We start from the raw sequence: 72,089 nt of genomic DNA, 5'->3' as shown, positions 1-72,089 counted from the left end.
TATCTTTATGAATAAACCATAGATTTGAGCTTTAGACAACTACATTGTCGACTGAAAAACTATTAAAACTACATTTCATGACACAATAACAGTAGTATTTTGAAATTTCGAATTATTTACTAATTATATAATGGCCAAATACAACCAGAAACAAATGTTCAGTCTTGCTTGTGAAAGGTAATTCCTCGAGACCCGTTTTCAATTGTGTGGCGATTTGTACAGCCCCAAGCAGCACACGAAACACATTTTTCTCAATTCCCGGTATGAAAGTTATGGGAAAGTTGCCCTCCGCAATGTGGCGGCACCTTTGACGTACGCTCCAGTGGGCAATTGGGCGTCTATGTATTTATATCTATGATAAAAACGAGCCAGACAATACTCTTTTTCCCACACATTTTTACTGTGGAAGAAATAGCAAAAACATGAAGTGCCGCATGCATATATGTGAGGGAAATGGACCCACCATTCCCTTCACAGACATAAGTTGGGAGAAATTTATTAAATCGGTGTTTCTGTGGAAAGACCTTGAATACAGAGAAAGTATTATAGCAGAAGAGGCAGTACAGGCATACAAGTTACAAAGCCAGGAACCTACAAACCAGCTAGTCAAACCAGCTAACATTGGCTACCACAAGGAGTGCTACAGCCATTTCACAAATATCACGAAGATAGAACGAGCACAAAGGAGAAGAGAGAAGGCAGTATTAGTTGAAGAAACTGCAAATGAAGGTTGGTATTATATTGTATAGACAGGAGGTGCAGTAAAAGACATACAGTGCAGTATTATATTGTATAGATAGGTGGTGCAGTTTAAGACATTCGGTACATTGTAGACAGTAGTATACATTTAAGAAAGTACTATGTTTTACAGTAATATCCATCCATCCATCCATCGTCAACCGCTTATCCTGTGTACAGGGTCGCGGGGGGCTGGAGCCTATCCCAGCTAACATTGGGCGAAAGGCGGGGGACACCCTGGACAGGTCGCCAGTCCATCGTTTTACAGTAATATAAATTACATAAATGTGCATAATAGAAATGGATATGCAGTATGAACAAACACATACAGTTACTGCTACTACACTGCACATAACAGTATAATAGTACAAATAATATAGTTATATACAGTGTATTAACCGTAATATAATAAAAACATCCTGCAAAAATGTACCCTTCCAATTATGTCATTATTAACATCAACGTACGTAACCGAGACGTTCCCTTACGACTTCAGTCCACTTGACATTGCGATACTAATGCATATGGGGAGTGCCTTCATACACGACCTATTTGGGTCACTGGTCAAAACCAACAAAGCTAAGCTGATGCACATCTTGCTCGATGAGATCAACCCGCCTGCAACAGTGAGTGACATTCCTGATGGCTCAGTTTGGATTTGGGATGCTATGGCTCTGGTGCAACAACTAAAGCCACAGCCAACATTTGGGTTGTATGCGGATCATGTACTGAGGACATTAGTTCACTCAGCTAAGGCAACCAAGTCAACAGAGCTTAATTTTGTATGCGACACATACAGCGACCTGAGCAAAAATGCTGAGCGTTAGTCGGCGCACAGAACAGGGCTACCAAAAAATAAAAATATATGGAGATGACCAAAAAACCCCAAAGCAGTGGAAAAAATTCCTGGCATGTGGCCAAAATAAAGAAAACTTACTGGAGTATTTCTTCCAACATTGGAGCTCATCTGCAAAGAACATAATTGACAATATAACCATCATTGTTGCACATGGAAGCACCTTGTCACGCAATTAAGATGAATGTGAGCTATACTAGTGGTGGTGGTGGTGTAGTGGCTAAAACACAGGGCTGTTAATCAAAAGGTCACAGGTTCTAACCCCACAGCCACCACCATTGTGTCCTTGAGCAAGGCACTTAACTCCAGGTTGCTCCAGGGGGATTGTCCCTGTAATAAGTGCACTGTAAGTCGCTTTGGATAAAAGTGTCTGCCAAATGCATAAATGTAAATGTAAATGTATACTGACCTTGAGATACTGGAACTCAAAGACCTAGAGACAAGTCAAGAGGAGGCAGACACCAGAATGATACTGCACGCATGCAGCCAAACACAGCCGTGACCTGGTAATCAAGAGCCCAGACACCGATATCTTTGTGCTGGCTCTAGCTTTCTGTAGCCACATTGATGGCCATTTCCATACCCCCAAGGGGAGAGACACACACATTACTGACATTACCAAGCTACATGCCCATCTTGGCGAAGACAAATGTGATGCCCTTGTAGGATGTGACACACAATATAACCATCATTGTTGCACATGGAAGCACCTTGTGTGTTCCACAAAAGTGTGTGTTCACTTTTCTGGATGTGACACTGTGAGCACTCTGCATAAGGAAAGCAAAAGCATACAAAAAACTAAGCTCAAAAACAGAATACATCACTATGTTTAGAGAGCTAGGAACAAGTTTCACCCCATCACCAGAACTATGTGAGGCTCTGGAAGCTTACACATTTGACCTATATGACCAGAAGGACTGCCAAGATGTCAATATTGCGAGGGCTAAACTGTTCAAATCAGGTAAATGTTCTGAGAGAGACTTGCCTCCAAACAAAGACTCCTTGCATAAACACATCCAGCGGGCAAGCTATCAGGCTGCAGTACACAAGAGGAGTCTTGAGTGCATGCCAGACATTCCTCCTCCTGTAAATCATGGCTGGAAGATGGTAGGAGATTTCTACGGAGTGGACTGGATGACACTTCCGCCAGCTCCAGAGGCCATAATGGAACTTGTGCACTGCTCATGTAAAAAAACAAATTGTGTTAAGGGTAGATGCACATGTAAACTGCATGAGCTGCCATGTACAAACCTCTGTCAGTGTGTAAACTGTGACAATAAGTCACTTGAAGATGACTAGGGCACATGTGGTTTTGTAAATACACATGTGGGGAGGGGGGTGTGTGTGTGTTTGTGTGTTGGCTACTCCTGCAGAAGTAAATCTGTACGATGTTTATGTACATTATAACTCTGCTCTGTTTGATAGCCTATGTTCTTTGATAGTATAATCTTATTTCTATTACTTTTAATTAATTGTACTATATTTTTTTATGTATTTTTATTTATTTATTTTGATACTTCTATATACATTTTTATTCACATGTTTGATTATTTTGTTCTGTACATGCTGTAGCGCTTTGAGTCTGAGAAAGGCGCATTACAAATAAAATGTATTATTATTATTATTATTATTACATGCCGTTCTTCTTGAGCTCTTAGCTCTCCGGTTATAATATTGGCTGCTTGCTGACCCTTTAATGTTATGTCAGATGTAACTGATAATTAAATATGTCTTAACCATCAAGAGGTTCATGTTTACCTTGAGTTTTTGGAGAACGTTTGCAAAACAGTCGGAGGTAATTATCCGCGGACATACAGTGGAGCTGTAGCCTATGTGAGATGGACGAAGTGTTACCGTTAGAATTAAGTATTTAAACTTTACACCAAATCAAATATGTAATCGCATGATGCTAGCTACTGCTAGTTAGCCAGCTGAAACTACCCTACTTAAAACGACACTAACGAGACGCTTACATACGTTTGAACAACACAGTGTACAAAACAAAAATGTTTTATAGATATCATATTCTAATTAAATGAATACTTACAATCACAAAAACAATGTCCTTGGCGATAGTCACTGTGCTGCCGCCGCAGATGCTGCTCACGTCTGACAGCTGAATCTTCCGTTTAACAGCTGTTCTACATTTACATTTACATTTATGCATTTGGCAGACGCTTTTATCCAAAGCGACTTACAGTGCACTTATTACAGGGACAATCCCCCCGGAGCAACCTGGAGTTAAGTGCCTTGCTCAAGGACACAATGGTGGTGGCCGTGGGATTCGAACCAGTGACCTTCTGATTAACAGCCCTGTGCTTTAGCCACTACGCCACCACCACTCCACTTACAGTGCACTTATTACAGGGACAATCCCCCTGGAGCAACCTGGAGTTAAGTGCCCTTAAGTGCTTTAGCCACTACACCACCACCACCAGTATAGACTTTTTTTATAGATGTGAGCCCTAAATAAGCTACATCTGATTGGTTAATAATAATCATATGTCAGTATCTTACCACGCTATTGGCTCGACTGATATAGTAGGCAACTGCGTTTGCCTGCATATTCACGGTCGTGCATTATGATTTCAGGGGAAAATGTGCAATAAATGGGAGTGGCAACACTTTTCATATTGTTGAGAATAAAACAACCGTCCCAACTTTACAAATTCAGGTTCTCCCTCCATGGGGATCATCCATTTCGAAAAGTAAAGCAGATACGGGCCCTCGGCCCACCGTCTATACTGGTCGAAAAGTATTTCATTCACTATGGATTACCAGCTCGTATACATTCAGACCAGGGTAGAGATTTTGAGTGCAAACTCATAAAAGAGCTACTGAATCTGCTTGGTATCCGAAAATCAAGAACGTCGCCATATCATCCACATGGAGACCCTCAACCTGAGCGGTTCAACCGTACATTGTTGGCTATGTTAGGGACTTTGAGTGTGGAGAAAAAACATAGTTGGAGTCAACAGGTTCCTTACCTTGTGCATGCCTATAATAGCAGTAAAAGTGATGCTACTGGGTACTCCCCGTATTTTCTGATGTTCGGTAGAGAAGCCAGATTGCCAGTGGACGTGAGTTTTGGGATTTCTGCTGATGGAAATGATGAGTGCTCACACTCGCAATATGTAAATAGGATTAGAGAAAACCTGAGAAATGCTTACCAGTTGGCAACTACAGAGGCTGACAAGGAGCACAAGAGGAATAAAAGATTTCATGATCAGCGGATAACTTTCCAAACTTTGGAATCTGGAGATCGTGTGTTGATTAAGAATCTAGGGTTGAAAGGAAAGCATAAATTAACATCAAGATGGAGCTCCGTGCCATATGTAATTTTGAGACAACTACCTAACTTACCAGTGTACCAGGTTAGACATGAACATGGAAAAAAAGTTAAAGTACTGCACAGGGATCATTTGTTAGCAATAGGACAATTGGTACGTCTGTCACAAGAAAGTGGTGTTGAAACAAATCCTGTCAAGAGAAGGACTCAGTCATTGGACATAAAAAGGAAAAACCACACTACTAGTGTGATGGAAAAGGAAGATGTAGGATCCTCTGAAATGTCAGATGAGGATGACTATGAATATGTACAGAGACCATACAAACAATATCTCAAGGAAATGCTGACAAACCGATGTGAAGTAACTCAGACATGACTCCGGTACACGAGGAAGAAAAAGGGATCGAGTCAGAAAGTATTCCAGATGATGAAGAGAATTATCATGTAGAGGAGGAGGTGGACAGTGATGTCCGAAGTTCTGAAAGTTCTTCAGGAGATGATGCAGAGTTGGAAGTTGGGTTGGGCGATGTCCCCTAAATTGGCAGTTGACGATGTTGACAGTAAAACGTCGCGATGGACGATGATATCGTCGGTGGGGCGGGCGGGCGGGGGTTATATAATTTCATATAATTTTCAAAAATGATATGACAAATTATAATTTCGTTATTTTACTAACCCAACTAACGACTCGTCGGCGCTTTATCAGTAGGTTGCACGACACGTGAAGCATTTTTTTTTAGCTTTCACTTAAGAAGAGTTGTGCACTTTTTATTTTAATACATCTCTTTACATAAATACTATTTTCCACTTAAAAACTATAATTTCAGTTATTTTACTATCCCAACTGACTCATCCAGCTTTCCAATAGGTTGCACGTAAGGGGAAAAATATTTCTTCCACTTAAGAAGAGTTGTGCACTTTTAAGCACTTTTTATTTTAATATATCTCTTTACATAGATATTTTTTTCTACTGAAAAACTATAATTTCGTTTTTTACTAGCCCAACTAATTAGTAGCCTACTCATCCGGGCTTTTTAGGCTAATATATTAGCTCTAAGAAAAAAAGTCGTCTTTGGGCAGCCTTCTTGTGAAGAGAGCAGCCACAGCCACGCTCACTGATGAGCAAAAGGTCGAGGCAGAAATGACCATGTACCTGCAGGAAATGGCCATTGATGGGGAAGAGGATCCGCTGACTTGGTGGAAAACGAACGACAAAAGGTTTCCGTTCATGGCAAGATTAGCATGGAAATATCTGTGCATATGTGCTACCAGTACTCCATCCGAGCGGGTCTTCAGCACACCAGGTAGTGTAGTTACTCCAATCCGCAGCTTATTAAAACCAGATAAAGTGAATATGTTGGTATTTCTGGCCAGAAACATCGAAATTTAAACATGGTCTATGGTGAAAGATATTAGAGCTTCTTTACGTCGCCATCCGTTGCGGAGCTATTCGATTTTGTATTGAACGTTTATTATTTTTTAAACGTTCATTTGTGTAGTTCATATGACCACTTTACAATATTTCAATAACATAATTTATTTTGTAGCCTGTGCTAAAGTTAATTGTGCTGCTAATTATAAGTGAAATGTTAATGCCGAGTTTCGGTCGGAGTGTTGTTCCCGTTTTCTTGTTCTTTATTTCTTGTTCTTCTATGTTTTAATAAATGTGTGTTATTCATATTCAACTTGTTTCTTTCATTTGATTTGACATTATGGATTTATGGCCAAGGAAATTTTTCTTTAAAAGTATTAACCAGACAAAAGTTATTTGACGTTCGCTGGTCTGGGTTTATCTTAAACTGCCAAGAGCTATGTGACAATGAGCAAGATTTTCTGAGACACTACAACTACTAATAATTAATTTTCTTAATTTTGTAGACTATTTTCTTGTAGCCTACAACATAAAATATTTTAATCTAAATGTACAGTGTAAGACATGTAAAAAAAAAGACAAGAAGCTAACAATGTCAAGATCAATATTTGTGTAGCCTGCCTGACACGGTATTTTCACAGACTAACACGTCACGTCTCTGGCATATACTACAGTATTTAAAATAGCATATGCATTAGTTATATTCTCAATTTAATTTACAGAGCAATCCCTGCAAAGTGTTTAGGTTAGAAGAGACTAGGATTAGTGAGTCACACTAGCAAGACTCGCAAAAGGGGGCGTGGCATCACGATGGTGGCTCTACATCGTGATGTTGGTCAGCCATCACGATGGACGATGATATCGTCCATCGGCACAACCTTAGTTGGAAGAGAGTGTTCATGATGGTGAAGAAATTAGAAAACCAGCTGAAGCTGAGCCTTTTAGAACAAAGAGAAAAATTAAACCAGTAATTAAACTTACCTATGATAAACCAGGAAGAGCTAGAGATGAACCTATAACAATAGTACACCGAGGAGTAGTTATTCAGATTGGTAAGGAGCTTAAACCCAAAAGATACTAAAGTATGCTACAAGTACTTATGTGGAAGTCTGTATAGGGACATTCAGACATTTTAGAAGGAGAGTGTAGCCCTGCTAAAATATTAGTGTAGATCTGTTCAAATGTTATAATGTAACCTGGATTAAAACATTAAGGTATCTTAATGGATTGTTCATTTGTTTATTTATTTTATATATTTTATTTTATGTTTATTATGTGTAAAATGAATCTACATGTTATTTGATGTTGCAAGGAAGAAGAAAAAAAAGAGAAACGAAAACTTTGATGTGAACTGAGGTTTAAGTGTATGTAACTGTTAGAATGTCTGTGATTGGAGGAGAGGAGATGAGAGGAGAGAGATGGCGGACGGTAGAGAGGAGCTGTGAGTAAAAGTTTGGCATTCACTAAAGTACAGGGGTTTCAGTACAGCGACGCACAAGGGGCGTGGCCATGACATAAAACAAATGCGCATTATAGTGCCTTCTTTCCGCGGGCGTTTCATATTTTCATCGCGGGCTTTTCATAACAGCGACAGCAAACTGATGGAACAGCCATGGAGAATCTAAGACAAAATAGGGAAATCGGTAAATGTTTTTGTTGATGCAAATTTTGAATTAGGAGAACGCCTACACTACCACGTCACATTTTTACGCTGTACTGAAACCCCTGGAAATAAGTGACTGTAAAAGTTTAGACGAGAGCGAACGCTAATTTTTAAGCTACTGCAAAGGACGCTTTTAATTGATTAGTGTGTGTATTTAAGCAGCGAGAGATAGCAATTTCTCTCATACGCGGTAACAGGCATATCGAGAGGCTGTGTTTTGATTTCTCCGTCGTAGAGATCACGTATTGAGTTAGACCATAAATGTGCTTCGTGAACAACGAAGTGAAGGGAGTTGACTGATTCTCGCCGAAGAGGTGTAGGAAGACCCAGATAGCGCCCTGAGATCCAGGAATATCTCAGTGGTTCCTCTGGCCATGGTGGAATGATTGTGGTATCGGTGTTCCATGGACCGATCGCTCACAAAATCCTCTTGGATGTGGAGAAACACTCAGATTGCTAACAGTGAGGTATCCATCTTGCTCAAAACACGTGCACCATCAAAGTAACAGGCCTGCAACGTTTATTTTATTTTATTTCAAAGACTTTGGGGTTAAGTTTGATCATATCACATGATTATTGACATTTTGAAGGGGAAAACATTTTGTTATAATTTATGTTTATGAGTCACATTTAAAGGATGTTTCACCTGTGATGTGATGTGATATTTGAAGGTAAGAACTGAGTGTCTATGTTACTACGAGTGAAATGTGAATAGGTGTTGTGAACACTGTAAACACTTAAAGTGTTACATTTGATAATTTAAGGGTTATTTTAAAATTGTAAAAAGGGTATTGTTTATTTTATTGATTTCATTTATTTAAATAAAAAAAGACTCGTTATATTTTATATATCACATTGTATTGTGTTTTATTATTGAGGGGAAAAGGTATTTTTAACTATAGTAAAAAATATTAATGTACATATTTAACTGAGAAGGGACACAGTTGTTAATCTAGTTAAGAGTTTAAAGTAGGTTTTATTTGGGATAAATATATAGGGAAAATTAAATAGACAGAGAAATAGAGAGAATAAGAACTCAGGGCCCTCCACTAAATTAGGGAGAGGAGCGCTACATATGTATATACAATTTTGCCATTAAAATAAAAAGGTTAACAATGTATTCTAAGTCTTTGTTACTTTTGTTTTCATAGAACAAAATAACATATTTTAATGTAAAATAGTAGTCAATATTCACTAACTTAAAAATAAATTCTGCCAGTTCAACCCAAAATCTGTTGACAACATTACAATAAAAAAAACTAACGAGTCAACAACTTTTTCTCACTTTTGCAAAAACAACATAAATCATCAATATCCGTATGTAAGAGTGCTTTCATACTGTTGTGAGTGAAAAGGTGGAGAACTTTCCCTTGAGCGCTACATCGTGATTCTACAGCTTAACGCTTTGACAGATGAAACTTAAATCCAGTAAATACACGATTACATTACGGTATGCCTTGTCAATGTATTTAATGTGGTTAGGGTATTTGTACAAGAAATAATAACCAATGTAGCCCTTAACATCATATTCTATGAACAGAATCCACATACGATCAGATAAGGATGTAAATGTTTTCACTCTGTGGCAGGCCAATTGCTGCTTTCCAATCTCATGTTTAGGGGGTGCGGTACATGATGCGAGCGTTGGCGACATGCGAGCGTGAAGCGATCGTCTGTGTTTCATCACTGCTTTCGGGTCCTTGTATAAAGTGTGAGTAAGGGCTGCCGGTGGAGTTTCTGGTGCCCCCAATGGGTAAGATGGTTTTCAGGGAGTTGGTTCCCTAATGGTCCAGCGGTACTACTCTGTTGGGGTTTGAAGTTTGGAGCAGCAAAAATAGTTAACCATGTTAAATTGGCATGTGAACCTTTAGCTTTATGCTAAGCTAAATCTATTTCTTGCCTTTACATGCATCTGTTGCCAGGTGCTATTATATTTTATAATGAATTCTATGAAAAAATTTCATGTTGGAGCATAACTTGTTTTCTCTAGTAAGACCTTTGATATTACAGCAAAGATGTACTGCAAAAATCTTATTCTTCATGAGAACTAAAATTTGTTTTTTTGGGGTAAAAATATCTACTCCTTAAAACAAGATACATTTACTTTTTTACTCCAGTTTTTTTCAGAATGTTTTAAGTGAATTTTCTAACTTTATTTACTTGTTTATAATCAAAACAAATTAAAAGAATGGCCAGTGCTGAAGAAGTAATCCAAAGTATTTAGATTACATTACTGACCTTCAGTAATCTATCAGAATACACTACAAATTACAGCATGTATTCTGTAATCTGTTGCGGAATACTTAAAAAGTAACCCTTCCAACACCGGATACAGGACATTAAATTGAAGGTATTTCACAGTGTCGAAGATGCAGAGATGGGGTTTCATGAAATTAACTTTCTTTGCATCTTTTTTCTTCCAAACACTGAAAGTAAATGATGACTGAGGCTGCAGGTAATAACATTCTGCCTAACATCTTTTGTGTTCCACAGAAGACAGTAAGCCATAAGGGTTAGAACAAGAAATTTCAGAATTTTTATTTTCTTGAGGTCTTGGCTCTGGGTCATATAAATTAATAAGATTAAATGCTCATCCAAATAACTCATCCAGGCTAGCTAGCATGGATAAATTCATATCATATTGACATTTTATCTCCATCCAGTGCAGGGTAGTAACAGATTGCATGTAATCTGGATTACGTAATCAGATTACAAAAATCAAGTTCTTGTAATTGTATTAAATTACAGTTTAAAATATTTTTTATAGATTACATAATTAACAAGGCAACAGCAGTAAAATGTTAATACTTTATTGATCATCCTAATCATTCTATATTTTCAATCTTTTAAAATTTTTATTCTAAAAATGTGTTCTGGATTCCCGAATCTCCATAGCCTGCCCACGATTGAGCTGGGACGTATTGGATAACGGTGAGTACCAAAGGGGATACATATCAAGCTTTAGTGGATTCTGGCTGTTCGCAAACCTCCATCCACCAACAGTTGGTACAAGACAGGGCATTGAGCACAAATAATCGTGTGAAGGTGTGGTGTGTGCATGGGGATATTCACACGTATCTGGTGGTTACCATTGAGATACTATTCAGGGGAGAATACATAGAGTGGAGGCTATGGTTAATTCCCGCCTCATCCATCCGCTGATTTTGGGGATGTATAGGCCTGATTTTAAGAATTTGTTAATTGAAATTTGTGCGGATGGGTCCTGTGAAATAATATCTCTGTTTGTGACGTGCGATGCTATGGCTGGAGAGGCGGTGCCAGGACCGTTGAGGTCACACAGCTAGTTGGAGATATCGATTACGAGGTTAATCGAAAGGATAAAGGCGGAGCAGGTCAAGTTTACCACATCGAGCTCTAAATAACTCTCCAAGTTGCAAGGGACCTTTGAGGTCACACGGCGAGTTGGAGTACTCAATTATGAGGTTCATCGAACGGATGGGGCGGAGCACATCAAGTTTACCATCTCAACCTCCTAAAATCATGGAGAGAGGTGGTCCCTTTGGCCTTGGTGATGGTAGTTCCTGAGAGGGCAGAGCTCAGGCCAGAGGTGACGCTCCTCACCCTCGGCTTCTATCTGCTGGGGCGGGCCTTCACCCTCTGTTCATATCACACCCCACTCCAGTGGCTCCACCGCATGAAGGATACCAATGCACGGATCACCCGTTGGCGCCTGGCACTTCAGCCGTTCAAATTTGAGGTGATCCACAGACCGGGGGCCGCAGATGGCTGTGGCTGACATTCTCTCCAGAAATGGGTTGGGGTTAGGGGATTTGGCATGCCTGATTTTGCCCCGGCCTGAGTTGGGTGTTGGGGGGTACATGGTGATTGGGGGGATGGTCGTGTGTCTCTCTGTGGGAGATAGTGAGTGGTGTGGCTCATTAAACTGGTTGATATGATTTCTAACAGCTGTTTCTCGTTACAGTGATGGCGGAGAGATGCTTTAAAACAGTGGAGCATGCCAGATAAGGGAGAAAGAGAACAAGTGTGCAGTGTTGCCAAACTGCTGACATTGTGTGTACTGAAGCTGTTGAGTGTTTGTAAAAAGTTTGTTTCTTTTCTGAGAGTGAATTATTGAACTGAGTAAAATAAACTGCAGAGTACATCTGCTGCACATTTCAAGGGATAAAAACGTTACCTAAAGCGTGTCACTGCTCCCCGTCTCCTCTTTCCCATACCCAAAATATTTCCATTTCCATGTATTGTTACAGTGTCGTAAGGAGGTCTTTTTGTGAGGCTCTTTTTGTTTATAATAAAGAATGGAATACATGTTCTTCCTCTTTGTACTTTTATGTTAAAATGATTATCCTACTCAAATGCATGTGACATACAATAAAACAGAATTATGTTGAAAGTAATCCAAAAGTAATCATATTAGATTACCCCAAAAATGTAATCTATGAGATTACTTTACTGATTTAATTTTTTTTGTCATGTAATTTGTAATCAGTACCGGATTACAATTCACAAGTAATCCACCCAATACTGTCTCCATCAAAATATCTTTGTATTTCGCAAAAGAAAAAAAAAGTAATATGAGTTTGAGAAGAGTAATTGATGAGAGATTTATCACTTGGCTGTGCTCCAGAACGGAACATCACTAGTTTATTTTAAACTAGCTGAACAGCTTCGACATTATTAACAGCACTAATGAGGAAAAGAGGAGGCATAAAGGGGCAATGCACCAACATAATACAAGATATTTCAAACTACACATCACGCTTGATGTATCAAGTTTAAGATTTTATTTTTATTGCAGTTGTTAAAGTTGTCATTAAATGTCTTAAGGCTATCAGTTTGTCCATAACAAATACAAATATTTTTTGTTTTCTTTTAAAACTAGCTATGTTGACAACCATGGTAATGAGGAGACATCACTGATCTATATATATCAGTGGGACCATCCATTGCGTTTACCTGTGGTAGTGGCCTTATTAAATTCCACAGTCAAACAATATAAGAACAATGGTAAACTACAAGTACAATGAAGTACAATGAAAGATGTCTGGACCTCAATTATGGACAAAGTTTTCCTCCAGTTCTAATAATTTCTGATATTCAAAAAACTGTCCATGTTTGAATTTAGATATTCTAAGAGATTGCATAAATCATTAAGTATAAGGAAAACAATATTTCAGGAGTAGAAAACAAATTATTCAATAGAAGCACGGTATTATAACTAAGAAATTAAATAAAAAATCTGGCAATATTCAAAAATAACTCCAATATGTCCAATGCAAACTTGAAATGCAATTACGCAATTATGTGAATAATTAATTGCAATTAATCAACCAACTACGAACTTGCGAAATGACCATGTAGATCAACTGCCACCAAAGACCATTTTGACATAAGTAAAACCTTGGTTGTGCCAAAGTGTATGTGTGTGTTTTGAAATTGTGAAAGACATTATAACACAAAGTAAGCACAAAAAACAAATCATGATACGCATTGTAGGGTTTGATTAGTTTATGGTAGGCCTACTAGTACTAGTCGGCCTATCTCACAGAATTACTAACGGTCCACCAACCAGCCAGAACCTTGCGCTCCTCTGAACACACCTCTCTGGTGATTCCAAAGTCTAAATATAAAAAGTTTGGAGGTCGGTCATTTGCCGTCCAGGGCCCAAAACTGTGGAACGCACTTCAACCACACTTACGAAGTATCACCATGTTGAGTGTTTTTAAATCGCAGTTGAAAACACATCTATTTAGACAAGCTTTTAACACGTAGCCTCCGACTTGACTCGATTGCTATTTTTATGTACACTTATATTTTTTATATACTGTTGTCTATTGATGTTTTTACTGGAAAGCGCCTTGTGCACCTTTTGGCTGTTGTAAGGCGCTCTACAAATAAAATTTGATTGATTGATTGATAGTACAAATAATGTGTGTGTGATTGATTTAGCCCATGTGATCAAAATTTCACTCCAGCCAAGTACCCAAAGTTGTCAACCCTGCATTTTTAAATGCACTGAAACTAGTAGTGAATTAGTGTTGTTTCTTTTACGTTAGTACAGACAGCACTTTATCACTAGATGTCGCTGTTTACTGGGTCTGTACATTGCACAATTCAGAATCCTGGACGTCACTGGGGTCTTTCTAAAAACTGTTTGCTATGCTTCCCACGACTGGCTGGTTCAACATTCCTACTTCCAAGTCCATTGGTATCCCGAATCACACATGCCAGAATAAGTAGCCTATGAGACGCTGGATTTGCCAACACTTACAGCGTTTTAACAATATGAATGAACACAGCCATGCATTGCAAGGTGAGTCTCTTATCCAAAACGTTCTTTCTTTTTCTTTTTTTAAATGTCCATGAATAAATGTTAGAAACAGGGATACGCTGAAGTGTTTGCAAACATTTAATTTTCTTAACCTGATATTGAGCAGAAATAATAATATTTTCCCAGTAGACTAGTAGACATCCAACAATTAGCTTCTCCAGCAACTTTTAAAGTATAAGCAAAAATTGGGCATACATTCCTTCTAAAAGTTATTTCGTTCTCATTTATGCAGTTTGTTCATTCTTTCACTAAATTCTTGTTATGGCACTTTTAGTGATGATTTTGTTCTATTATAGTAAAGGACCTAGAGGTTAGGGTTCTTGAGCCATAAGTGTTGTTCCAAAATGACCTGTAAAGCATATATTTGGAAACGCTTTATAATAACTTTAATAATAGCTATTCAATTATTCATGTTTACAGATACATTTACATAGAATAATGGAAGTATTATTCTATTACATAGAATAATAATACAGTATTAGTTAATGTAGGCCTATATTGAAATCATTAAAAATGAAATTATTATTAATTCATATAGGCTATTTTATTTTTTTCATATTTAAATTTACATTAACTACTGATGTGTTTTGTTATGTTTGTTAAAGGCTTAATAATGAATGTTATAATAAATTGTTACTATGATTCAAATGGTCAGTTGTTTACCATTTAAGGGAAAATAAACAAGTTATAATAATAGTTAAAAATAGAAAGAGGGTGAGTCGAAGCAATTTTTAACAGGTTTGTAACAATGATAAAATAAACAACAAAAGCAGTATAATGGTCTAACCATGGTCTTTCATTTGAAGTTAGCAGGGGTGTGGCTGCCTGGAAGTATCTGCTATGTGGGCCAAAAATCACCCCTAACACAACACTTTCTGTAGACTTCCTGGCAGTTTAGACACAAGTGATTTATTGATAAAGTTTGTATGAAGGGAAAAGCAAAGCTATTTCCTCAAAAAGCCATTGCATTAATGCTAGTCTAGATAACAAAGTGGTAGTTTGTTGTTATGCATGTTAATGTTAAAGGTAACAAACCTTGGCAGAATGTAGGTAGTTAGATGTAACAGATTTTGCTATTCTTGCCATAATGCTGCCTTCACATACTATTGGAATTATGATAAATACAACTTTGTTGAATCAAAGTTTTTATAAATATTTCTAAATACAGCTAATTGTTAGTGCTTGCCATTTTGGTCATACTCATTTATGCAAATCAGCAACCATTCTGCATGCTGTACTTTTTTACACTGTGAAAATAGCTTGTATTTGCCAAAAGCAAGCAAACAGAGTATTATGTTTTATGAAGGCAAAATAAAAGTTACTCAAGAAATATGTACAAAGGAACCTGGTGTCATCCTTGTTTCCTGTTCTTTACAAAAATAAAGGACTTAAAAGCAATGCACTCGAAATTACCTTCAAAAGTAAGAAGTAGGATCATTCCAACAGGAAGGCAGCATAAAATACAGAAATAATGCAATTTTAAAAGAATAAAAAATGCTGAATTTGACTTTGCCTTTGAATGCCTTCTATAGTGCACTGAATCATAAAATTCCCTTCCGGAAAAAGACATAATTACTCAATGGGGTGGTACTGCCTTGGTTATCCATTGTAATGCAATTGTGGAAACTGTAGAGCCTGCTTTAAAATGCATGACTTATTCTGACATGAATCTGAAAGTCTGTATTGTAAATTTCTCCTTGTCTCACTTGAATGCTTGTTTGGTCCATTGCATTAATAAGTTAAATGATCTTCTTGCAGGTCAAGATGTTTGGATCTATGTCAGCTCTATCTCTACAGGTCTGGGTGACACTGATGTTGCTTTGTCTACTGCAAGGTGCCTGCCCAGTTTACGGTCTGATTTGTAAAATATCTGAAGTCTAGAATTGAATGCTCTTTGTGATGGAATGCAATGTTTTGAAGATTTACGCTCTTTTAAGGCATTTTTACAAAGACGAGTTAATACTTCTCTGAGCAGTCTCTGAGTCTGCACCACATATGTAATGCTGCATTTATACCATACTTAAATATACTATTTAGTCCCTATTAAAGACAGTTCTGATGAAGCGGTTGTCCTATGTAAATGAAATACACCATTAGTGCTGCCTTAAACTTTTTGTTGTTATGATTAACAATAACATTTTCACATTTCTATATTAATATTTTCACATTTAAAGCATTAATTTTTATAAAAGTATTTCTGAAATTGTAATTTATATATAGATGCACCTTTTTTTGTGGAATGTATGCCACTTTAGACACAGCTTCAGCCACCTTTGCAGTGTAATGACGGCATTAGAGAACTAATTTCCTGTCATTTCTTATAACTGCAGAATATTTTGTTGAATGTCATTACTTAAATATTGAGAAAATGATTAACAGTTTACAGTTATAAGAAGAGTCCATTAGTTATTTGGTTTAATTTGGGTTCATTGCAATTCATTCTGCAATTCCTTTTCTGATTGATGAGGTTAATTTTTTTATATGTCCTAGGTAAGGTAATTGCACCATCACATTTGCAGGTGATGGTTGGGCTCCCCTTCACGCTGGCCTGTAATATTACCGTGAACACAGGGGAGGTTCTAAAACAGGTGCTGTGGGTCGACATGGCAAATAAAACTATACTGTACTATCAACCTGATAAACATGACCACATCACCAATGAGAATGGAGTTGAGCTCACAGCACGCTCTGCAAGTCAACATGCTCACAACAGTGCCATCACCATCAGCAGAGCTGGGTCAGACAATGAGGGCTGCTACCATTGTTTTTTTGATGTGTATCCAACCGGGCAGCAGATAGGAAGGACATGTCTCTCACTTACGGGTGAGGCTTGGCAATAACTTCTAAACTTTTTAAAAATGTCCACATCATGTACTGAAATGAAACAGTCCTTCATATGAATTTGAAAAGGAAATATATTTTGAAGTGGTCAGAGGTTATATGACTCACTAAAGAGATAACAGACTTTACAGAAATGTACAGCGACTTTACAGTGGAAATACTACTGGGTAAGCGTGTGCTGCTAATGATGAATGGCTGTTATTCGTGGTTATCACGTTACGTTTGCAATGCAACTGAAAAACTGTGACAAGTGTTATAAATAATCCTATGCAATGTATTGACCGAACAGGAAGTGGTTTTGATTCACATTCCTGCCAAAGCCCTACATGCACAACTGGCAGCAAACTATCATTGAAACCACAAAAGTTTGTATCAGATTAAAACTGTCATTGGGTTTGTGATAAAATAAGACTTTATGACCTTGAGTAAGTCTGGAGACAGACTGGAAGGAATGGACCTGAGTGATCATTTTGTGCAGTACACGCATTTATCTGAACATTTATCTAAAAGGGTAGTTCACCCAAAAATTAAAAAATATGCATCCTCATGTTTTTTCCAATCCGGACCTGACCATATGACCTTTTTCTTCTGTGGAACAAAACAAAATGTTAGGCAGAATGTTCTCCTCCGTCACCATTCACTTTCATTTCATCCTTTTCCATACAATGAAAGTTAATGAAGACAAACGTTCCATGGAAGAAAGAAAGTCGCAGGACTTTAGACCAGCTTGAGGATGTGTAAATTATTACAGAATTTTATTTGTGTGTGAACTATCCCTTTATTCCCTTTGGTTTTAGAGGATGTAAAATCTTAGTCTATTTTCTTTTTGTATTTCTTCCAGCAATGGTGGAGCTAATGGGCAATAAAACTGTTGTGAGTGGAAAGCCTGTTACCCTTTCATGCAAATATCCTCTAAATAAGAGAGTCCTGCAGGTTTTATGGAAAAAAACAGCTGAACAAGGGGACACCACTACTGTTGCTTCTTACGCCAAGAATAGTACACCCATCATCGAAAACACTTTCCAGGATCGAGTAAGTCTAAATCCAGCCCTTGGCCAAACCCAGCTCTCCATACAACCGGCTCAGACAGAGGATGAAGGCTGTTACACCTGCGAGTTCCACACATATCCAGATGGCACTAAGAGCGCAACAGCTTGTTTGTCTGTATATGGTAAGTCAAAATGGCAGTAAAGGCAGTGCTTATAGACACACATTTGCTTAATTGTAAAATTATTGATATTTACTGTACTAGAAATGTCCCTAAATTGTTTGGCATATAATATAATACAGCTTGTAAATGAGTAAATGTTTTATTGCAATGATAAATATTAAGATTCAGCTTATGAGAAATGTAAATGTTCTGGCAAAAAATGTAATTTTTTTATTTATCTATAAGGATGTTTTGAAATAGCAATTGCACAGAATTATAATCATTATAATTTAGCATATAAATTTACCATATCTTTCCCTTATGGAAAAACACATGACTTTCACATGTGATTTGGTAAATCATGTTATATTTGTGTGGGATTGAGAAATTTTGCATTCAGTGTTCAATGGTAAATTTTACAGCAATGCACCAAACTTACTCCCCTGTGGTTTGTCTTTCAGGTCATGCAAAGTTTATTAAATCTAGACGTGTGAGTGGGAGTATTTAAAAGAAGGAGAAAGTAAATGTTAGTTTGAGCAAAAGAGAAAGTGTATCCATGCTACATTGTGGGGACCAAATGTCCCTACAAGAATAGTAAAACCTGAAATCACTTACATTTTGGGGAAAAACAAACAATCCCAAAGAAAATGGCATAAGCATACTAAATAATGTCTTGATAAAAATCTAAAAATGCATATTGTTTTGTGTGAGGGTTAGCTTTGGTGCTAGGGGTATGGTTAGCAGTAGCTATGTTTCAGCAATGTTTTTTTACGCACATTTTGGGATATCGCATAAAAACTGCTGGATGGAAACACCAAGATGCAAATAAATCTCCAAAATGCACATAAAAAAATTATATGCTTGCTTAATGTGGATACATTTTTTATTCAATAACAAGACTATTGACCATATAAACTCCTATTAAATTTGTTAGGAATAAAAGATGCGCATCAAAAAATTCATGAAACTGAATAACCAGAGGACCAATCATCGCATCTGAAACGTTGCTCCAGTCAACCTGAAATAACAGTGTTTAGAAAATCCAAAGCCTACAAAGAGTTTGCAAAGCAAATCAGTCGAAAACAAACTTGACCTGCATGGAAGAGAAGGTATATTGACACTTTTAAAAAATATCTTATAGATCCGCTCGGTATAGTCAAGCTAACTGCTCAGAAGTATAAGGACTGGCTGGCCCAGCCGGGGTCTTCTCTCTATTTTTCTCCCCTGTAAAAGGAACGCAATCGTTCGGCTGGGGGCCAAATATAAATGGTCCAAGCTGGGGGGTGTCCCTCCAAAGAGGAGGACACCGCGGAGACCACACCCGGCCCCGAGAGGGGGGAGGTGGAATACACACACGGTCTTACCGGCTAGCAGCGGAAGCACATCGTGTGGAACGGCGCCGTGGTAGACCTTACCCAAAGGTGGGGAGGGGTTACTACAAACACGGCGACCCAGGGCAGAGGACCCTCTGTCCAAGGAAGACGCGGTTTGCCGGTAGGGAAACCATTTTGCGGGAAATACATCACACGGGGTTGCCGAAGGGGGCAACCAGCATATGTGGAGCACTTACCTCAGTATGGGGGCCTAGTGACGCCCGTACCGGGGCAGCAGTGAGCCTCTCCGAAGACTCAACGGCCGCTAGGCTAGGGAGGAAGTACGTCCAGGGTTCACACTTCCTGCGAACGCAACTGGGAAAAGAGCGCACGTCTTCACCTCAAGAGAGGGGAAAGGCGCTATGCACAAGCGATACACCCGGCCGGCTGACCCGAACTTACCTGTTTGTGTCACCTGATAACACACGGGACGAAACTGGCTCAACCCTGAGGTTATAGAACCTCGCAAAGGCGTTAGGTGTTGCCCAACCCGCGGCTCTACATATGTCTGCTAGAGAGGCGCCATGGGACAACGCCCATGAAGCCGCTAGCGCCCCTGGTAGAATGGGCTCGTAGGCCAGCAGGGGCGCACGTGCTGGCGTGGTATGCCATCGTGATGGCATCGATGACCCAGTGGGCGATCCTCTGTTTGGAGACAGCGCTTCCCTTCCGCTGTCCGCCAAAGCAAACAAAGAGCTGCTCGGAGCTTATAAAGCTCTGCGTGCGGTCCAAGTAGATGCAAAGAGCACACACCGGACACAGCAAGGTAAAGGTTGGGTCTGCCTCCTCCAGGGGCAGCGCTTGATCCCTAAAGGGGGTCGTGGTAACCTTGGGCACATAGCCCGGTCGGGGTCTCAGGATGACGTGAGAGTAAGCCGGACCGAACTCTAGGCACAGTTCGCTAACAAAGAACGCCTGCAGGTCCCCTACCCTCTTGATGGAGGTGAGCGCCGTCAGGAGGGCGGTCTTCAGAGAGAGCGCCTTTAGCTCTGCTGACTCAAGAGGCTCAAAGGGAGCTCCCCGAAGGCCTCGAAGGAACACGAAGAGGTCCCACGAGGGAACGAGGCGTGGCCTGGGGGGGTTTAACCTCCTCGCACCCCACAGGAACCTGATGATCAAATCGTGCTTCCCTAAATACTTACCTTCCACTGCATCATGATGTGCCGATATAGCGGCTACAGACACCTTCAAGGTGGAGGGGGACAGCCGTCCCTCCAACCTTTCCTGCAGAAAGGAAAGCACTGATCCAACTGCGCATCTCTGGGGGTCTTCACCACGGGAAGAACACCACTGAGAAAACAGATGCCACTTCAGGCCGTAAAGACGCCTCGCTGAGGGGGCTCTCGCCCGAGTGACTGTGTCTACCACCGCGGGTGGTAGGCCACCTAAGTCTACTGCGTCCCGTCCAAGGGCCAGACATGGAGATTCCAGAGGTCTGGTCGCGGGTGCCAGATGGTGCCCTGACCCTGAGAAAGAAGGTCCTTCCTCAGGGGAATTCGCCAGAGGGGGGCTGTCGCGAGGAGCGTGAGGTCCGAGAACCAGATCCTGGAGGGCCAATAAGGGGCCACTAAGAGGACCTGCTCCCTGTCCTCCCTGACTTTGCACAACGTGTGTGCAAGTAGGCTCACTGGGGGAAACGCATACTTGCGAAGCCCTGGGGGCCAGCTGTGTGCCAAGGCATCTGTGCCGAGGGGGGCCTCGGCCAGAGAGTACCAGAGTGGGCAATGGGAGGATTCCGGGGAAACGAACAGGTCTACCTGTGCTTGGCAGAATCGACTCCAGATCAGCTGAACCACCTGGGGGTGGAGCCTCCACTCTCCCCTGGATGTAACCTGCCGCGACAGTGCATCCCCTGTGCTGTTGAGGTAACCTGGGATGTGAGTGGCCCGCAGCGTCTTGAGTCAGTGCGGACTCCAAAGGAGGAGACAGTGGGCAAGTTGTGACAAGCTGTGAGCACACAACATGTCTCGCGAGTGAGCTAAGATTAGCCAGTCATCGAGATAGTTGAGGATGCGGACGCCCGCTTCCCTCAGTGGGGCAAGGGCTGCCTCTGCGACCTTCGTGGAAGGCGAGGGACAGGGACAGGCCGAAGGGGAGGACTTTGTACTGATATGCCTGACCCTCGAAGGCAAACCGGAGAAAGGGTCTGTGCCGAGGAAGGATCGAGACATGAAAGTACGCGTCCTTCAGGTCTACCGCCGCGAACCAATCCAGATGCCGGACGCTCGCTAGAATGCGTCTCTGTGTAAGCATCTTGAACGGGAGTCTGTGCAGAGCCCGGTTCAGAACTCGCAGGTCGAGGATTGGCCGCAACCTTTTTTGGGACCGATGAATTAGGGGCTGTAAAACCCCTTCTTCCTCTCGGCTGGAGGGACAGGCTCTAGAAGGGAGGTGTTTTCCACATGCAAGGCAGCGGCGTTCTCGCCTCTCACCGTGGTGGGGCGGACGCCATTGAACCTGGGCGGGTGCCTGGCAAACTGAATTGCATAGCCGATTCAGACTGTCCTGATCAACCAACGCGACGGGTTGGGGAGCACGAGCCACGCCCCCAAACTCCGAGCGAGAGGGACCAAGGGGACTATAGCGTCGGACGTACCGGCAGGCGGGGCCTCTAGAGCCTCCTACGGCGCCTCCTCCCTCAACTCCGCCTCCAGAGCCTCCCACGGCTCCACCTCCCATGGCTCCGCCTCCCACGGTTCGGCCTCCTGAACCTGTCCTTGCCCTGTGGCCAGCTCTCAGGCCTCCTGAACCTGTCCTTGCCCTGTGGCCAGCTCCCAGGCCTCCTGAACCTGTCCCTGCCCCTTGGACTGCCTGCCTACCCTCTGTACCCCCTTGGACTGTCTGTCTGCCCCTTGTGCCCCCTTGGACTGCCCGTCTGCCCTCTGTGCCCCCTTGGTCTGCCTGTCTGCCCCTTGTGCCCCCTTGGACTGTCTGGTTTCCCTGTGTGCTCTCCGTGGTCTGCCAGTCCCCCCCTCATTCCTTGGACGATTTTTTTTTTTTTTTGTTTTTTGTGTGTTTTGTTTTGGTGAGGATCGTCTGGAATCCGATTGTGGGGGGGTTATGTTACGATCCCTGGTTGTCTGCCCCGTGTTTTTCATGTCACCGTCACCACGTTTCCCGGTCTTCATCACGGTCATTGTTCGCACCTGTGTGTCATTTGTATAATCATGTGTCTGTGTATTTAAGCCCTGTTTGTTCCTCCATTACCCTGTCGTTCGTTGTTCCCACTGTTTTGATGTCCCATGTTCAGATGTTTGCTCGGTTACCTGTCTTCCCGTGTTCTTTCCAGCCGTGTTCAACCAGTTCGTGTTCCCTAGATGTTTTCGTGTTTTTAGTTTCGTTTGCCCATCATGGTTGTTTCATTTGTTCATGTCTGTTTATTTCCACCGTTGTTCAATAAACCGCACGTAGATCCAAACTCCTCGCCTGCCTTTATCTGCACTCATAACAATATGTCATCATATGCGGTGCCCATCGACAATGCCAGATCAACTGAAGATGTTTTTCAGAAGTCAGGATAAAATTCAGTGGGGAATGCCAACCTGTTCAAGGTATAAGTCTGATGAATAAATGAAAAAATTTCACTTAAGTCAACTCAGTGCAGCTTGTTTTGAGTTGATCCACGGTGCGTACTGCAGACAGCCAACTGCAAACATGCATGTTGATACAACTTGAATGGAATAGTTTTTAACATTACCAAAATGTCATAAAAATGGTATGTTTCACAAATCACATTTCTTGTTTATTATAAAACAAAAATGAAGAATATTTTAATAAATTAAGAAATTTTGTCTGCTTACACAAACCATGAAGTATGTTGCTCACAGCCGCTGATCCAGAGTCAGCTTTTCTCATCCCATTCTCCTAGTTATGGGGAGCTCTAACACTGAGCAGTTTGCCTCCCCCTCGCATACTATGAACACGGCATCCATTTCAGGGGCGGACGCCGTTGAACCTGGGCAGGTGCCTGGCGAACTGAATCGCATAGCCGATTCGGACCGTCCTGATCAACCAACGCGATGGGTTGGGGAGCACGAGCCACGCCCCCAAACTCTGAGCGAGAGGGACCAAGGGGACTATAGCGTCGGACGTACCGGCAGGCGGGGCCTCGCGATGGGGCGGAGCCCGGGGTGCTGAGTCTAGGGATATAGAAGCACTTACCTGGCTCCTTGTGACCGCTCCCGGAGCAGCCTGGGACGGGGTAGGAAGAATTTCGTCCTCGTGGCCCGCGGAGACCGTCGGCTCGGGGACAGGGTTGTGCCGCGGCTGGACGTGTGGAAGCGGAAGACCCGGTTCCAGGGTGCTGCCAAAGAGAACCGGTGGCCAGCAGTCGTGATAAAGACGGCCGGGGAGACTGGAAGTGGAGCCCGGGGGCTGAGGAAACTGCTCTTCTTTTTAAAATGTGGGTACCGCAGCCCGTTGGGCGTGCGGTGAAATAAATTTCAAAAGGAAATAAGGATTCTCCACCCGCCCCTCCGGCGGGGGAGGGAGTGGTCTGCTTACCAGCTCCCGAAGTGCAGTTCCCTGAGTCCCAGGGCTGCCCGTCTCAAGGGCGCTTCAAAGCCTTCTTAGGGTTCTTGGCGGCCGGCCGTGAGGCGGGGGGCGTCGCCGTCCGGGTCAGGACTATCCTCGTGTAGTTCTCTAAGTGCCTTGGCTTGGTGCACCTGCAGGAGTGCCATGGCATGTAAGGCGGAGGCGGCGTGTCCTGCAGCGCTGTAGGCTTCAGCCGTCAGAGACGACGTCAGCCTACAGGCCCTGGACGGAAGCGTCAGGCGGTAGCGCCAGGTGGAGGCGTTTTGCGGGCATAAGTGCACCGCGACCACTTAGTCCACCTGGGGAATCGCCGTGTAGCCCCTTGCCGCCCCGCCGTCAAGGGTAGTGAGAGCGGAGGAGCTTACCGCTCGTGTGCGGGCAGTGAAAGGCGCGCGCCACGAGCGCATAAGCTCCTCATGCACCTCAGAAGAAAGGAACGGGGGCGGAGCGTGGCCGTAGGTAGAAGGACTGAGTCGGGGAGCGGCTGGGGTGCCCCGCGCTCTTACGAGTGCGAGGCGCGACCGCAGCGTAGCCATGGGCATGCTCGTAGTGAGAGCATGAACCATCCATAAACGCTGACTCTGCGTGGGTAGCACCCATTCACAAGATGCAACGATCGTGGCCATCAGACAGGGAGAGAGAACGACCGCAACCAGGAAACACACACAAACGGAAAGACATCTTGAAAAAGACGCTTCACCGTTTGTGCCACTCTTTTAATGTTTTTATATATATATATATATATATATATATATATATATGTAGACAGAGTATAAATGTATATATAAAGGAAGTTATTCACTCCGTAACTCTTTTATCAGCTGCTGAAGCCCAGGGGTGTATGCTCAGCACAACGTAGTATCGAGGGGAGGACCGCTGGAAAGCGCCGTAAAGCCAACAGCTTGCAGAGATGACTGGAACAGCAGAGGAATTCAGCTCTATGACTGCTCTCTCGGCTCCAACAAAGATATCTGATGTGTATTTGCAGCGTCACTCCTTTTATACCCGTATGTCCGGGGGAGTGGCATACAAATTCCACACGCCAATTCTCATTGGCCTTTTCTCAAAATCAGAGATGGCCGTGCTCCGCAGGAGCGACCCCTAGTGTCAACTCAGCGACACAACGTCGACTGAGTGACAGACGGGGAACTTTGATTCGCGCAATGGATTCATGTAGGCTGCATTTAAAAGTGTGTAAACATACATTTTCATGGTATAATATAGCACAGCCATGAGCCTGGAGAAGTCTTCCAGTGGCCGCTGAATGATTATAGATACATACAATGTGGAATGATCACTGACTTTTTGTGCATCTGAATTGCTTTGTTTTAAAACAGCCCATAACTACTTCTCTAGGATCAGTTTGCATCCAAACTGCTCTGTGTTAAAGCATTTAACATTTAGTTGAGTGAAATGCAATTGATTCAGCTGTAAATATAAGCTGCATAAAAAATTCAGTAAATACGTTTAGGCAGAGGGATTGTAAAATTAGCCTTCCACTGGCCACGGCATGATACACAAGGTGAAATACTCACTCGGTCCAATGACTTATGCAGTCAAACTGCTCAGTGTTAGAGCTCCCCATAACTAGGAGAATGGGATGAGAAAAGCTGACTCTGGATCAGCGGCTGCGAGCAACATACTTCATGGTTTGTGTAAGCAGACAAAATTTCTTAATTTATTAAAATATTCTTCATTTTTGTTTTATAATAAACAAGAAATGTGATTTGTGAAACATACCATTTTTATGACATTTTGGTAATGTTAAAAACTATTCCATTCAAGTTGTATCAACATGCATGTTTGCAGTTGGCTGTCTGCAGTACGCACCGTGGATCAACTCAAAACAAGCTGCACTGAGTTGACTTAAGTGAAATTTTTTCATTTATTCATCAGACTTATACCTTGAACAGGTTGGCATTCCCCACTGAATTTTATCCTGACTTCTGAAAAACATCTTCAGTTGACTCTGGCATTGTCGATGGGCACCGCATATGATGACATATTGTTATGAGTGCAGATAAAGGCAGGCGAGGAGTTTGGATCTATGTGCGGTTTATTGAACAACGGTGGAAATAAACAGACATGAACAAATGAAACAACCACGATGGGCAAACGAAACTAAAAACACGAAAACATCTAGGGAACACGAACTGGTTGAACACGGCTGGAAAGAACACGGGAAGACAGGTAACCGAGCAAACATCTGAACATGGGACATCAAAACAGTGGGAACAACGAACGACAGGGTAATGGAGGAACAAACAGGGCTTAAATACACAGACACATGATTATACAAATGACAAACAGGTGCGAACAATGACCGTGATGAAGACCGGGAAACGTGGTGACGGTGACACGAAAAACACGGGGCAGGCAACCAGGGATCGTAACATAACCCCCCCTCAAAGGATCGGATTCCAGACGATCCTCACCAAAACAAAACATACACAAAAAAAACAAAAAACAAAACCAAAATCGTCCAAGGAATGAGGGGGGGACTGGCAGACCACGGAGATCACACAGGGAAACCAGACAGTCCAAGGGGGCACAAGGGGCAGACAGGCAGACCAAGGGGGCACCGAGGGCAGACGGGCAGTCCAAGGGGGCACAAGGGGCAGACAGGCAGACCAAGGGGGCACAGAGGGCAGACGGGCAGTCCAAGGGGGCACAAGGGGCAGACAGAGAGTCCAAGGGGGTACAGAGGGTAGGCAGGCAGTCCAAGGGGCAGGGACAGGTTCAGGAGGCCTGGGAGCTGGCCACAGGGCAAGGACAGGTTCAGGAGGCCTGGGAGCTGGCCACAGGGCAAGGACAGGTTCAGGAGGCCGAACCGTGGGAGGCGGAGCCATGTGAGGTGGAGCCGTGGGAGGCTCTGGAGGCGGAGCTGAGGGAGGAGGCGCCGTAGGAGGCTCTAGAGGCGGAGACCTGGGAGGCTCTGGAGGCGGGGCCGAGGGAGGTGGCGCCATAGGAGGTTCTAGAGGGGGAGGCCTGGAAGGCTCTGGAGGCGGAGCCGTAGGAGGCTCTAGAGGCGGAGATCTGGGAGGCTCTAGAGGCGGAGCCGAGGGAGGCGGCGCCGTAGGAGGCTCTAGAGGCGGAGACCTGGAAGGCTTTGGAGGCGGAGCCAAGGGAGGTGGCGCCGTAGGAGGCTCCAGAGGCGGAGACCAGGGAGGCTCGGGAGGCGGAGCCCTGGGAGGCTCGAGAGGCGGATCCGAGGGAGGCGGCGCCGTAGGAGGCTCTAGAGGCGGAGACCTGGAAGGCTCTGGAGGCGGAGCCAAGGGAGGTGGCGCCGTAGGAAGCTCTAGAGGCGGAGGCCTGGAAGGTTCTGGAGGTGGGGCCGAGGGAGGTGGCACCGTAGGAGGCTCTAGAGGCGGAGACCTGGAAGGCACTGGAGGCGGAGCCGTCGGAGGCTTGGGAGGCGGAGCCGTTGGAGGCTCGGGAGGCGGAACCCTGGGAGGTTCGGGAGGCAGAGCCGTAGGAGGCTCGAGAGGCAGAGCCTTGGGAGGCTCGAGAGGCGGAGCCCTGGGAGGCTCGGGAGGCGGAGCTGTAGGAGGCTCAGAAGGCGGAGCCCTGGGAGGCTTTGGAGGCGGAGCCCTGGGAGGCTCGAGAGGTAGAGCCCTGGGAGGCCCGGGTGGCTTGAGAGGCGGAGCCCTGGGAGGCTCGGGAGGCAGAGCCCTAGGAGGCTCGGGAGGCTCGAGAGGCGGAGCCCTGGGAGGCTCGAGAGGCTTGAGAGGCTTGAGAGGCGGAGCCCTGGGAGGCTCGAGAGACTTGAGTGACTTGAGGGGCGGAGCCCTGGAAGGCTCGGGAGGCGCTGGCTCTTGGACGGTCTTGGCTACTGGCGCTGGCTCTGGGACGGTCGAGGCTACAGGCGCTGGCTCAGTGATGTCTGAGGCTACAGGCGCTGGCTCACTGACGTCTGAGGCTGCAGGCGCTGGCTCACTGACATCTGAGGCTGCAGGCGCTGGCTCAGGGACGGTCGAGGCTGCAGGCTCTGGCTCAGGGACTGTAGGGGCTGCAGGCCCTGTCGCCCTGACGTCTGTGGTCATGAAATACCACTGAAACCTTTCTAGATCCCCTTCAATTTGCTTATCGAGCAAACAGGTCTGTGGATGATGCAGTCAACATGGGATTGCATACTATCTTGCAACATCTGGACAGACCAGGGACATACGCAAGAATCCTTTTTGACTTCAGTTTGGCTTTAAACACCATCATCCCAGCTCTTCTCCGGACTAAATTACACCAACTTTCTGTTCCCATGTCTATTTATCAGTGGATTACCAACTTTCTGACGGCCAGGCTGCAGCTTGTGAAACAGGGGAAGCTCACTTCCAGCACCTGTTCAACCAGGGATGTGTGCTCTTTCCACTACTCTTCTCTCTGTATACCGATGACTGCATCGCCAAGAACTCCTCTGTCAAGCTCCTGAAGTTTGCAGATGACACCATTGTCATTGAGTCTGCATACAGAAGGGAGGTTGAACAGCTGGCTGTCTGGTGCAGTAAAAACAACCTTGAGCTGAACACGCTCAAAATGGTGGAGATGATTGTGGACTAGGAGGAACACCCCAACACTGACCCCCTCACCATTCTAAACAGCACTGTGGCAGCATTGGAGTCATTCAGGTTCCTGGGCACTACCATCTCACAGGACTGGAAGTGGTGACACACATTGACCTTTGCCAGCTGAGGAAGTTCAACCTGCCAAAGGCATTGCTGATTCAGTTCTACTCAGCAGTAATTGAGCTGGTCCTCTGCAATTCAGTAACTGTTTGGTTTGGTTCAGCTACGAAATCAGACATAAGAAGACTACAAAGGACAGTTCATACTACTGAGAGGATTATTGGTTGCCCCCTGCCCCCCCTTCAAGAACTATACACTTCCAGAGTGAGGAAAAATGCTGGAAAAATCACTCTGGACCCCACTCACCCTGCCCACTACCTTTTTGAACTGTTGCCTTCTTGTCAATGCTTCAGAACTCTGAGCACCAGAACCGTCAGACACAGGAACAGATTTTTCCCTCAGGCTATCCATCTCATGAACAGTTAAAACGATATTAGATGAGCGCTCGATGAGAGGTTCGGGAATTACATCTGTTCAAACGATATATTTGCATATTAGTAGATGGTATATTTGATATTAGTTTTGTTGATATTTGAATTTTTATCATTAGACAAGACAGTTAAAAGTTACAAGGATCTGTTGAAGAGAGAGAGCGAGAATTAAATAGGCGAGCACTTTAACATTATGAGCTCAAACACTTCTGCCGCGACTCTGATATGCGAACTGTTTAAATGACAGTGTGTTGCACACTGGTCTATTATTGTGGTAACACGATGCACATAACAAAATTAACCATGACTGGTCATTTACATGTCTCAGGGCGAATTCCAATTGAAAGTGATCATCCTTATACCCTACTCACAATGAAAGACATATTTCTTTGTGTGAGCACTCTGAAGGGAACAAGGGATTACAGTTTAAATGTAGCCTTCACTAAAAGTCTTCTGAAAGGGCACTTTATGAAAAAATGTACTTTCTTACCTTTGTTTGGAACAACCTTTTTAGTGGCATCCCATTGCCAAAATGTTGTTTAGAAAACGTCCTCAGACGCTTCACATGCAAGCAGGCAATTTTTGACACCCTCAAGAAAAAAATTGGCCAAACAGGAAAAGTTATCGCCCGATGCCATTAATGAAAAAAGTTAGAATATCGGCCAATTTATTGGCCTCTGTGATATATCGGTCGACCACTAGTTCAGATGTTGAACTTTGTTGAATTTTGTAAGACAGTGGTTATTCTTCATTATTTATATTGGCTGCCAGGTCGATGGAAAACAAATCATGCATATTCCTGTTATTGAGTCTTTATTATAAATATGACGTGAAGACTGAATTGTTGTCTTTCTAAATATCAGTTTGTTTATTATGTTGTTTTGTCAAGAGTGTTGTACAGTAGCTAGCATGACCTGTAATGTCTCTTGTATGCAATGCCTGACCTATTTGTATGTAATGCATTGCATAGCAGAAGAGAGATTGGCGGTGAGAAAAAAAGTAATGCAAAAAATGTACGTAACTCTTTACTTTCCATAACTTTTAAATTTATTACGTTTATTTTTTTAAGGAGAAATGCAATAATCTAACGAGTTTCTTTTAAAAGTAACATTGCCTAGAAATGATGGTTAGGGATATAAAATATTATTAGAAGGGCTGCAAATCAATGCATTTTTTGATAAAATGAATTACATGATATGCCCATTAAATAATCAAATAAATCAAAATATTAAATATGTAATGATTAAATTACAAAATCAGATTTAAACAATCATGAATATAATATAGAATAAAAATAATGTGGCAGAATCTGTGGCAGACAAGTACTTGATTGGGCCATGCAAAAATTGGCTTCACAAGCCAATATATTGTTTATTTCCTTGATCTGTCTGAGGTAGACTTATATTAAGGGCTTTACTAAGGACACGTCTATGTACACATGCGTCTGACCAGTTGCGGCTGCTGGTCTTTCAAAGAGGGGAAGCTCATTTTCGGCCTACATTATAAACTTATTTACCCTATTTTTTGCACTAAATCAATCTTAGGTGTTGATCTGCCCTGCTGTTTAATTCAAATTTTTTCCTCGTAAGGAAGACTTTCAAATGGCTTCGCCAAAATCAGGTCGACAATATTAGCACCGTCTGCCATCGTGCGCAGTTTCACCCGTACGACGCTAGCCTAGCCTACTGTATGAATGAATGAATGAACGAACGAACGAACGAACGAGCGAACGAACGCTCTAAAACAAAATATATTAAACTTGGTAAAACTGAAACAAGGAATGTGGTGTATAATTGTGTGAAATGTATTATGCAAACTGACTAGCAATTTCGCCAAACAAATATAAAGAAATAGGTTGCAGCAGTTTGTCTTTCGACTACACTTGAGAAATCCGTGATGGGACTGAGCGTGAAATAGCTTCAGTGACTTCTTATAGTACAGATTCGCTGTCAATCAAAAGGAGATGCAGTCTTTCAACAGATCCTCCAATCATCACGCGGAAGCCCGGAGTCCGGGCCAGCCCACTCCTCATTCACCCCCAGAGACGCTGAGCGTCCGTGGGCGGGACATAATCGCAGCATTTATCCAATGACCGTCTATTTTCGGAGCACTGAAAAAAACTGTTCAGAGCAGCCACATTGAAGTCAATGGACGCTCGGCTTCAACAGGGAAATGCACTGATGCTACGGGAATGTATGAGAAGTAAATCGAGTAAGCCGACCTGCTATATGTAATGTAGCTGATTCTGAACGAACTCATCTTCGAGATGAACGTGTTCTAATGCATTTTTAGTCAATAAATTGTTTACACAATAGTACATATTTGACCATTATTTTTTTGACATTATAGGGGAAGCTGAGCTTCCCTTGCAGTCTTAAAGAAATCCCCACTGCGTCTGACAGACACTTTTTCAACTTAACTTCAACTTAAATGTAGTTTGAAACTTAGAAATAGATGTCGCAAGACCACTGCATTTCCTAACTAAAATGTATTTGTCATCTGCAAGCTAAAAAAAATTCCTGGGAAGAAAGCTTATGATCAGTTAAATCTGGCACTGGTTAGGGGACAGTTTGGGATGAGTGCCAGTGCTAATACTGCGTTTCTGTTCCTCTAGAACAGAGCTCAACTTTGTCTGATTTCCCTGTTTACATTTCCCAAACAGTCTGTCTGTTGTCACCAAAAAGCTCACACAGCCTCATAAGTGGCTCACCCCTCTTATTGTAATGGTTTGTCTCTCTCTTTTATCTGACTTATGTCACAGAGTCCCTCCTTGATGGAATCTGCCGCAGACATGACCAACGTCTGACGGCTTGTTATCAGCATAACAACACAACTGCCTTCTTTTGTCTTTGGGATGAATCTCCCATTTACAATAAAACAAAGAGATGTGCTAGCAAGACTATGTCAAATATATATATATATATATATATATATATATATATATATATATATATATATATATATATATATATACTATTTTGGTATTTATTTTATACTAGCAAATATTTCATCAAAATCAATAGAATGTATTAGTCAAATGTCTTACATTTTCATTAATTTACCTTTACTGCAATATACTGTGTTTGTGTGTGTGTGTGTGTGTGTGTGTGTGTGTGTGTGTGTGTGTGTGTGTGTGCATATATATATATATATGTGTAAAGTGATCAATGGAAAGGAGGAGGCGAGAACCGGCTTGACGATGTAAATCATATTTTAATAGTAAACTTAAAAGACAACATAAACACACACATGACGATCCCGCACAATCCCCTGCAGTCAGCCTTTAACCCTCACGGAGGCATAATTAGCCTAATGTGGGACTGGGTGTGTACGATCACGATCTGGCCCCGCCCTCCGCCCTGCCACATTCCTCCCTCGTTCTCTCAGGCTGGGGAGCCCCCGGCCTGACGTACATCCCCCCCTCTTTCCCTGGGGGAGGGCGCGTCTTCAGCACTGTCTGCCGGCAGGTCATCCCCAACTACCTGGACGAGGGAGGGGACAAGGGGAGGGAAACATAAATAATTCAAATGGGGGGTACTTCCTGTAACAGTGTAGTACCCCCCAAAAACTGTAAAATTGAAAAGAGGGAAAAGGCCAACGCAGAGGGACAGTGAGAGAGAGAGAGGAGAGAGAGATGAAAAAAAAACTCTTACTCGCCAGTTCTCCGATATGCCGTAGCTTGTTCCTCGGCCACTCCTCCACCCTCTATCGGACGACAGCCGTGCCTCTCCGGGCGGATCTGAGGCAGTCCTCCGGCCCCTGGCGGACGGAACACCCCACCGCGTTCTCGGCGAACAGAAGGGGTCTCCCCCGCCCCTGGCAGCGGTTCTCTCGCTCCAGGCGGTCAGCAGTGAGCCCCTCCCCGCTCGTGGTCGGCGGTCTTAAATCCTGCTGCGTTTCAGCGGCTGGTAGGTGACTCCTGCGCCCCTGGCAGCGGCCCTGACCGCTACAGGCGGTCGGCTAGGAGCCCCTTCTCCCCTCACGGTCGGCGGCCATCGTCCTCGTTCAGGCGGCTGGGCTCCTCGTCCCCCCGCAGATGGCCTGCTCCGTTGGGGTGGACGGTAGTGGCGAGAACTCTACTACGGCGTATCCCTCCTCCTACCCGGGTTTCGGCACCAGTGTAAAGGGATCAATGGAAAGGAGGCGAGAACCAGCTTTTCAATATAAATAATAGTTTAATGAGAAGCCTAAAAGAAGACACAAACACACAGATGACGGACATGTCCGCTAACGATCTCTCTCTCCCGCACGATCCTCTGCAGTCGACCTTTAAACCTCAGAGGCTTGATTAGCCTAATACGGGACCGGATGTGTATGATCATGACCCGGCCCCGCCCTCCGCCCTGCCACAATATGGAAAGTATTTCTAGGAAACCACTGGTTACAAAATGTTTTTATTTCTTTTCTTTTTTTTTCATTTAGGTGTCAATTTTGGAAAAACTGTGTGTGTTAAACACTTAAATGTGTTTTTAAACTTCAGAAGTGGATGTTCTAAATTCACAACACAATGCAACACCAAAAAAGATATAACAAATTATTTATTACAAGCAGTAAAGGTAAATTAATGAAGAGTTAAAAAATGTGACTGTTTGACAATTTGAAATTTGACTATAACTAATAAATATTTTCTGGTATAAATGTAATACCAAAATAGTTAACATGTACTAGTTAGTATGTAAATTCTTAATATTAACTATAATAATACGTTAATATGGCTTTTTTTGTGATCATATATTTATTCTATTAGATTATTACCTTTAAAAAAATGAGAATTATAATATGTTACTCAAATACTTAATGAACATGTAATTTTCCTAGTTTTACCCAAACCTGAGGCTAGTTACATCACCGTATCACAGGACACTGTTGAGGCCAACTGCACGGCGGTGTCTCGTCCAGCAGCAGAGATCTCATGGAATGTGGAGGGTTATAACCAAACACTGGGGCCTGCTGTGACAACATTATACCAGCTAGGGGATGGCACCACAATGGTGGTCAGTTCCATTCAACTTCAGGCTGAACTACTAGACGATGAACTTGTAAAGTGTGAAGTTAATCATCAGGGCCTTGGTTCTGCCATCACTATCTCTCTGAACAAATGTGAGTAAAACGTTTTGAGTTAAAAATGCATCTGATATTTTTGAAGAGATGTTTGATGATTGCTCTGATTTTTTGAATGTTTTTGCAGTCTTAGGGGCAATTCACACCAAGATTTTTTTTTTGCGTATGTATGCGCTTCTATGTTAATGTGGTGGAGTGCAGGGAAAAGAGGGAAAGGATTAAGCACTCTAGCGGGTGGGGAGAAATTACACTAATACTAATGTTTTATGGAATGCCAATGGGAAAGCTGACTACGCCACCCAATAATAAGAAAAGGGCACACAGTTTAGAAGTTCCAAGTCAAAAGGGCAAGAGATGTGTATACAAATATAAAAATATTCTTTATTACCAACAGGCGAAATCAGAAAAGAACTGGACAGGTATTTCATAATTTAAAAGTTATTTAAATCACAATGAGCACAGACAATAGCTTCATGGTTTGCAACAGGCTTCACACACATACTCACAAGAACGGAACAACATATACTTGAACAAAGAGAGCTGAGGCTTACCAGGAGCAGGTAGACTAGCCGAGTGCAGCGATCACCATATGAAAAGATACTTCACCCACAGGTGTACGGTCACTCACACAAGCACAGAGCTGAATCAGTTGTGAATAAACAGCACTCAGCACGTGACAGGGGCACCACCACCATTTAGTATGGAACAACTAGCCCTCTAAACTAAGCCCTCAGCTCCACAGAAAAGAAAAGAAATAATAAATATAAATCATCATATAATAAAGCAACAAAAAGGACAAAAACCCTGGGCACCAACAAAAAGGACACAGATCTAACAAACTCAAACAAGGGTTTTAACCCACAGAAAATCATAGTCCATCATGTCATAGTCCAGATCTATGCTCAAATTTGTTCTATGTGTCTGCATGCTCTGTTTGTTTTCCTCATGTATCACAGGCATTGCGGGATTGAAGCAGGTGGTGTTGTTCCATGCTGCATGCATGCTAATCATAAGCAACACCTGTTCCTCATTCTCCCTGCTCTATTTATACCTTGTGTGTGCTCTGTCTCATTGCCAGATAATCCTGTATGTTTACTCGCCATCTTAGTTCCAGTTATGTCTTGTTTGATGTTTGTCTTTTGTTTAGTTGGACTCTCTACCCTGTTACCATCTTTTGCTGCAGCCTTCAGCTCCAATTTTCTCTCTCTGATATTTTCCTGCCGTTATTCCAGTGGATTAATTATCATTTCCTGATTTCTCTGTGCAGTGCTCTGGACTCTGGAACCTGTTGCCACTTCTATCTCCGTATCCTGCTGGTTTCCACCATCCTCCACACTCTGCATATACATACAGTGACCACTTTATTAGGTACACCTGTACACCTACATATTCATGCGATTACCTAATCAGCCAATCGTAGCAGCAGTGCAGTGCATAAAATCATGCATACACGGGTCAGGAGCATCAGTTAATGTTTACATCAACCATCAGAGTAGGTAAAAAATTTGATCTCAGTGATTTCAACCATGGCATGATAGTTGGTGCCAGATGGGCTAGTTTCAGTATTTGTGTAACTGTTTGTGGAAAGCGGGGCAGGCCGAGCAGTGACTGTGTGGAGCGAGGCCATGTTGGACACCTGCAGTGGATTATCTCGCCCAGCTGTGGCTGATTACAGCATTAACAGGCGAGAGATAAAGCCTGCAGACACTCAGAGAGAGATAGAGAGACTCAACAAAGCTGTGTGTGTGTGTGTGTGTTGAGCTGAAAAGGCAAAAGAGTTATGTGTAGTGTAGCTGAAAAGCAAACCTTTTGTGTACTGCTGAAAAGCGGCCTTATTTTGTGTGACTGAAAAGTGCAACAATACATTTCTAAGTGTTTGTCAAGCCGGCTCCAGCTCCTCCTTTTCCAAGAACTTCCTTACACTGGAGCCAAAACCAGGGAAAATTGGAGGAAGATCACGCAGTCCTGGAGTGCTCACTGCTGGCTCAAGAACGTGGTGCAAAGGACACACAATCTGGTGAGATACAGTGGGTTCGTCAGCAGGCTACCGTAAGGGATGGCTGATCGAGACCAGTTCCTTTGCTGGGCATCACGGACGGAGGAGGACCAGCTGGCTGAGGACTGAGTGGGCAGTGTGTCTGGGAGACGACAAGTGTCTCTCTCTCTCTCTCTCTCTCTCTCTATCTCTCTCTCTTTGTCGCTTTCTTTCTCTACTTCCCTAGAGCTGTTCCGGATTCATGGAGGTGGGAAAAACCATCCAGCACTGGATCGGCCAAAATTACAGTGGCTCCTCTCCAGAAATGGGGGGGGAGTAAGGCTCAGGCCAAAGAGGTCCCCGGCCTGAGTTGGGCGATGAGGGTATGTGGAGAGCACGGCGGGCGGCTGAGCGGCGACTGTGCAGAGCGAGGCAGGGTTGTACACCTGCAGAGGATTATCTTGCCTAGCTGTGGATGATTAAAGCATTAACAGGCTAGAGATGCCACGGCGAAAGCTGCAGTCAGGGATAAACACAGGGAGAGAGAGACTCCACTAAGCTGTGTGTGTGTTGAGCTAAACAGCCAAAAGAGTTATGTGTAGTGCTGCTGAAAAGCGGCCTTATTGTGTGCGACTGAAAAGTGCAACAATAAATTTGTATGTGCTCAAGCCGGCTCCAGCTCCTCCTTTTCCAAGAAATTCCTTACACTGCTCATTTCCTGGGATTTTAACACACAACAATCTCTAGAGTTTACTCAGAATGGTGCCAAAAAAAAACATCCAATGAGCTGCAGTTCTGCGGACGTAAATGCCTTGTTTGTTCCAGAGAGTGGTCAACAGAGAATGGCCAGACCAGCTCAAGCTGACAGAAAGGCTACAGTACATCTATACAATTGTAGTGAGCAGAATAGCATCTCATAATGAACAACATGTTTAACCTTGACGTGTATGGGCTAAAGCAGCAGATGACCACATTGGGTTTAACTTCTGTCAGAGAGAGGAATAGAAAGCTGATGATGTAGTGGGCCTGCCATCTGTGTTCCTCAGCAGAAATAATCAGACCAGGAATGATTCATCAGACCAGGTTTTTCTAGTCTTTATCTGTCCAGTTTTGGTGGGCCTGTGCCCACTGCAACCTTGGCTTTCTGTTCTTGGCTGACAGAATTGAAACCCGACAGGGTATTCTGCTGTTGTTTGATGGTTGATGTGAACATTATCTGAAGCCCCTGACACGTATCTAAATGATTTTATGCATTGCACTGCTGCCACATGATTGGCTGATTAGATCATAGCACAAATAAGTAGGTGTACAGGTATACCAAATAAAGTGGTCAGATTGGAATCATTTGTGGATTTCATTTGTCAAATTGTCTAATAAACATTACTTATTTAATTCCGTTCTTGGGTCCTCATTATCATCACTGACATTATGATTTGGCCAGACATGGACCCAGTGGAGGACTCCAAACTGCGATCTGCACTTGGTCAACAGGGGGCATTTCTTGGCCAACAACAGGAGCAGATCACAGCGTCTGGTAAAGCCATTGAGACCATGGCAGCGCAGTTAAACAATTTGTCTGCCCAGATTCAACAGCTGCATCTTTCCACCAATCCCCGGCCCTCTTCGTCCAACACACTGTAAACCCACACGGTTCCCTCACAACCCTGTCGTTCGGAACATGCCTTAAACCACCGGCCTCATATTCAGGTGAGCCCAGAAACTGTCACTCGTTCTTTTCTCAGTGCTCTCTGGTTTTTGCTCTCCAGCCATCATCGTTTCCTACTGAACAGTCTAAGGCTGCCTACATAATCACGCTGCTCTCTGATCAAGCCTTTGAGTGGAGAACTGCTGTGTGGGAAAATAAAGATCCTTGCTGTGCCTCATTCCATTCCTTCGCAGATGAACACAGATGGAAGAAGAAGGCATTTGATCTTGCAGCCTATGACAAGAAAGCAGCACTGGCACTTTCTAAACTCAGCAAGGGTGTCCGGTCTGTCTCCAAAAACTCCCAAAAATTTCCAAACCCTGGCAGCTTCCGGATGACTGGAATGAGGGGGTGCAGTTGGATCATTTCCTGCATGGGTTGGCTGATTATGCTAAAGAGGAGATTTACGCCTTGGACATACCTGCAAAGCTCATCAACTTGGTGGACTTGGCCATCAGAGTAGACACTCGGTTGACACTCAGATAACTTTGCTGCTTAAATATTCAACATTGTGAGATGTTGACCACACCTCTATGTCCTATCATGCCAACAGGTGTTCCAGAGCCATCTTCACAACCATCACCTTAGTTGGGCAGAGAGTACTGTTCTTTCTTGGAGTTCATTTTGTCTTGCCAACTGGCTTGGTTCGGTTTCTTCCCCAGTTTTATGTTCTGTGTTGCAGGACGACCCAGGTGATATATCTGGTGTTCCAGGAGAGTACCACGACCTGAGGGCGGCATTTAGTAAATCTCCCTCCTCACCGTCTCTACAATTGTTCCATATATTTATTGACGGGCACTTCTCCACTAAAGGGCCGACTGTACTCGCTCTCCATCCCAGTATCACATTTGCCACTCCTCATCCCATGACGGTGTGGGGTTCTAAATTTTTGGAGAAGAACAATGGATCGCTTTGCTCTTGTATTGACTATAGGGGGCTGAACTGCATTATCTTTTAGAATACTATCCATGGTAGGAACAAAAAAGAAATAAATAGAATCAGGGCCTGGGTAGCTCAGCGTGTACTGATGCTGATTACCACCACTGGAGTCGAATCCAGGGCGTGCCGAGCGACTCCAGCCAGGTCTCCTAAGCAACCAAATTGGCCCAGTTGCAAGGGAGGGTAGATTCACATGGGGTAACCTCCTCTGGGTTGCAATTAGGGGTTCTTGCTTTCAATGGGGCATCTGGTATGTTGTGCTTGGATCACGGTGAATAGCATGAGCCTCCCATGCTGCGAGTCTCCGCAGTGTCATGCACAACGAGCCACATGATAAGATGCGTGGATTTACTGTCTCAGAAGCGGAGGCAAGTGAGACTTGTCCTACGCCACCCCAAATGAAGTGAGTAATTGTGCCACCATGAAGACCTACTAAGTAGTGGGAATTGGGCATTCCAAATTGGGAGAAATACGTATAAAATTAATAATAAAAAAAATACCTGTCCATTGCCCTTGATGTCTTCAGCCTTCAAGCTTCTTCAAGGGGCTTCCATATTTACAAAGTTGGACCTCCACAACCCATACCTTCTTGTGCATATTTGGAAGGGGGATGAGTGTAAAGACAGCCTTTAACACCCCCACAGGGCACATTGAATATTTGGTCATGCCCTTTGGCCTTTCCAACGTGCTCCTGGACATGGTAAACCGTTTTGTGCTTGTGTAGCTGGATGATATTCTGATCTTCTCTCAGTCTCTTCAGGAACACTTCCAGCACATCAGGTGGGTGCTCCAACGGCTGTTGGAGAATCGGCTCTTCATTAAGGCGAAGAAGTGTGTCTTCTATACACAGTCCTTTCCATTCCTGGGGTTCATTGTGTCATCCGGGGGATACAGGTCGATCCGACCAAGGTAAAAGCCGTCTCTGTTTGGCCAACACCAGAATATCACAAGGCCCTGCTGAGGTTTCTAGTGTTTGTTCATTTTTACAGATGCTTTATTAGAAACTTTACAATCTGACAATCTGACAATTCTTACCTCCACCAAGTCTGAGTTTCGTTGGACCCTGCAGGCTCAGTCTGCATTTCTCAACCTCAAGAGCTGCTTTGTTTCTGCTCCCATTTTGGTTTCTTCTGTCTCATCTTGTTAGTTTGTGGTGGAGGTCAATGCGTCAGGTGGGCTCTCTTCTTTTGGTGGTTTAATTTACCATCTCGTATGGCCAGGGGTCGAAGAACATCAAGATCATCTTGTATGTTTACTTGGCATCTCGCCTAATCTTAGATCCAGTTTTGACTTGTTGTTTGACCTTTGTCTTTTGTTTAGTTTGACTCTCTGCCCTGTTACCATCCTTTGCTGCAGTCTTCAGCTTCGATTCTCTCTCTGATTTTCCTGCCATTATTCCAGTGGATTAATGATAGTTTCCTGATTTCTCTGTGCACTGCTCTGCACTCTAGATCCTGTTGCCACTTATCTTCAACATCACCATGCAGCTGGGTCTAACTACAGTTTCGCCTTCCAAAACGGTGAGAAATCTAGGGGTAACCATTGATGATGAGCTAAATTTCACAGACCACATTTCAAAAACTGCAAGATCATGTAGATTTACACTCTACAATATCAGGAAGATAAGACCCTTCCTCTCTGTACATGCCACACAACTGCTCGTTCAGTCCCTTGTCATAACTAGACTGGACTACTGTAACGCTCTCATTGCAGTCCTTCCTGCATGTGCTATTAGACCTCTCCAAATGATCCAGAATGCAGCAGCACATCTGGTCTTTAATGAACCTAAGAGAGCACATGTTACACCACTCTTTGTCTCTCTCCACTGGCCGCCGGTTCATGCACGTATTAAATTCAAGGCCCTGATGCTGGCATATAAAACAGTCACTGGGTCTGCTCCAGCATACCTAAAAACATTTATGCAGAGCTACGTTCCCACCAGAAGCCTGCGGTCGGCTAAGGAACGTCGCCTTGTCGTACCAAAACAAAGAGGCACCAAAACACTTTCCTGGACTTTCAGTTTCATCATACCACGGTGGTGGAATGACCTTCCCAACTCAATCCGGGAAGCTATCTCACTCTCTACCTTCAAAAAACGGCTAAAAACACATCTTTTCCAAAAGCACTTAACCGGTCACTAAAAAAAAATAAATAAATTATTTACATTTCTTGTTGCACTTAAATCTGTTTTGTATACTATTCTGATTATAGTGAAACTTTGTAATATGGCACTTTTTGTATCACTGTCTCCCTAAGATGATTCGCTGATGTTCTTCCTCTTTTGTAAGTCGCTTTGGATAAAAGCGTCTGCCAAATGAATAAATGTAAATGTAAATGTATCTTTATTTCCGGATCTAGCTGGTCGCCACCATCCTCCACACTCTGCATATGTATTGGAATCATTTGTGGATTTAATTTGTCAAATTATTTAATAAATATTACTTGATCTTGGGTCCTCATTATCATCGCTGACACTAAACAAAATATGTTAGTGTGAAGAGCAGGGAAGAGGGATGATGAGTCAACTTCAACTTCACACAAACAATAACAAAAGACAATGGTTTTAATCAGAACAAAATAACACTGTTTTCAAACTTATAACAATCTCAGGATATACACATACCAAGAGAATGATCACATTTCTCTCAGCAAGTCCCAAAACAGCACTTTCAGAGCCAGCAACTGAGTTTTAAACCGAACCGAACCGAAACGAGACAAAACAAAACAAAACAAAATAGCAGCATTGAATTTTCAGCCCTACAGCTTCAATGCAGACAGATGCCTTCTGGTGAGCAGTTTATTTCACCTATAAAAAGAAAAAACAATTATAAAAACACATACATTAAAAAAACAAATTGTTATTGTGTATGACTAATGATTTTACATACCAGAAATGTTGTAGCTACAACCATAAACATGGCCATGAATACATGGGAGCCAATAGCACAAGCAGACTGGAGGAATGCAGCAGTCGGAGAGTGAAGCTCAATACAACACTGCTATTATACAAAGAGAAACGTCTAGGTTACGTATGTAACCTCCATTCCCCGATGGAGGGAACAAGACGTTGTGTCTGAGAAGGGACACTAGGGGTCTCTCTTGAGCGCCGATATATGCCTCTGATCTATGAAAAAAGGCCAATGAGAAGTTGGCAGATGGTATTTGCATACCCCGCCCCCGGACATACGGGTATTTAAGCGGGCAAATACGGGAATTCATTCAGGATTTTTCTGAGGAGCTGGAAATGGTCCGGCCACAACAGTGGCTCGGCTCAGCGACATGTCGAGGAAGACGCAACATCTTGTTCCCTCCATCGGGGAACGGAGATTACATACGTAACCTAGACGTTCTCCTTCTTTTGCTCTCTCCACGTTGTGTCGGAGAAGCAACACTAGGGGTCCCACTTAAATCATGCCATGCACTGAGCCGTGTACGTGAACTGCTGATGCAGAAGCGGGCAGGTATTCTTATGTGCAAAATGCGACCAACTGTATCAGGCTGCACGTACCCTTCCCCAATGTCCCATTAAAGTCATCAGAATCCTTCTGGTTACCCTAGTGAGGGGAACAAGGTGATGCTTGCCAACCTGGGAACAGGCCAAGCCTGGCGGGGCCTCTTTTCTCTCTATGTTTCTCGCATAGAGCAATTACGGCCGGGGCCCTTACATGCATTAAGGGAAGGGGGTCTTACCCAGTTTCCTATTCTTTCAGGGGGAGAAGACCCTGCGGAGACCACACCTACCGTGCAGGGGAAGTAAATGTGGCGAATACATCACATGGCCGTTTAGGACCTATTTGGGAAAGTTGACGCGGTGGTAGATCCAGCCTCGTAGAGGGGGAGTTGCTACACCACGGTGACCGAGGCAGCAGGAACTGCCTAAGGGAGACACGGGAGTCTGCTCGTGAGGGGACAGTACCACGGAGATTACAAACAGGGGGACTCCGCGTAGGAGGCCTTAAACCTGTGGAGCACCTATTCCAGTACAGGGTAGATTAAGTACCCATAGTGGCTTGGGTCAGGGAGTTCCTCCGCTGGGGAGTTCCTCCCATGAGGGCTAGGGAGGAATCAACCAGGGATCCGTGAGATGGGGTCTCCTGGGAAAAAAGTGCACTATTTTACCTCGGCTGAGGGAAAGGGCACTAGGCGCAAGCGATTCACCCAGCCAGTTCATCAGCGTGTTACCGAGTTCTACGGGCTAAGGTATTAGGTGTTGCCCACCCTGCTGCTCTACAGATGTCTGCTAGGGAGGTGCCCCTGGCCAGGGCCCACGAGGATGCAACACTTCTGGTTGAGTGCGCTCGAACCCGCAAGGGGGGGGGGGGCATGGCCTGGGTGTGATAAGCCAATGAAATGGCATCGACAACCCAGTGGGCGAGCCTCTGTTTGGAGACAGCGTTCCCTTTCTGCTGTCCCCCGAAGCAGACAAAGAGCTGCTCAGAACGTCTAGAGCTCTGCATGCGATCCAAATAGATACGCAACGCACGTACCGGACACAGCAACTAAAGGGCTGGGTCTGAATCCTCCCAGGGCAGCACTTGCAGGTTCACTACATAATCTCTGAAGGGCGTGGTAGGAACCTTGGGCACATAGCCCGGTCGCGGTCTTAGGATCACAGGGCCGTTTTGAGAGAGAGGGCCCTGAGTCCAGCTGAATCTAGCGGCTCGAAGGGGGGTCTGTGGAGGCCCGTGAGGACCACTGAGAGATCCCAGGAGGGGAACAGGCTTGGCAGGGAGGGATTTAGCCTCCGGGCGCCTCTTAGGAACCTGATAATTAAGTCGTGCTTACCCAGAGACTTGCCGTCTACTGTGTTGTGGTGAGCCACGATGGCAGTGACATACACCTTGAGGGTGGAGGGGGACAGCCTCCCCTCCAGCCTCTCCTGTAGGAACACAAGCACTGACCTAACTGCGCACCTCTGTGGGTCTTCGGCTCGGGAAGAACACCAATTTGCAAATAGGCACCACTTTAGGGCATAAAGATGCCTGGTAGAAGGGGCTCTGGCTTGGTTGATTGTGTCTATGACAGTCGATGGTAGACCAGCTAGCTCTTCCGCATCCCGTCTAAGGGCCAGACGTGGAGGTTCCAGAGGTCTGGGTGCGGATGACAGAGTTAAAACTTCAACTTTTTGGGCCTGGGTAGCTCAGCGAGAAAAGACGCTGACAACCACCCCTGGAGTCGCAAGTTCGAATCCAGGGCATGCTGAGTGACTACAGCCAGGTCTCCTAAGCAACCAAATTGCCCCGGTTGTTAGGGAGGGTAGAGTCAAATGGGGTAACTTCCTCGTGGTTGCTATAATGTGGTTCTCGCTCTCAGTGGGGCACGTGTTGATTTGTGCGTGGATGCCGTGGAGAATATTGTAAAGCCTCCACATGCGTTATGTCTCTGCGGTAATGTGCTCAACAAGCCACATTATAAGATCCTCGGATTGACGGTTTCAGACAAGGTGGCAACTGAGGTTCATCCTCTGCCACCCAGATTAAGGCGAGTCACTACGCCACCATGAGGACTTAGTATGCATTGGGAATTGTGCATTCCAAATTGGGGAGAAAATGGGGATAAAAAAAAAAAACAATAAAAATTCAACTTTTGAAAATAAAGAGTATTGAGACACCTGTTCATTGCGCTGCATCTAGTATTTTTTAGGGCAAGAATGTATTTGGTCTGAACGGCCCCTTAAATTGCAAAATTTCTCATTGCCCTTGTTCTTCCCTTATTTAATGTACTATTGTGATTTAATTTTGTCTTTAGACTTGTATTTTTTTGGTTGATATCTCTGTGTTTTGTGTTGCAGCTAGGAACACCCATGTCATTCTCATTTCAGCAAGCTGTGTGGTACTTGTGCTGCTCATATGTCTATGTGTCTGCCTGAAGAAGTGCTAACTTCACCTGCTCATATGGTCAGTACTGCCACAGAAATGTCTTTCCTCTTTAATTTCATATTTGAAATTAGTAACATTTATTTGAATCCCATTATTGAACCCCCCCCCCCCCTTACTTTGCATTGATGTGTACATGACTTGTTTTTAGAACTCTTGGCTTTTGACTGTTGCATTGTCTCTTGTTGCTGAAAACGAATGCAGCTACAAACTGTGGGCAGACACTTTTTTTTCCAATCAAGGTGATTGTGGCAGAGGTGAAAAACAAGCTTCTTTTTCAGTTGAGAACTGCAGTATTTTACAACTTTCATTTACAAATGAATGTTGTAAATGAATTTAGCTGATGATTTTGTTCTAAAGGATTTCAAATTCATTACAGGGACAGAAGCAACCTAGGGGTTAAGTACCTTTGGGACAATGATAATAGTTCTCAAATTGCCCCTTGTCGCTTTTAAAAAGACAACGAGGCTGCATCACCCCATCTAGGGTCAAATGTAGCAAACAAACAGCTGTTATAAAGACTTGTTTGGAATTTTAATTAAAGGAATATTCCAGGATCAAAACAAGCTAAGCTCAATCAGCAGCATCTCTGGCATAATGAGGACTTCATCCTCCATTAAAGAAAAACATTTGTGAATGGGGCCTATTTTTCAAGGGTTTTAAGGCAGAAATGAGAAGCTTATAATTTCATAAAAGCACTTACATGAATTATTCTGTTAAAACATTTTATTGTATGGCATTTTGTTGTCAACAAAGTTGTGAAGTTGGATATAACTTTACACAGGAAAGGTTAGGAAGTTATTTTATCATACTAAAATAATGTTATCATGTATATAGGCTATATTGTATTTGTGAAACTGTATTTTAACGTTTATGTATTTGCCTCATTCACTTGTAAATACCTCACTGTAACCCAGATTTATTTTTTTAAACAAAAGGAAGGACAACTGTTGCTTTTTATAGCAACAGTAGGCCACAAATGTTGTCGATTGAGCTTAACCTGTTTGAAGCCTGTGTATTACTTTAACTTGAACTCTAGGATCTATTCTTCTTATTAAACATACCTTTATTAATGATTATTTGTTACTAAATATACATTTGTCAACTAACATGTGACAAAGCTCTGTAAGCCCTATATATTTAGCGCTTGTTCCTTAATATATCATATCATGCTATGTTATGTTATTAATCAGCAATTAACATGTTATATTTATTTTATGTAACGCTTCACATAATGCTCATGGTGTGTCCCAGGGACATGTTTTTTTTTTTTTACAACATCTTATAAAACATTACAAAGACTGCAATATTGTAAATAAAGCCCCCAGACACAAAGGAAATGAAGAAAACGGAACCAGTGGTGGGGTGAATATCTGGAAAGTGAGAGAAAATAGTGTTGCACACTAACCTCCCACTTCACGCTTTCTTTCTGCTTCATTCTCTTCTGTTTTCCTCTCTTAGAATTAGCAGGTCACCAGAGAGGGTTAAAAGGAAAAAAGCATTTTATATTTGTTTTGTATTAAAGGCAGCTAAATCTACACAATAGGCCCAGGAAGATAAGAGTCAACCCTGAGGACCCTCAGAGGCCCTCAGACAGGAGGCCCAAGACATTTTGATAAATTTGTTTTTATTGAGCTGTCCTCTCATTGCATATAACAGCACCATTTATGCAGCACTGGTTATCTCTTCAATTCTTCAGATTTATCAGATAAATAGTCCAGGTTTCATGCTTAGGGACTACAGAGGATATCTGGTTTGAATCCAAGTGCATCAAAAGGTTATCATTAAAATGTATTTTACGGGTTCGTCAAAAATTCCCATGATCTAATACATTGTCGGATAAAGTGTGTGAAAATATCTAGATCAACCAAAGCCAAAGGTGAAGTATGTTTTTACTGTGCAGTGTTTATCTACAGAAGAACAGGAAGTCTATGGAGCTACCACTTCCTTTCTCTTGCAAGAAGCCCTCCTAACATCACCTTATATCAGGGGCATCGCTAGACTTCAGTGTCATCCAGGGCTTAGCTCACAGGCCATTTCATAATATAAAAATAAGAAGAATCCTTCCTTCCATTACTTAAAAAATGACCAACCTACCTGTCAAATAATAATTAGATTAAGCGCAACACTGACTCAGGTTCAGAAATTTATATAAGCACATGTCAGGTGCACAATTTTAAAAGACCATGGATTTTATTATTGTAAAATCTTTTCATAAAGTATGATTTAACTACATCCACTACATCCATCTCTTGCATTAATGAAGCTGCTGGCCAGGCGTCTGTTTCATCGTTGTGATAATGATGCTCTGTTTATCCTAAAATTGAGATTATTTTTCTGTAATATTTCTACTTTATTCACACAATGCTAAAAATTTACTTTAATCATTTTTACTTTATTCTCAAAATAGTATGACTGTAATCTCAAAATGCTATGACTTTATTCTTATAATTTTTACTTTATTCTCAAAATATTATGACTAATCTCAAAATGCTATGACTTTATTCTAATAATTTTGACTTAATTCTCAAAATATTATTACTGTAATCTCAAAATGCTGACTTTATTCTAATAATTTTTACTTTATTCTCAAAATATTATGACTAATCTCAAAATGCTATGACTTTATTCTAATCATTTTTACTTTATTCTCAAAATATTATGACTGTAATCTCAAAATGCTATGACTTTATTCTAATAATTTTAACTTTATTCTCATACAAAATGTAATATCGTAATGCTACAACTTTATTCTCAAACTATTATGACTTTAATCTTATAATTCTACAACTTTGTCCTCTTCATTTTTACTTTATTCGCAAAATATTACAACTTTATTATCGAAATCGTAATTATTTTCTTATTTTTATGAAGTGTGGCAATAAAATGTCATCGTGGGATCACAGAGTAAAGTTAAAAATAACGTACATTTTTTTTAACGTATCTCGAAACATTGTTGGGTTTCATGACATATTAAACATGATTCCAGGTTGTTTTTGACAAAGCAAAGTTTTGGTGCTTGTTAAACGGTAAGAGAGTGTTTTTTTTCCCCTTTTTGCACTGGTGTGCAGACTGAAGTACAATAATTAGACAAGTTCAGTGTCATTTGATTTTAAACCATTTAAAAATCAAGGCACCCCAAAGAGGCTATTAAAACACTGCAGTGTAACTCCACGCACATGGAAATGTAAACCAGCACAGGCAGAGAGCATATACACCAGTCATTTTTGTTTCACTTTAATGTGAGATTTTATCATTTTAAGACTTATGTATTGTGCTGTTTAGGCTTATAGCATCAACAAGGCATTTCCGTCTGCGTAGAATTTACTCAGAATGGTGCCAAAAACATCCAGTGAGTGACAGTTCTGTGGAAAGAAACACCTTGTTGATGATAAGAGAGGTCAACAGAGAATGGCCAAACTGGTTCAAACTGGCAAAGTCTACGGTAACTCAGATAACCTCTCTGTACAATTGTGGTGAGACGAATATCATCTGACAATGCTATTAATGAGATGCGGGTTAGCGCTGTTTTGGCGGCACCAGGGGGACCTACACAATATTAGGCAAGTGGTTATAATGTTGTGGCTGATTGGTGTGAACTGTTCCTTTAATGATGAGCGATCTACATACTGGTTTGGAAAACAAGCATTTTGCCATTGTAAAATAATTACAAATACAACATTAGTTAAGATGATCTAAAAAGTAAATGTTGCAATGATATCTGCACCAGTTAGGGCAAGACTGCTTAACCTGTTTAGCACAGGATTTAGTTTGTTAAAATAATGGTAGATGGAGGAAGAAGCAGAGTGTTTGGGAGACATTACTTTTGTCCTTTCTTTCAGTGACACTAGCGGCGCAGAACGTTTCACCTTTAAATCAGCTAATTAGTTAGCTATGGTAGTCAGATAGAAATACTTGAATCTATCCAGACTTACTATTGTATTTTATTAGTTAATTCAATATTTAGCCATAGAAAAACATTACAATAGACATGTCTTTCTTACTAATAAACTGTGGAGCGGAGAGGGGCGGGGCCGGGCCGGAATGTTGCACGCCCGGTCCCCAGTCGGCCTGATGGGGCGCGCGGGGGATGGGGGCGGCCGGTGACGACGGTTAGAGAGAGAGAGAATTACGGGCATATCTGTCATGTGTGTGTTTATGTTTGTGTTTTTGGTTTAAGTTTCCATTAAATTATTATTTATATTGACAAGCCGGTTCTCGCCTCCTCCTTGCCCATCCTAACCCCCTTACATTTGTGCCAAAACCCGGGAAGGAGGAGGGATGCCCGTCGCAGAGTCCTTGACACTGCCGTCCACCCGGGGAGCGCTGCTGCCATCTGCCGGGTGACGCGGGGAACGGCCGCCGTCCGCGGGGCGAGTGGGGACTGGATTCCCTCCTGGAGCGATGGAGCCGCTGCCAGGGGTGGAGGAGTGCCCTGCCGTCCCCCAGAAACGTGGAGGGGTCGAGGGAAAACCGCGAGGGGAGGAGGGAAGTAACTCCCCGATCACCTGGAGTGGTAGGGCCACTGCCAGGGGCAGAGGAATGTCTCCAGGTGCCGCCAGAAAAGCGGAGGGATGTTCTGTCCGCTGGGGGTCGGAGGTTTGACTCCGGTTCGCCCGGAGAGGAGTGTGCGTGAGCTTATTCTCTCTCTCCTCTCTCTCTCTCTGTCGCACCGTGTTGGCCTTTTCCCTCGCCTATTTTTTGTTGTTGTTGTTGTCCCCTCCTGTCTCCTACCGGGGGGGGTGTAGGTCATGCCGGTGGCACCCCGGCCTGAGGTAACGCCGGGAGGAGTGTGGAGCTGAGGGGGGCGGGGCCGGGCTAGAATGTCTCACGCCCGGTCCCCAATCGGCCTGATGGGGAGTGCGAGGGATAAAGGCGGCCGGTGACGATGGTTCGAGAGAGAGAGAATTACGGGCATGTCTGTCATGTGTGTGTGTTTATGTTTGTGTGTTTTCGTTTTGAGTTTAATTCAATATTATTTATATTGACAAGCCGGTTCTCGCCTCCTCCTTGACCATATTAACCCCCTTAGATAAACGTTTTAGAAGTTTTCTGAACCAAGAAAGTCAATTTTCCATTGGATCCTTCTCTTGAATCAAAGACATTTGTTTCAGTAGTGATGAAATCTCACAGAAAGAGGGTTCAACTGGAATAATAAAGGGAATTGTGAGTTAGATTATACAACCAAACCCTGTGCCAACTCAAGTCTTAGCTGAATGCATTAAGTAAAACCCTTAAACATGACTGTGAACATGACCCCTATCCCAAATAGAATGTAAGATCAGGCATTGATTCATCATCATATGATTCTTCATTAGCTTTAAGAGTTTTAACTTTGGTATGTGGGGGATTAGGTTGAACTCTGCATGGGTTTCTGCTGTCTAATTTTAGGGCATACTTAAGACTTGTCAAATCATGCAGCTAAAGATACATGATTTGAGAATTGCATTTTAGGCTAAATTACATTTTTTATATTACAAACAATGTCTGATCATTTGGTTCTGTCAGAAAGTCAATAGAATATATAATAACAGATGGAAGTTGTAAAATTTTTCTTTCTACTTTTTTCCTTAAGGCCCACTGAACATAGGATGACCGAAAATGCTGCTGCTATGTTCAGATGTTCACCCTGACCAAACAACGGCGATCCCTCTAAATCACAGAAGAAGAGTTAATGTCTTTTAATATAACTGATATTCAGTACAATACAACACTATAAAAAAATATTAACTTTATATTATGATCAACTCTAACTACCATATTTATTCTAGAGTCTAGACTGTATATTTGAGTGAAGTTTTTTTTTTTGTTCTTATCTGAAATGCACACTCTGAAAAGAGACCTAAATCCAATCCAGCTTGTATTACCTGGAAGTTATTTTCTATTATTCTGTAACCATAGCAAAGCCAATACAGGCAAAATGTTTTATTGCTATAGCTTTTCTGACCTTTTAATATGTGTAATCAAAATAACAACATTTATCTGGAGAAAATACTCTTCTAAAAGTGAGCCCCTTTTCTGCATTGGGTGCCAAGTTATTGACCTAATGTTTGGATTCGAGTGAAGTGTGTTACACAGTGTATTATTTTCCCACTAGAGGGAAGTCACTGATTGCTTGAAAACTGTAGCTCGGGTGAGCTAAATTTCATTCTAAAATGGGCAATTCCATTCCTTTTGACAACTCTGTGTTTTTCTATATGTCTTGTATTAAGTTCTGTCTCTTAAAATATTAAACATTTACTTTGTTAATACTATGTGACATTCTCAGTCACATGATCCTGTTGCAATTTGCGTAGTTTTCTAAAAGGCAAACAACAGGTGATTTTGAGTCAGAGGTATCCACTTTGTGTGTTTTCATCCACCTACTCATAAATGAAAAAATGAAAGAAAAAGTCTCACCACATTTCACAGTTACTTCATCTGGCCTACAGTAATGTTCATAACATGTCCCTATTAAACAGTTGTGTACCACTACAAGCCTTCTGAATTGATTATTTAACATGCAAAATTGTTTCTTGGAAAATGTAATCTTTTATTCAATTATTAACAGATTGTTTTGCTAATCTGAACCATGCTTCTGTTTAGAATGACAAAGTGTACACTGTATCACTATTAGTGAATGTTAGGTTTACCCTGATAACATATTTCCCACTTAAAAGAGCCATGGTAAAGTAGCACCCATTCTCTTGAAAGGCCATGGAGCTCAAAGCGGTGCAGGTCCAGCCTTCTGCCCCAAACCCATCCCATTTCCTATCAGTCTATGTTATCCTCTTTAAGAAAAATGTTAATCGTTTTAGCAGTTTTACAATAATTAATTTCAATTAATGTTACAATGAGTAGCAAATTCTTATACACGGGGTCCATACTTTGTTTGACTTTCTGTCATCTCAGGCATGCATCCTACTCATGCAATAACGGTCTCCTTTCTTTTTCACAAAAAACTAAATCCATTCATTCACCTCTCTCTCTCACCATCCTACTTGTGCTTCTCTGAGCAATTTGCAGCTTTGTGTTACATCACTTCTCTCATTACTGGCTCCTTAGGATGAATTACTTCTGTTGTATTTCTCATTTTGTAAGTTCCTTTGGATGAAAGTGTCTGCTAAATTAATAAATGTTATGATAGGTAATGGAAATACATCCTGTGTTCTTAACACCATATATCAGCAGATAATTGTAACTGTTATAGCATATTTTGCTATAACAAACTGCATGAAAACCTTTTGATTGGAACTGAAAAAAGTTTCTGCTTTCTGTTGGATGTGAGCAGAACTGGAAATGACAGCCATACACATACATGCACTTATAATTTATTAATATTATCAAAGAAATATATATATATATATATATATATATATATATATATATATATATATATATATATATATATATATATATATATATATATATATTTATTTTTTTTTTTTTTTTTTTGGTGTTTCATAAAATTAAGAATAAATTATTCAAAATCATTCAAATTTGGTGGTCTTATATTTTCACATGAATAACCTTCGATAATTACATTGATTTACAGTAAATAGGAGACTAAATGTGTTTTGGACCCTGAAGCAACTACAGGAGTATTGCCCATACGTTTCTGAATTTGCTGAATTCTATGCTGAAATTAATAATGGAATATTTTATGCAACTCCCCTTTAAAGGACTGAGTCAGCCACAGATCTCAGGTGAAACCAGTCTGGCACTAGATACACCAACACACTAGTATAGAACAGCAGCATTTCCACACTTGTGTTGAAACACATTCAGGTTTGATGTGATGAAAAATATTGGATTCATTTACTCATTCACAAAAACAAACACATACACACTCACAGTATGAACAGTATAAATAGAAGGGATTTTGTTACTCATTGACCTTTAGTAGGCCTACATGACAGTAGGAGGTTGTATGTACTATTTGTCAGTGTGGGTGGTATAAAATCCCACCACCATATCTGGTAAGTTGCTGTTTCCCCCTTCTCATACAGGAAATGTTTCTGCATGCTTTTGCTCTTGTGGGCTTCTCAGTTTGTACTCTGCATAGACAGCCTACAAATCAAAACTTAAAAACATGGTATAGGCTCCTTATGTCTGGTGGTCTTTTACAATGTTTTGTAAAACCCTGTATCATACAATAGTATGTTACAATACATTTGTGAGGAAAGACCCCATCTTATTTGGCTGAAATGTTTGAATGCAATTTATTCCTGAAGCACTTGTGGAGTATGTGATGTTTTCCAGTTCTGAAATAACATTATGATCTTTGAAGTACCAGTATCTTTCATGTAGCCTGCCATTACAAATCTGAATAAAAGTGTTTGAGATTACTGACAAAACGGATCACTGAATAAATAAAAAATAATTTGTACATTTCAGCCTCAAAATGCTTTAAAGAATCACTGTTACATAACACTGTTAGAATCAGCCATTGTACAGGTGTCAAACAAAGGTGGCAAAAAACTGTGTGGTTTACTACACATTTTAATAAATACTTTGTCACAATTAATAAAATATATAAGTATATTATACATTTCGGTTAAATTACTTTTGTAAATTTGAAAACACAGAAATTACTACAACAGTGTGTTAATGCCACTTTAAAAAGATATCTAAAATTAAAGAATGAAAATCATATACTTTACAAGAATAAGGTTGTAATATTTGTGTATAATCTCATAATAGGCCTGTTTTTTTTAATAAAGTCATAACATTATGAGATTGAAGTCGTAATATTATGAAAATAAGTTTGAAGCATTATGAGATTAAAGTGGTAATGTTTTGAGAATAAGTTAATAATAATTTTGTGAGAATGAAGTCGTAGCCAGGGGCGCATTAGCCATAGGGAGAACCGGGACTTTTTCCGGTGGGGAGGCAGCGAAACGGGGCCGGAAGGTGCCGAACGGGCGGCCGTAAGCTGAAACGTGCTGCGACATTAAGGTGCGTTCACACTGCCAGCTACTTTGTCTCTGCATGTTGCCTATGGCTGGTTGTTAGGTCACTAGTGGTGTGTGTGGAGAGTCTAAACAGCACTGTTTCTTTACAATAAATATTATTATAAAAATATCAGGATCACGTGAGCTCTACCATCTTCTCTCATATTGGCTGTCGCTCCTGAAAGTCGCTTTTCATTTGAATAAAGTTAAACTTTCTCAACTTTGTCGTATCGCTCGACGTGCCCACATCCGGTCGCTGTCGCTTGTGTTGCCGGAAGTCGCCAGCTCTTCTTGAAAATGAACGAGATGACATCGTTTTGTTGCTGCATGTCGCTGGCAGTGTGAACGCAGCTTTATGCCGAACAGAACACAACTGGCTGAAGAAGGCCGCAAAATGGCGCCGCCATATGCTAAAGGGGGCTATATGCAGAGAAGGACAGTGACAAACACCCATTATGAGCATTATTAGCATTATGAGATTACAATTGTAATATTATGAGAATAAAGTCACAATGAAGGTAACCTCAAAATAATGATGGACATCAAAGTAGAACAGATGTAGATGCAGATGTAACCATTGATAACCCTTGGAGTTGACCACTGTCCTTAATGTCCATCTGGATCTTTCTCCTTTATAAACTGAATTTCCTTAATAACGACTTTAGACTCATAATGCTACTTAATTCTCAAAATATTACTAAATGTTTTTGACTACTACTACTACTTATACATTTTGTAATGTAATATCATTATTCTCAAAACATTATGACTTTATACTCCCTAAAAGGCCTATTTTAAGATTATTCTTAAAACAATATGACTTTTTTTCATAATAAATTTTTCTTGATATCTTTAAGAATGAAGTTGTTTTTATCTTATTTTATCAAATGTACTTTTATAAAACATTTTATTTTATTTATAAACATATATTTCTAAAATAAATGTTTTAAGTTTATAACATTTAATTTTAACATTTAACATGGCATTAAAACACCATAAATTACAGATTGTACACTCTGTTAATGCTTGCTGGACCGTTTATCACATGACCCACAAACAGAGCTGTCTAAACACTCAGATTTTTCTTCCTCATCAAGTGTCCTTTATAGTGATTCCTTAATACAGAAAAGCATGTGAGTGAGCATATTTGAGTACTCCTTTTTAAAGTATCTGTGTATATCATTCATTGAATCACCGGAAACGGATTGCAGCATATTCTGATGGTTCCGGTTCTTGTTGTGCGGTTCTTTTGGGCCGTCTAGGCATTGCCTGGTGATTCAAAGAAGCATATACAAGGACATTCTCTTCTCCTTCTGTGCTGACATTGTTATGGACCCCTTTTGATGCTACCTTATTGGCTGAGAATCTTCCAGATGACAATACTGTTTTGACAGGTGGAGTTTCATAGACACAAGCAGAGGTCAGCTGGGCTGAGGGGGAATGGGTGTTGTGATGGGGATGGAACGGAGGAGCCTGGTCACTTCTTTGAGTTACAATGTACTGTGAAAGTGAAAACAGAGCTTTTAAAAGCTTCTAATTTTCAATAGAAAGAATAAAAATACACAGAGACCAAAATTAAAACAATATATACCTGATTTTTAGTTGTCTTATTGTTCCTTGCTGATTTTGTTCCTGTGGAAAATTTCAAAGATCACACAAGAAAACAAAAACTAGTAGCACAAATGTATTGCAATTAACCACAAAGCACTTACCTTGGCATCTGAAAATAAGCAATGATACAGTCATAACAATGACCACCAGCCCCACTATTCCACTGCAGATGTAAACATATGGCCATAGCCACTGCAAACCAGGAATTTTATTCAGATCATCTAATATCATAAGAATTGAACAAAATAATATCTATGAGTAAGGTTGTAATTATCATAGATTCACAAATGAATTTTAACCTGAAGTTGCTCTTCAGAAAAACCTACTAACCATACATGCACAAAATGAACAGTAATATTAGCCTACTGTATGTGCTGTAATGGTCATGCGCATACACTTACCTGTTTTGCTTTGATTGTGTGAAACCTCATTCCCTACTGACAACATAACAAAAAAAAATCCTTGTAGTGAAAAAAAAGGTCTGAGCATTTACTTTCAACAAAATGTCTTAATGTTAACATTATACAAGTGAAATGAAAGATTTCACATACCTGTCACAGTGACATTAATAGTATGGCTAACAGCGGTCTCGTCAACTTTACATCTGTATAAACCTTCGTCCTCCACTGAGATGTTCATAAAAGTCAGGAATGAAATCCCATCATGTTTGTTGATATTTCTCCACTCTGATTTTATGTAATTGGAGTCATTTATAGCTTTGCAGTGATTTCCATAGATTTTGCACCATAAGATCCTTGGGTTCTGACATTCATATTTAGCAGAACAGTTTATCTTCAACACTGTCATAACAGGGGCTCTGAATAGCGTGTTACGTGGCACCATGATTCTTGAGGTACAATTCATCTGTGATCCTAGGAGAACGAGGGAAATCGGAAAATTTGTGTAAAAAGAGAAAATTAGAGAGAGCTTTTTCAGTATCTCTCTCTCTCTCTCTCTCTCTCTCTCTCTCTCTCTCTCTCTCTCTCTCTCTCTCTCTCTCTATATATATATATATATATATATATATATACTGTATGTATATATCTCATCAAATTTTATGGACCCACCCATATTAATTTCGATAAATGTTTCTGTATGATACAGTATTCTAAGTTTTTTTCAGATAAGATTTTTCAGCTAAATTCTATTAGTCTATTTGGATAATAATTTAGACATACAGTAGGTACTGTATCTAAAATCTGAAGTAACTAACATTTGGAAGAATTCTACTTTCAGGACTATTCAGGTCCAAGCAAATATTTACCAGAATGTACTTCGTTATATGTAACAATATTACATAATTTGATTACATGTCAATGATTATGTTCTTTTTGATGCAACAAATAAAACAACAAAAGCTGTCACTTGGGAGTCACTTGGTCTTCATTTTAGAGTTTCATATAAATCCCATACAGTAATGCTTTCTAGATATCACATATAATAGCAGTCAGTGTGTAGGGCAGCTGAAGTTGAAGAACTCACCATTTGTGTTTCCACTGACACTGAGCAATAGCAGTGTGAGTGATGCAACCAGGTAACAGATGATCTGGAAGATAGAGTTTCCCATGATTAAAAAGTCCTTTATCAGACAGTGTGATTGCAAACTAATGTCCAAAATGAGAGCTGTAAACGTGGTTTGTCATGAGAGTGTGCAAAAGTGTTTGTGGAAAGAAAAAAGTGAAGTGAAAGTGTGCTGTATGTACCTCTATGATGTCTTTCACCATCTCTGTTTGTCTCTTTTCTTGTACCTCTTAGCTTGTATCTTCACGTCCTTGGATCATAAGTGCTCTTCACCTGTGATGTTTCTAAGCATTTCTCTTTGTATTTCTTTTGGTGGCTTTCTCTCTCACGAATGCTGTTGTTCTTCTTGTCTTCTTTTGTCATTGAAATGTCTACCCTCTACTAGTAAATCTATAGTGGTTTCAGGTTGTTTGAACCTTGTCCAGGTTGGTTGAATTATCAGGTACATGTTAAAGAGAATGAGGATGAACTCAATGGCACCACCTTGTGGATAATTACTCAAAACTGCAACTGCAACTGAAGCATAAAGTTAGAAATATTTGTTTTGTTCTTGTGTGGGAAAAAAAGAAAAGAAAGAAAACTAGAATGGTCATACTGCACTCTAGTATGCGCTAATGTTTTGGAACACAAATCGTACATGAAATCAAAACTCAAGACAAATTTTTTTTTTTCAGGCAGAATCTTGTCCAGTGTTATATACATAATGAAGCACCTAATTTAATCTAGCAAAAATTTAGCCACAGTCAAATAATGTTCATGAGATCAGGCTGCATATACACATACGCATGTCATTATGTTGTTTTTTAATAGACATACAGAAAATGTCTCATGCACAATATCTGACATACTGATATATATATATATATATATATATATATATATATATATATATATATATATATATATATATATATATATATAACAGAGACGTGAAAACAGATAAAGTGCAATAGAGTTGGTTTTGTTGACTCCTGGTTTTGTTCATCTTTTGAGAGTTCTTTGGGGTGCATATGGATTGCATGTGTGGTGTTTGACCATTTTTGGTGCACAAAAACTGTATTTCACTATCATATTTCATGACTGTTTTTAATCTCCGTATTTCAGATTTTTCATTGTGCTTACATTCAGTGAATACTTTCGTCCTGACAGACTATGTCACTGTGGGTGAGGGACATTACTGCCCGGGCCTACGAGGCGCGCGATCAAGCTTCGCCAGTAGGTTTTAGGGCGCACTCTACCAGAGGGCTCTCCTCCTCTAAAGCCTTGGCTAGAGGTCTCCCTCTGCAGCAAGTTTGTGGTGCGGCAGGTTGGTCCTCTCCGCACACATTCATTAGACTTTTATAGTTTGGATGTTCTTGCCACTCCGGGCTCTTATGCCCTTGAGTCGACGTCTCAAGTTCATGTCTGAACAAGTTTGTGATGCGGCAGGCTGGTCCTCTCTCCACACATTCATCAAATTTGTATGGTTTAGAAGTTTATGCTACTCCGGGCTCTTACGCCCTTGAGTCGACATCTTAAGCTCATGTCTGAGACCTCTCGCGTTCTTGTGAGCACACTTCACAACCGTAGGGGTCCGGACAGCCCCAGTGCGGCGGCATGGGTATTGCGTTCCCAAAAGCACTTGGCAAAAGCGCAGCATCATAGTGAAGCTTTTTGTAAAGGGAACATCTCGGGTTACGTATGTAACACTTGTTCCCTAAAAAAAGCGGAATGAGATGCTGTGCTGTTTTGCCGCACTGGGATGCCCCAGGAGTGCTCTTCAAAAAGAAGTATCTAACTACACCTGGTGACGCATCCATATATAGCCTGGCCACAGGTGCATCTAATGATTACATCAGCCGAGGCTATAAATTCCGGTCAATGTTCATTGACGTGTTACACACATATTCACAGCTCGGTCACAACTAGGATTGTTCCCAAAAGCGCTTAGCAAAAGCGCATTATCTCATTCCGTCTCGGGACGATAATTTAAGTAATTAGAGGTATTTATTTAGTGGACTTCTACCTAATAAGATTTTCTGAGAAACCCTAAATGATCTGTTTTGCATCTCAGTTCAGGTGTAACATAGATGTGGACCCAAGACTTATTGTCATCATTATTTTGAAGACTTGACTGCAAATACTACAATTCTTGAGATTCAGCTTTGACTGATTATTGCAATTTCTTGTGACTTGACTTGGACTAAGTTTTCAAGTATTTTATTTTTGTTATTCTCAGATTAAACAGCCTTGCTTCTCATTCTGTCAGAGACTCTGTGCACTGATACAGCTTGGACAAAAATCACTAAATCATTAAAAATACCTTTCAACACTTTCACATTTGTGCATTTATTTGTAAGCTTTAGTGTGAGCTGTATTTTATTGAACATTCATACTTCAGGACCTTTGTTTCAAAATACATCTTGTAAAGAAAATCTAGATATGACATAGAGCCTTGCTATGTTTTTTATGCATGTGTTAAGACAAAAAGAGAGAAAAAAGATGATTGAAAAGTTAGACTGTTTACTGCTTTTTTCTTCTTCTTTTTTTCATTAAATGGATTGTTTAGCAAACATTGAAAATGAACTTGTGTTGTTTCATGCCTGCATGACTTTCTTTCTTTTTTAAATGCAAAAGGAGAAATTTCAGAGTAGGGCCTATGTACGGCATGTTGTTTTCCATGCAATGGCGATGGAGATTTCAAGTCTCAAAAAAGGATGCAAATGTATCATAAATGTACCATAAAAGTAGTCCATATTACTCATGCTTTATATCCTACTTAAGTCATCTGAAGCCAAACAATAGCTTTGTCTGGGGAACAGAGTCAAATTGAAACCATTGAGGCTCCAGCACTCTTCATTCGAAATTGGAGAATGAATGGGTGTGACATCTATAGACCAAAATCTGGCCAAAATGAAGGGGGTTTTGAGTTTGTTTTGGTAGTTTGTAACAACTCACCAATGCAATCTTTCAGGAAACATCATAACGGCTGCTGACACATTCTTACTGCCATCTCACTGGGTGTGATCTGGAGCTCCACATACTTTGAAGAAGACAGCTAATTCCTGTTCACTCAGTTAAGATTAGCTAACAGGAACATAGCGGAATGCAGAGTTAATTAGCGAGCTGGTGTACACATGCATACAGGAAGCATTTTCTGGCAACAGCTGCTGCTTCGCAACAGTAACTAGGATGCATGTGAAATATTTACTCTCAGAATATTTCACCAATCATGAAATGTGTCCCGTATTTCTGTTGGCTGTTTAAAAGAACTAGCAATGCCCAATTTGCGAATGAATAATTATTTTGGGTTATTTTCTGTGAATTGTCTAAACAGGCTTGCAAAAGGTCTGAATTCAGTACAATTCTTTCAGTGCGCTCTCTCACTGAATCATTTGGAGCGGAATCTCACACAGTAACAGTTTCTGGATATTTACAAATACAGAGAACAATCAACTGAAACAAATGTATGTCATTTTGAGAGGTAACTTTGAGAAACTTAAGCTAGTGCTGTGTCATGTGAACAAGGGGCTGTTCAAACTGGACGTGTTTTTGTGTCTGCTCGTGCTGTTTTTCAATCGTTTTCCATATAAACAATTAAAAAAAAAACATCTTCAACTGATAAAAACACATCTTGAGACACCTGCGTTCTGCTCTATTCGATTTAGTGCGAAAAAGCATCTGTCTGAATGGTTACTGGAAGAAATGCTTAAGCCAATAGTTACATGAATGCAACTCATCCTCAAGAAAATAAAACATATGCTTATCTCTAAGTCACCAGGATTGAACATTTTGGTGTTGTTTTTTTTTTGTTTAGTTTTTTTTGCACAAAAAATAAATAAATAAATCTCCCAGGAGAGCATGCCCCCCTAGATATATGGTTTATTAGGCAGATTTCTGTGCATACCATACCATAAATTCTGCAGGCACCCCTGATCATTCGCTTTGTTTTAGGGGGTGTTAAACCTCTAGCCTATGTTAAGGTGTTTTTAGTAATGTGGTTAGAAAGCCTCAATCCAGTGTTTTAGATGGTTACTACAATCTGGGTTGGAGGACAAAACTCAAGTTGCCTCCGAGTCTGAGACCGTCAATTCACACATTTTATCACGTGGCTTGTTGAGCGTGTTACTGCGGAGACATAGCACATGTGGAGGCTTTATGCTATTCTCCGAGGGATCCATGCACATCTCACCATGCGCCCCACCGAGAGCGAATCGCATGATAGCGACCACGATGAGGTTACCCCATGTTACTCTACCCTCCCTAGCAACCGGGCCAATTTGGTTGCTCAGGAGACCTGGCTGGAGTCACTCAGCACGCCCTGGATTTGAACTTGCGACTCCAGGGGAGGTAGTCAGCATCTTTTCTTGCTGAGCTACCCAGGCCACCAACTTTAGTTACTGTTCATTTGTTTATTAATATTTGCCTTGTGCTTATTTTTAAATAATTAATTATTAGGAAAGTGATACAATTAGCTGTTTTTACCATACTGGGGTAAAATTGCTTGTCAATTAGCGGCATCTATTTTAAAGGCATGACTGTGATAATGGCGGACATTCGTGTCGCTCTCTATTTGAAAGTGTCATTCGTCAGTGATTCAGCTCTCATAATCGCGTCACCTTTGGTGTGAAAAGCCTTTAGGGTAAAGTGACAAATCTGTCTGAATTTTCACAAACATGCCGTTGCTCAGCTGTTTCAAACTTCTTTCTGGCTCTGAGTGAAGAAGCATTTAGCCGTCAGTGTGCCGGAGCCTTTATTCACAGAAAATCTTGACATCTGCACTTAGTTGTACTACCACATGAGAGTTTATGAGAGAACCTCATTCACAATGGCACTGCTCTTAAACTTTGCACATGTTCACCCAGAACCATTCTTTAGCCAGAAACAGAGACCTGTCCACACACTTTTTGTCTGATGTTCTTTCAAAGCCACATTCATTTGTCTGTTTGAAGTCAGATTTGCAGTGTACTACAACCTAATACATTATTAATTCATAACACTTCAACGCTTCTTCCCAGGTTTTTCTCTTTCACCAAGATGAGTCTTTTATTGGAAAGAAGGGATATAATGCTTCACAGTAGCCTTTATTCCAACCATTCTGTGCATAGTCCTCATTCACCATAAAATCATCAGGCTCACCAAGTTTCTAAGAGTATCAGATTTACCATCCGACAACATCTTTTGATGATAGTCATTGTTCAACCCATATCCTTCAACCTAACACAACAATACAATTTATAATCATGAATCATTTAAACTCACATTCACGTTGTTCCAAACCCATGTGTTAAGCTTCTGTTTGATTTAAAGGTGAAGACTGACACATGTACACTTGTACAGCTTTATCTCAAAATATGTCATGTATTGTATTTCATTCTTTATACTATATCGTTCAGGAATTAAAAGCACAACTGTGGTTATAAATAAAAGTCAGGTTTCCCATAAAGTTTAAGAAATCAATCTCAACAGCACATTTCCAAAAAAAAAAAAAAAAAAACATTTTATAGATGTAGCTTGTAAAATGAAAAGAAAATAAGAAAAAGAGAGAAAGAAAGTATGAGCAATTGTAAGATGATCCAGGCCCTCTGATTTGTCATAGTGCATGAAACATTAAAACAAAATGTAGGGACAGTAAATATCAACAACCATAAAATTAGTTTTTAAAGTTTTAAAGTTACTTTATTTAAAAGATAAGATTCTAAATAAGCTGTAAAATACATGCATATATTAAATAAACTGGAAAAATTTCCTGATACAGAACAAGGAAAACAAAACAAAAAAAATATTTTGCAATGTAATTGTGTCTGCTGCTGATTATTTGAATACCTCTCATTTTAAATTCAAATGAGGCACCTCTCTGACAGGATATTTACAATTCTGAAATGCAATGTCAATGTGTGATATTCAACATATTTACCTCTCATATTTACGGTATACTGCATATAAAATATAGCCATAGGACAGCAATGATAACCATTTCCAAAAGTGTATACTGAAGCCTACTATTGCAGAAAATAGATTGGACAACTATAACACAAAGATTTATAAAAGACATCCAGCCCCACCCAGATATACATTTAACATGATATACAGCCTACTGATTTGTGAATTAATGAGTGTAAACAAGAGTAAAAAAAAAAATATATATATATATATATATATATATATATATATATATATATTAGCATCAGGAAATATATCTCTTTCTCTATATAAAAACAAAAAAATTATATTTATTTTCTTTGAAAAAATAAAATATAATAATATAAACTCATCATATTAAAAAAAAATCTATTTTCATAGACCATAACTTCTAAAGTGATTACATACTATATTTTATTATCTTAATTAATGAACATCATTAACATGTCCTTTAACATAACTCACTTATCTTGTTTTTTTTTAGTTGCAGAGGAAATTGAGCTTCTCGTCACAGTTTCTGTTCTCCCATGTGTCAGTTTTACTGTTGCGGGCTCCACAACGAAATGGCTCAGTAGGGCACTCTGGAAGTGCGACTTGATTCCCCAGAGGCTTTCTGTTCACCCAAAGCCATTCTCCAGCCAGGAAACGCAGCCCTGTCCACACACTGTCTGTTTGGGATTCTGCCTTCTCATTTTTTGTCAGCTGCAGTTCTATGCCATGAGAGGCCATGCTGGCCAGGTTAATGTGGTGAGCCCTGCAGTACTCCAGAGCTTCCTCCCATGTCTTCTTCATTTTAACAAGAATAAAGGCTTTTTTTTGGCAGAAAAAAGGATAGGAATTATTGCACTGAATATCAAGCCAGTTGACCTTTGTGTACACACAGTTTACATAGACATGTTCTCTAACTAAAGCTGTTGTCAGTCCATAAAAGACAATCAGGAGACTGCTGGATGCCTTCATTTTTCCAGTGAGATTCTGAATCAATACTGGTATAAGACCTGCTAATCTTGAGTGTTGTGACCTTCCAAATGTGATGTGTATTTTGTCTACATCATGTGTAAATCTTTTAAAAGATATGCAAATAAATATAAGGAGGTAGGGCCCACATCCAGATGAACTAACATAGGTAAACTCACGTAAATGTAAATTCATGAATTAACTCATGTAGTTTTACAGGTGGTTATGCCTGTCCAGCCCTAGTAGCAACTCTGTAGCAATTTAGTTTTTACTTTTTTAAATATGATAAACAAACACAGAGTTTAGCAATATACAGTCAAAGATCTTGTCTACATACTACTTTGTTGCCAAAATCAGCGGATGTGCTGTAACGAAATTAAGGCACATCCACATAATATTACAGTATTACCCACTTTTATTTGATTACTTCTGCCACTTATCTCACTAATGTAAGTCTAGTTTATAATGTATATAAGTGTGCAAATTTGTGGATATGTTTGGTAATTTGCATCACAACATTTGTATATAATCTATACCCTGAGTTTAATAAATATGCAGCTATCTAACATTTGGAATAATGTTAATGTTGTGAATTAAAAATGAGATTAATAGACCTTTTTCACACTTTGGGTTTGGAATGTAAACTTTGAACAGAGGTAAATGGGAGATCACAGCAAATATTATTTTCATTATATTGGGGTATAGTTAGTTTTATTTTTGATATTTGATATTTTTTGGATGTTCGGTTTCTTGTATGCTACCCGCACTCTCTGCCGGCAGCAAAGATTGCGCACACACCCTTATGGTAGGCCTATATAAATATAAATGGTATATAACTATAATCAGGTGTGTGATTATAATACCATTGAATAATGAATAATGAATTACAAATACTCTTAATACTACTATTTGTTTACTTTTACGTTTACTTGAGTATATATTAAGTACTTTTAATGCGCTATTCTCCCACTGTCTGTGTTCACTATTTCCCTGTCCTAATTTTATTTTTATCCATCAACATGATTGGCTAGGGAGAGTCTTGTGACTCCATCAAATTAAATCACATGTAAAAAAAACTTGAATGGCAGCTGTAGATCGGCTCCAACTTTTATGGATGTGGAGGATGCCTCAAACACATTTTCAACACATGAACATCACGGTCACACCTGAAAGGACTTTTTTACTTTTTTAAATATGATAAACAAACACAGAGTTTAGCAATATACAGTCAAAGATCTTGTCTACATACTACTTTGTTGCTAAAATCAGCAGATGTGCTGTAACGAAATTAAGGCACATCGGCTAGGGAGAGTCTTGTGACTCCATCAAATTAAATCACATGTAAAAAAAAAAACTTGTATGGCAGCTGTAGATCGGCTCCAACTTTTATGGATGTGGAGGATGCCTCAAACACATTTTCAACACATGAACATCACGGTCACACCTGAAAGGACTTTTCACAGTGAAAAAGGTCAATTGCTTGACTGTGTCATGTGAGATATCTCAAGCCAGATATCAGCATTAATCCTGCCTCTAATTTGAAGAAACATCTCAAGGCAAATTTAATATTTGTTTACTAGATTCTGTTTGTCTATAATGTAGCCTGTAATTTAGCTTTCTATCACTGAGATTATTGGGTTGATTAAGGTAATCTTATCAATAGGGCTGGGCAATAAAACAATCTTGATGTTTTTCTGAAAAAAAAAAAAAAGTATGTTCTCAAAATCAATGATAAAATTTTGAGAAATTTTCTACATAGACTATGTTCTACATCTAGAACAGGGGTTTTCATGACATCAGTCGCAATAGCAAGACAACCACTGGATGGTTAATCTAGACATAAAAAGAAAATAATTCTAGAATAAAACAAAAAATTCTAGAATATATATTGATCTAGAATATAAAATATTGACTTTTTATTTTCGGGCGTCTGTAGCTGTGTGCTGTTTGATTGACTGGTGGCTAATATTTGTATGCTTTACATGCGCTTGTGCTCAGAGAGTATTAATGCAGGTACATGCCTAAATGGTCAAACACACTTCATAATTCCACCAATGCCTGTCTTGGTGAGGATTTAATGTAAACGCAGTCGGTTTGTCCTAAAGTGAATGGAAACAGTGGGACAAAAAGTGTATTTGCATCAAAATGTCAGACTTGAAGTGTACATGTAACCGAATTGAGCACTGTCTAGTAGGCTATGTCATATAAATGCTATTAATCAAACAATAACAAAACCACTCACTAATTTTGGCTGAATAACTTGAGCAGCTTTAAAAGTATTAATGTAACAGAATAAAACAGTGACATTTTTAATAATATTATATAGTTGTTGTTTTTTTTGTTGTTGTTGTTATAATAACGACCCCTGATATAGAGAGTATGTATGATAGAAAAGTATCAACTTTTGTACAGCAATGCTTCAGGCAGAACATTCCACCAGTTACAAACTTCAGAAAATTGTGCATCATGCATAAGAATGAGAACAAATATTTCTGGGCTTCAAAGATACATGAACTAAATCAATGTGGAACACTGGATCTCAAAAGGAGGACAATGTGCTACTTAAAGAAATAGTTCACTCCAAAATGAAAATTCTCTCATAATTTACTAACCCACATGCCATCCCAGATGTCTATGACATACTTTCTTCAGCAGAACACAAATTAAGATTTTCAGAAGTAAATTTCAGCTCTGTAAGTCCAAACAATACAAGTGAATGGATGCCAAAATTTGTGATGCTCCAAATAGCACAAACGCAGCACAAAAGTAATGACTCCTGTTGTGGCAAAAAATTATCAACCAACCATTATCACTGCGTAAGAGACACTCTGACTCAAACAGTCTTTTAAAATTATTTATTCTTGCAAGAAGGACCCGGTCATTACACAGGAGTTAATCTGTGCCGTGAGTGGGACCCAGAAAGGGAGGGCTGACTTGTATTTTATACTCTTTTTATCCCAAGGTTTTCTGACAGAAGCAGATCCTCCCCCTCTGCATCCCTCAGACACAGAGGCATTCCCCTGTAATGACTATTACTGATCAATGAGTATCAATTTCTACAATACTCCAGTTGTTTAATCCATGACTTCAGAAGTGATATGATAGATGTGGGTGAGAAAAAGGTAAATATTTAAGTCAAATTTTGACAGTATATGGCGATTTGCATGAAGAATGTGAATCACCAAAAACATAAATAGAAGTTAAAGTGGAGATTCACTGAGCAGGGAGGAGAATTTATAGTAAACAATGGACTTAAAATTGGTCTATTTCTCACCCACACCAATCATATCTCTTCTGAAGACATGGATTTAACCACTGGAGTCACATGGTGTAACTGTTGACAAAACAGGCAGAAACAATGATAAAGTTAAGAGGAACCAAAGTGCAAATTATTTTTTCAAACGTGAAACCAGAATCCCAAACAATAAATGGGAAAGGAAACAAAAACAAGAAACCATAGACCTAACTAAACTAGACTTGATATAACTTGACTATGGCTACAACTAAGACTAAGGCAAAACCACAAGGTTACAAGTACACTGACTTGACTAGAACAAAACTACAAGGTACATGTATACTGACTGGACTAAAACTTTGACAACAAGGTTACATGTACACAGGCTAGACTAAACTATGGGTGAACAACAAGGTTACACATACAATACCTGACAAATGACACAGGCAAACATGAGGGTTTAAATACGCAAGACATGGGTAACAAAGGCCAATAAACAAACTGAACTCTATAACAAGATAACAAGACAATTAACTAAAACCAGTGACAAACTAGAACTGAATCAAAACAATGAACCAATGAAAACCAGACACATGAACAATAAGGGAAACAGGAAATGACAAGATTAGGAAACAGGAACTTAACAGGAAATTTCAAAATAAAAGTACACAAACTAAGTCAACTGAGAATATCACAGGAGCGGATTCCAGACGCTCCATAAAAAAAGGCAAAATGTGGGGGCACCAAGGGCAAACAGGCAGTTCCAGGCAAGGTCATGGGGAACATAGCAGATAGGCGGATGGCCAGGAGACCAAGGAAACCAGAGCAGACCAGTTGGGAAGCCAGGAGACCAAGGGAATGACCTCAAGGTGGGGACCAGGTCGGGAGGTCTGGGAGGCAGCCATAGGGCCGAGACTGGGTCAGGGGGCCTGGAAGGTGGCTGTAGGACAGGGACTGGGTCAGGGGGCCTGGAAGGTGACCACAGGACAGTGACTGGGCTAGGTGGCTTGGGAGATGACCACAGGGCAGGGACTAGTTTAGGAGGCCTGGGAGGTGGCCACAGGACAGGGACAGGAGGCCAGGGAAGAGGCCACAGGACAGGGACAGGAGGCCAGGGAAGAGGCCACAGGACAGGGACAGGAGGCCAGGGAAGAGGCCACAGGACAGGGACAGGAGGCCAGGGAAGAGGCCACAGGACAGGGACAGGAGGCCAGGGAAGAGGCCACAGGACAGGAGGCCAGGGAAGAGGCCACAGGACAGGAGGCCAGGGAAGAGGCCACAGGACAGGGACCAGGTCAGAAGGCCAGGGAAGAGGAATGTTACTGGGGGAGTTGGCAGAGCCATGTGGGGAAGGGTTTCTGGGGGCGGAGCCGTGGAAGGTGGAGCTAAGGAGGACTCCGGGGGCCGGAGCCGTGGAAGGCGGGGCCGTGGAGGACTCCAGGGGCGGAGCCGTGGAGAACTCAGGAGGCGGAGCTCTGGGAAGCGGCGCCGTGGGAGAGGCAGGCAGAGCCGTGGGAGAGGCAGGCAGAGCCGTGGGAGAGGCAGGCAGAGCCGTGGGAGAGGCAGGCAGAGCCGTGGGAGACTCTGGGATGACCACTGCGGTTTTGAGCACAAGCAAAGACTGGGGAGAAGGTGCCCTCTTCCTTCTCTTTCCCTTTCGGCCAACAGGGAGCGTGGTTATGGGGACGGTCGAGGCTACAGGAGCTGGCTCTGGGACGGTCGAGGCTACAGGCGCTGGCTCGCTGACCGTGGCAGGCATGGTCTTCGAGACAGGGGCCGTGGCAGGCTTCTAGACAGGGGGCTCTGGTTTTACGGCTATGTCGTGGAACACTGGCTCGGTGTCCGCCTCCCCCACAGTGAACGCAGAACCAGTGAACAGTAGGGCGAGATCAATATATTGAGCCAGGCTGAGGGAACAGCGACGACTAGGCATACATGAAGAGGTTGGCTCATTTAGCCCAAAATGAAAAATGTCTTTAAGGGCTACCTCATTGAAGTTAACCTGGTTCGCCAGGGCACAAAAGTCCACCACATAAGCCTCCAGGGGTTGATTCCCCTGACGAAGAACCAAGAGCCGAATTGCTGGGTCCATAATGGTTGGTCAGGTATTCTGTAACTGTTGACAAAACAGGCAGAAACGATGATGATAAAGTTAAGATGAACCCAAGTGCAGTTTATTTCTTCAAACGTGAAACCAGAATCCCGCACTATAAATGTGAAAGGAAACAAAAACAAGAAACCATAGACCTAACTAAACTAGACTTCATATAACTTGACTATGGCTACAACTAAGACTAAGACTAAAGCAAAACAAAACCAAACCAAACCACAAGGTTACAAGTACACTGACTTGACTAGAACAAAACTACAAGGTACATGTATACCGACTGTACTAAACTTTGGCTTGACAACAAGGTTACATGTACACAGGCTAGACTAAACTATGGCAGAACAACAAGGTTACACATACAAAGGCTAGACTAAACTATGAGTGAACAACAAGGTTACACATACAATACCTGACAAATGACACAGGCAAACATGAGGGTTTAAATACACAAGACATGGGTAAACAAAGGCCAATAAACAAACAGAACTCTAAAACAAGATAACAAGACAATTAACTAAAACCAATGACAAACTAGAACTGAATCAAAACAATGAACCAATGAAAACCAGACACATGAACAATAAGGGAAAACAGGAAATGACAATATTAGGAAACAGGAACTTAACAGGAAATTTCAAAATAAAAGTACACAAACTAAAAGTCAGCTGAGAATATCACACATGGATTAGGCTATTTTAATGCTGACTTATGTGATTTTTGGAGCTTCAAAATTTTGGCACCCATTCACTTGCATTGTATGGACCAAAAGAGCTGAAATATTCTTAGTCTTAGCCTTCTTAATTTGTGTTCTGCTGAAGAAATTCATACACATTCGGGATGGCATAAGGGTGACTAACTGATGAGATAATTTTAATTTCTTTGTGAAATATTCCTTTAAAGCTCAATGTGGCCGCTGTACCAAATAGCTGCTCTACCCCCTCTATTGTGTGGGACATGATGCGCCAAGTGACCCCATTTTTATTTTATTTTTTGCATTCCTCACAATGTTTTATGCACAACAATAACTCTCTCAGTCGGCATTAAGGGAAATTTAGACCGAGCACATAAACTGATTTTAATGTAATTGTTTCATACATTATGATATTGAAAAAAAACATTATCTTTTCATTTTTGTAATCATGTTGCCCTTTTATTTATTTTTAAAATCAGATTCAAGAAGTCTTTACAGTATCATAGATAAGTGATGTATTTTAAAAGTTGTCAATAACAAACACCTATAAAATACCTATATTTCTTATTCTTTCTGGCAAACAGTCATAAAAAGGAATGTAAATTACAGTATATGTTCTACATTTAAAACATTTTGAGTTTTTTTTTAAAAAAGGGGCATAGATTTCGCTACTCAGAACTCAATACTCACTACTCATGAGTACTTTTAAATGAGCTACTCTTTTACTCTTTATTGAGTAGTTTTTAGGACAGGTACTTTTACTCTACTCAAACTACATTTAGTTTAGAGGTAACAAACAGTACTCGTACTTGAGTATTATTTTTCAGTACTCTTTCCACCCCTGCATTCTACTCAATCCAGTGTTTGGAGGGAAAATGCTTGGAAGATACAAATAAGATTTTTTTTTATAACACCTGTTTTTCAAAGTAAATATAATGGCATAGTAAAAGGGGATTGTTGGAGAAATTGTGGAGAAAAAAAAATGATAATTAGAGTCAAATTCTATATAAGTGTTCTAAACTGACAACTTATTGGAATGAAGTGATTAGACAGGATAATTTAATATTTAACTGCACAATAGAAATACATCCAGAAAACCTTATTTCCCCGTCTGTCGCTCTCGACGTTGTATCGGAGAAGCAACACTAGGGGTCTCTCTTGAGCGCTGAATATGCCTCTGATCTATGAAAAAATGCCAATGAGAAGTTGGCAGATAGTATTTGCATACCCCAGGCCTTCTCGAACACCCCCGTCTCCCAGCTCCGTCCATCCGGCGGTACATGACCTCCTCCTCAGTCAGTAACCCGCCCCCTGCCGGGTGTGCAGAGCAAGGTAAGTGCTTCAAGTCCTTTCTCAGCACTAGAGCCTCGGGACGCATCCTTGCCTCCCAACGCTGTACTACCTGCTCCACCCTGCTGCGAAGCCCCGCCAGGTACGTCAAAAGTAATCGTCCCCTTAGTGCCCCTAGCATGGAGCTTGGATGTGTGTCTTTCACTTCCCAATCCATCAAGCTGGCTGGCCAGGACCATCTGACTCGGTTACGCAATTCATTTTGCCAGGCCTCCGCCCCCTTCGTGGGCGGCCGCTTTACCGCAGTACACTGCAAATACGTGAAATCCCTGCATGTGGAAATCGTCTCTTACTCAAAGACGCGATATAGCCTGTCCCTCCAACCGAGATGAAGAAGGGTCCCTACAGCCCTTACTTCATCGTACCCAAGGAAGCGTGGCAGCTTACGACCGATCTTGAACTTATCAACCGGCTTGAGTTTTTCAACCGGCTTTGCACAAACTCCCATTCAAAATGCTCACGCAAGAACACGTTTAAACTTCCGTTCAGCATCTAGATTCATTTGCAGCGATAGACCTGAAGGACGCGTACTTCCACGTCTCAATTCTGCCTCGACACCGACCCTTCCCATGGCTCGCATTTGACGGCCAGGTATATAAGTACGATGTCCTCCCCTTCGGCATGTCTCTGTCCCCTCACGTCTTCAATATGCGCTCACAGGGACCAGGTGCTCAGGCACCTCAGCCGTTTGGGGCTTCAGGTCAACTGGGAAAAGAGCAAGCTTGCCCCGGTTAAGAGCATCTCTTTTCTCGGCATGGAGTTAGACTCAGTCTCAATGTCAGCCCGCCTCGCCAACGAGCACGCGCAGTCAGTGCTAAAATGCCTCGCCGCCTTCAGGCCAGGCATGGCGGTCCCTTTAAAACCTTTCCAAGCTCCTGGGGCATATGACATCCTCCGTGCGGTACGCACCGTGTGATCATCACCCCCCCCGTCGCCAAACTTCAAAACCCTGGACAGACCTCTGCTTTCTGCGGACAGGAGTCACACTGGAACACAGCTGGCCTGCGGGGCTGCGTAAGTACACATTTTCCGCCAGTGAGCCTTCTTGC

At 41.6% G+C, this 72,089-nt stretch overlaps 3 protein-coding genes across 5 annotated transcripts; 1 reads left to right on the top strand and 2 right to left on the bottom strand.

The window, feature by feature from the left end:
* Window positions 1-14,070: 14,070 nt before the first annotated feature.
* LOC127652198 (OX-2 membrane glycoprotein-like) lies at window positions 14,071-51,880 on the top strand. 3 transcript variants are annotated; one of them, XM_052138270.1, is made up of 7 exons: window positions 14,071-14,210; window positions 15,987-16,062; window positions 16,719-17,051; window positions 17,911-18,240; window positions 33,994-34,275; window positions 44,647-44,752; window positions 50,307-51,880. In XM_052138270.1, the coding sequence occupies exons 1-6, from the start codon at window positions 14,187-14,189 to the stop codon at window positions 44,733-44,735; spliced, it is 1,134 nt and encodes a 377-aa protein (XP_051994230.1). In that variant the 5' UTR covers window positions 14,071-14,186; the 3' UTR covers window positions 44,736-44,752; window positions 50,307-51,880. The 3 variants fall into 3 exon arrangements, with proteins under 3 accessions (XP_051994230.1, XP_051994231.1, XP_051994232.1); XM_052138271.1 differs by lacking the exon at window positions 50,307-51,880 and adding an exon at window positions 35,504-35,604 and having other exon boundaries at window positions 44,647-44,753; XM_052138272.1 differs by lacking the exon at window positions 44,647-44,752.
* A 2,566-nt stretch (window positions 51,881-54,446) lies between these two features.
* LOC127652114 (B- and T-lymphocyte attenuator-like) lies at window positions 54,447-57,100 on the bottom strand. Its single transcript, XM_052138165.1, has 7 exons — window positions 56,979-57,100; window positions 56,758-56,821; window positions 55,827-56,147; window positions 55,677-55,712; window positions 55,377-55,496; window positions 55,256-55,296; window positions 54,447-55,164 (listed from the first exon to the last, which is right to left on the bottom strand). Exons 1-7 carry the CDS (start codon window positions 56,997-56,999, stop codon window positions 54,856-54,858), a joined length of 912 nt encoding a protein of 303 aa, XP_051994125.1. The 5' UTR covers window positions 57,000-57,100; the 3' UTR covers window positions 54,447-54,855.
* A 6,077-nt stretch (window positions 57,101-63,177) lies between these two features.
* Window positions 63,178-63,489, bottom strand: LOC127651325 (snaclec rhodocetin subunit delta-like). Its single transcript, XM_052137104.1, has one exon. The coding sequence runs from the start codon at window positions 63,487-63,489 to the stop codon at window positions 63,178-63,180; it is 312 nt and encodes a 103-aa protein (XP_051993064.1).
* Between the last annotated feature and the right edge of the window lie 8,600 nt (window positions 63,490-72,089).

Source organism: Xyrauchen texanus, chromosome 11, assembly GCF_025860055.1.
Source record: "Xyrauchen texanus isolate HMW12.3.18 chromosome 11, RBS_HiC_50CHRs, whole genome shotgun sequence".
Lineage (NCBI taxonomy): Eukaryota > Metazoa > Chordata > Actinopteri > Cypriniformes > Catostomidae > Xyrauchen > Xyrauchen texanus.
The sequence above is the reverse complement of the archived record's forward strand: the minus strand, read 5'-3'. Positions and strand labels throughout refer to the sequence as shown.

Bases quoted from the DNA above. Each gene is read 5' to 3' on its own strand.
- LOC127652198 (XM_052138270.1), top strand. From the start codon at position 14,187: ATGAACACAGCCATGCATTGCAAG. The intron at 14,211-15,986 runs GTGAGTCTCTTA...ATCTTCTTGCAG, and splicing joins ACACAGCCATGCATTGCAAG to GTCAAGATGTTTGGATCTAT. The intron at 18,241-33,993 runs GTAAGTCAAAAT...TAATTTTCCTAG, and splicing joins AGCTTGTTTGTCTGTATATG to TTTTACCCAAACCTGAGGCT.
- LOC127652114 (XM_052138165.1), bottom strand. From the start codon at position 56,999: ATGGTGAAAGACATCATAGAG. The intron at 55,497-55,676 runs GTAAGTGTATGC...TTATGATATTAG, and splicing joins ACACAATCAAAGCAAAACAG to ATGATCTGAATAAAATTCCT. The intron at 55,165-55,255 runs GTATATATTGTT...TCACTTTCACAG, and splicing joins ATAAGACAACTAAAAATCAG to TACATTGTAACTCAAAGAAG.
- LOC127651325 (XM_052137104.1), bottom strand. From the start codon at position 63,489: ATGAAGAAGACATGGGAGGAAGCTCTGGAGTACTGCAGGGCTCACCAC.